A 72,089-nucleotide genomic window follows, 5' to 3' on the forward strand; every position below is an offset into this window, starting at 1 on the left:
TAAGAGAGGTACAACTGTAGTTGTATAGTATAGGGCCTACAGCCGAATAGAACGTGGACTGAAACAAGTGAGTTCTGGCAGATGGAACTTGAGAAGCTTATATGGGTTTCCGCGTGTTGACGGTCCTGCAACTGGTATGAAGTAGGTGACTGGAAGATCTAGACTCTTTGCTAGCTGTGCTCTCCTTTCTTGAAGAGTGCTCCACTGTAGATCTAGTTTATTGAGCATGGTAGTAACACTACTAATACTATCTCTGTGGTAGCCACCCAGGACAAAACGTGCACATCGGCATTGCACCATCTCCAGTTTCCTGCTGATGTTCTCTTGTGAGGATGGGTCCCAGACTGCTGAGGAATATTCCAACACAGGGCAAACTAGGGTCTTGTATAGTACTAGTACTAGTAGTGCCTTTGTCTTTGGTGGGCAGATTCTCACATTTCTCTGCAAGAAGCCCCCGTACGCGAGTTGGCTTTCTTGGTGGCTTACTGGGCATCATTGTAGGTACATATAATTCAGGTAATAATTCAGGTAATAAATGAGGTAATTATATCTGTGATATATTTGTGATATTTTAAGGAAGTTTTAAACGGATCTTCAAAGATTATTGCCGTGCCGAAAGTCAATGGAATTTGTACACACTCTACATACATACTGTACACAGTACAGCAGTCTCCACGTCTCATCTTCGCCGGCATAAACCAACCTTGTGATTTTCCGAAGCTGATTTACTGGATACATTGGCTAAAATCGAACTTTTGTAACCTCGCATGAAGATCCCAACACCAGATGTGTGGATTGTTTATGGAAATTATCATACAGTCAACGATACACAGCCATTATCCTTTTAGTTTTATCATCGTATATCACGTTCAACGACGCCGACTGCATAACACACAGTTTTTGTTATGTCACCCTATCGTCGCCGCCATCTTTGAATAGCCCACAGCACATGTTCAGACGACTACGGATTGAGCTTTTATCAACTTATGGATGGATATCCTTTTATCCTTTTACTGATTACATGACTTTTCAGAAAATTGTGCAGCATTTTTAACTTGTATCGTTGCTTTCTTTTTAACTGTGATTCCCTGAAACTGAGTGTTGTTGATTGTCTGCAATAACTTTACCTTGCCTTGTTGAACATCATGCATCGTGATAGAGTCTCTCGTATCAATCTATTGCCAGTCTTATTCTGCACTCTGTACTTTGTGCTATTGAATACCAACTCAGAACACAAGCTTACAACAAGAGCACCACTGCTGAGCACAACTTCAGGCCTCGAATTAACTGACGGCCACCGACGGCCATGGCCGTTGGTGCCCCTCTCGTTGGCCGCAATGCCTTTTTTTCCTTGATCAAAGTTACGGCCAAAAAAAATGTGCCCTTTTTCTTGTGGCAGTGGTGCCCTTTTAGAATGGAAGTTATTATTTATGACGTATATATAGTATGCCCTTTCTCAAAGTCTACTCAAATATCATACCTTCAGTTCACTCGCGTCCCAATATATCTGATTCAAACTCAAAGTATCTTTCCGAGATACGAGACGACGCGTACGTACATGTGTCTACACCCGACCGGCTTTTACCATCCCGACTGCCTAGCCTCCGCAGCGCAGCGGCCATAGAGTTACTAGCTAGGCAGCGGCGGGCCGGAGCAAGTGGTCGCAAGCCATGCTAAAAAATGCCAGGCCTGTCGGACGGCTGCGACCATTGCCATCTCTCTCGCTCTGCATTCATGCCTGGCTCCGCCCGACGCGACCCGGTACCCGCGTGCGCCAACACCGCATGCTCAAAGCAAAATGGCGCCGGAGGTGCTCCAAAGCGAGGGCGGCGTGTGCATTGAGAACATACTGTATTGCAGAACCTACATCGTATTGTGCATGGCCTACTGCCTAACGTCGTCTGCTTTGGAGAGATCTTATATGCGTGCGTGCGCTGCTGGAGTGTAGCAGCACAGTCGATAGCATACAGCTCTATGGGGCATTCACATCACGTATAAACACCCAACATGCCCTTTCGAATGTGGCCTTGGTGCCCCTCTGACTGACCTAAGTGCCCTGGCCTCTTGGAAAAAGTGCCCTTTTCTAAATGGCCTTGCCCCTCCAAAATCCTATTTCGAGGCCTGCAACTTGCACCTCAAAATCCTTTTCTGGTGCTGGTCCTGTCACAGCAACAGCCAACATTTTTCAGACACCCCCTCTTCCCCGCTTTTCATATACGTTGTCTGTCTCCTGCGCAAATAACCCCTGTTCCTTCAGATTTAACAGGAATAGTGCCACCTTGTGGTCGGATCTTAGAAACGCATCATATAGTAATAGGCAGTACGTAGAAACAGAATAGAGGACTTGGCTAACAGAAATGGGTGAGGGATGCTGTGATTGTGACCCGGGGGAGGCACACAATCTTTCAACCTACTTCTTCTGCTTTTCCACTTTTCCACCTTTTCTGCTCGATAACGAGTAAGGACGTAAAACATCAGGTTGATGCAGGCAGTAGAGAATTTCATCGTGTTGACATCATTGTCAGAGATTGATGCTCGTGTCTGAACTCAAGTGTCCAAGTCAAGTGTAACATTGTTAGAGAGACAGAGGTAAACGATGCATTAATAAAGAACACAGTCACAGTGGACCACACAGTACACGTACTAGCAATATTGATTGTGATTTGTCGCAAGTTTGTGTGCGTGAGTACCGTGCATGGGCGTACCAGCAGAGTGTGGGTACAGAGCATCAGTAGGTCTATGTGATGATCAAGGTGATGATGACGGATATGGGACGAGTGAATGGAAGTGGAAAGCGGAAGAGTGGCGTGCATCAAAAAAGAGCCAACCCAAGAAGCCTGGGCATACATTGCAGCATAAATAGACAGTAGCTACAACCCCTTTCCTGGTTCTGGATTAAAATGCAGATTTAAACCTTTCCTTGGATATCCAAAGGGCAGGCTCCCATTGTTACTCCTAGCCAATATTCTTGCATGGGATGTAAATTTCAACCCTGGCCCTGTGAAATACCCGTGCGGAATATGTACCAAAGCATGCAAGTGGAAGCAAGATTGTATTGCATGTGATAACTGTGACACTTGGCTTCACAAAGAATGTAACAAATACAAATGAGCTCCCAGATTTTCCAAATCCTAGGCAATTCTTCTTATTCTTGGATATGCGATTATTGTGGCCTCCCAAATTTCAGCTCGTCATTATTTGACACACAAATTCTTGAAGATGAAAACTCCTTTGCCTGCTTGTCCGACTTGTCGTCCAGTTCTCCCACGTCAACCAACCATACCAACATAGGCACTCCAGTTGCATCCTCCTCCCAAAAATATCGACCAAAAAAGGAAAACAAGAAACAATCGATTAAGTTTCTTAATATCAACTTTCAGAGTATCAAAAATAAAGTGGCAACACTACAAGCTCTGATTGAAAAAGAACTTCTCTACATAAATGACATCTCTGATGACTCTTCTTCAACAATTCGCTTATTAGCAGATGACTGTATTATGTACAAGGAGATCCACACTACACAAGATAGTCAGGCCCTTCAAACAGATCTTGATCGTCTGAGAATGTGGGAACAACGATGGCAGATGAGACTCAACAAAACAAAATGCTTCGTTATGCACATTTCACATAAAAAGAACCTAATTAAGGCAACTTATCATATCGGAGAAACCATCTTGGAGGCTGTTACAGATTACACTTATTTAGGGATCCAATTAAACAATAAATTGAACTGGGCAAATCACATTCGAGGTGTTTCTTCGAAAGGAAACCAAATCCTTGGCCTCCTGCAAAGAAATCTCTTCAGTTGCTCGTCAAAAGTCAAATCCATCGCCTACAAAACCCTCGTACGACCCAGGCTAGAGTACTGCGCGTCAGCAAAATTATTTTGCAAAATACCCATAAACATGGTTCTCCACACACTAAACGAATGGGGGACAAAGGGCATGCATACTCAGGTTGGTCATAAAAATATAAAAGTATGATTGAATACGACTATGATGGTGAATATTTGGGGAATATTGTTTCCTTGACAATCTGGGTCAGTATTTGAGTAGTTTCAACTGATTTTACTTCAATAATTATGCAAAATACCCATAAACATGGTTCTTCACACACTAAATGAATGGGGGACAAACTGTCCCATACGTAACTGTCCCATATGTAACACGTCATGTCTGTCTTTAATTAGAACCTGTAATTAGAGCTTTTTGCCTAATGACATGAAACTTACCTGTGATAATCTCGAGTGTTGTGACTTTCATCACAGTGAGTTACAAGTTGTAGAATGAAATACTTTCAGAGAGTTTTGAGGTTGAAAAAAATGTTCAAAAAAATAAAATTTTTCTGGTCCCAAGAATACGTAACGGCACATACATACTTGTATTTTCTCTTCTAGAATATAATTGTCAAGGTCATTTTTCTCAATTTTTTACATGATTATACTTCTCCTAGATATCAATCACCATGATAAAGTTCAATTTGATCAAAGGCCATTAACACTATTTTTCAGGTCATAAAAGTCTCTGAATGTCCCATACGTAACGCGCATGTTATCTTGGACTTGCCCACCAGCAGAAAGCGACCGGGCACCACACGCGGCGCAAATCACGCGGCACAAGTGCCTGCAGGTCAAAAGGCTACACTGATCCAACACACAATCTTAATTGTGAATACTCAATTTTGAGTGATACACGCCATTAAAACCGAAAAAAAAAAAACCCACAACAACACTACACTGTGATTGATGTCCAAAGTACATAATACAGTTGAACCTCTATTATCCGGCCTCCCTTTATCCGGATCTCTCTATTATCCGGACGCAATCTCGCCGTGATTTTTTTTTAATACATAATTACAGGAAGAAAGGGGGATTCCCAACTCCTTGAGAACTCCTACCCAAACACACATGAATTACATATTACTTCCAATATGATTAACATACATTGCATCAAATTTCCTTCCAAATTGCTTACCTTCAGACATTTCAACATCCCGAAACATCCCCAAATTTAACAATGAAAAGGGTGCAGTATACACATTACTACATGTGGTACTACAATGGGCTACATCAGTACATGTGTATGTATAATGTACATGACTATTGTATAAAGCATTGAGTCTCCCGTATCCGGCCAAATCCCTTATCCGGATGAGCCCCGGTCCCGACTTGTCCGGATACGAGATGTTCAACTGTAGAAAGAGTATTTTTTAGCAAAAATATATATCACTGATGTGCGTCATGTTGCTGTTTTTAGGAACTGCAACTCAAAGCTTTTGTTCAGTATGTCCAGAGGACACAACACACTGTATGTCTTGATATTATCATCATTCTGCGCATTGGACACAGCCCAGATGTTTGCTTTATATCTTTGTGTTGTTTGTTTTCTAATTTCATGTAAATTTGTGATAAAATTCGCATTAAATGCTCCCGATAAGTCACAAGCATTGATCAAGCCCCTCTCGTGTATTGGAGTGACCTAGGCAGGTGGACAGCCAATCACCTTGCTGAGAAGTCTGCTCAAGGTACCGGGCCAGGCTGGCCAGAAAATACGATAGTCGATTGGGCAGCTCGAACCGAGGCCAGTTAGGGAGATTTATTTGATATAATATATTAATTCTGAATTATGTTTGATAAAATGAAAATGATATAGGGTAAAATTTGAAATTCAAAGTAATTTCATGAATGCAGATTTTGCATAAATATTCCTAGAGGAATGATAAAATCAAATGACACCAACAGCGCAAGTGCAGAGGTTTCAAATCCGTCCTTCAGAGCAGTTATCGTTCTCACAGATCCTTCCCGACTCATTTAAAGTCATTGATTTGACAGAAATGGAGTATTAGTGGAACCAAACGTCTCCCATATCCTGTTGTCAATGATTGGACAACGTCAGTATGTATTCAAATTGACACATTTTTATGCCTACACCACGAAGTGTCGCCGGAGGCAGTATGTTTTCGGGTTGTCCGTCTGGCGGTCCTTCCGTCCGTCCGTCCGTTCTTCCGTCTGTCCGTCCGTAATCAATTTTTTGGACAGTATATATATTGAAAAATTTGTTAGAGGTATCCTAACGAAACTCGGCATGTATTATATGTATGAGTGGGCAAAGTTGTGCGTATCAACTTTTGGGCGCACATGCTCAAGGTCAAAGGTCAAACGGTTAAGGTCAAATGCTCAAAATTTCACTATTTCCCCTACATCTATGCAATGCCTAGAGGTTTTTTTCTTGAAACTTGGTGTATACATGAACTACATGTACCAAATACAGATTCCCCAGAGAGAGCTTTGGGTCATGAGGTCAAAAGTCAAAGGTCTGAAAGTGAAAATGTTAAAATTTCACTTTTTTCCATTATATCTCACAAATATTTCAAGGTATCTTCATGGAACTTAGTATAGGCCTATGTACTGACTGGCAGTGATCATGTAGGGAATTTAGGGGTCATGGGTAAATGGTCAGGGGTCAAAGGTCAAGGTCAATTCATCAAAAATGCCATTATTTCTCTCTTATCCATGCAATGCCTGCAGGATTTTTTCTTGAAACTTAGTGTATGCATGTATTATTCAATACAGATTCTCTTGGAAGTTTCTTGCCAAAAGGTCAAAGGTCAAGTGAAAGTGCTAAATTTCACTTCTTCTTTAAATTCATAACAGGGTCAAAAATTGGGTACAAATCTTCAAATCCCCAAATACCTGCACTCTTTAACTAGACTGTATAGCCATTCATCCAAATAAACCTAGTTCAAGGAAAGTGAATGCTCATTGCATTTGTGACAAACCTGTCATTTTGATATTATGCCAATTATGTGAAACTGTCATCACACATTGTCAAGACATTGTGCTATAGACCTATTCAGAGAACCATGCATTATGGCAGAGGCATACCAGTCGCCATAGCGACATTTCTAGTTTAGTATTTAAGTTCAAATTTAGCTGCGATATTACCCCATACCAGATCCCAAATCCTACAATGCGCAGCCTGAACATGAAGTCTTTGTGGCTGGTCGCAGTTAGTAGCAGTGTAGCCTGTTGACCAGACACTCTTGCTGCGTGACACCGTGTGGTGCCTGATCGCTCTCTGCTGGGCGCATTTCACTTGAACCCTTTCACTTGCCATACTACAACAGTGAAATTAAGGGCCTTGTCCAAAAGATAAAAGCATAATTGTGACTTTCATGCATATTCATATCGCCGATGTGCAATGTGCCATGCTCGTAGATGGACATCCAGGACTGTCAGGGACCCCATAGGGACCACCACCACCTTCAGGACTGCCAGCCCTACCTCTGGGACAGTCCATTCACCCCTTCTTGAATGTTCTGTTATTTGCTCCAATCTGGGGCTACACACTTATATACTTGTGGGTTCAAGAGCTTTCCAGAACCCTGACTTTCTACCTAAAAATAACTACCAATCACATTGAACTACAGATACAGAGTGTGTATTGTGTGACATCATACCTAAGAATAGCTACCATATATAATAGCTGCAAGTAGTGTCTGTTTTGCTTCACTCAGCCAAATATGTGGGCACTTCCTAGAACTTTTGTTGTTCATATTTAAATATCATCAAAATATGCTGCCCGATGTGTTCAGAATGTTCCAGATGAATTCTCCATTCCACTCATATCCCATCAGGGACCACTACAATTTTCGTAAACCTTTTACTTATTCCACTGTAAGATTGCAATCCATATGTTTGGTAAAAGAATGGAATTCTATTGATGGTGACCTTAAATCTGCACTACATTTTCCAGATTTAAAGTACACAATATAACCAGAGTGTATAGTATTTAGACAGATGGTATAGCCACAACTGACTAGAGACTTCCTTTCTTCCTCTATACTACTACTAGTACCTTTCTTTTTCTCATCTCTTTTTCTCTGTACACTAAGGATGATGTGTGAGTGTGTGTGTTTGTGTCTGCCAACAAATTAAGCTTTAGATACATGTTTTTGTGTTCAATAACAGATGATTTATTAAAGTACACATTAGTCGGGTAAATCTACCACAAAAAAATAGCCTTACCCCAAAAAAAATTGATACAAAAGGTTTTTCAACGGTTTTGGGTAGGATTTGACCTCCAAAATATCATACTAAAAATCTACTCAAATCCAACTACCGGAAAGGGCCTATTTTCAAGATGGCGTCCAAAATGGCCGCCGCGGGCTTAAATCGCCATAAAATGGGCACTAGTTGGCCTTTATTTGCGATTTTTGTGTCAATTTCTATGTTTTGGAGGTCAACAAATCTATTGAAATCATTTTCAAAGTTGATCAGTGATGGGAAAGCCTTAAATCCAAGATGGCGTCCAAAATGGCCCCCAAAATGGCCGCCATGGCCATAAAATTGCTCTTAAATTGTCAATAAATGCCGAACATGTGTGATGTATGAGCCGATTTCTATGTTTTGGAGGTCGACAAATCCACTGATATCATTTTCAAAGTTGATTAGTGATGGGAAAGCCTTAAACCTTGAACCCTGAACCTTGAAGCAGTAATCCCTGTTGCAGCTTTTCGTGGGAAGCTACACTGGAATGGTACACGGTGACATCAACGGCCGACGGACAGAGTGTATTTACCGATGGCAATATTATCAATTGTACAAAATAAAAAATTTTGCCATGTGCAAGTAAAAACCAAGCCGGTGGATTTATAGTATTCTGGATCCTACTGAGGCTGCATGTTCCGAATAGATGGGAGGGGAGCCTCTTGGAAGGCAGTAGGAGTTCTTGAAGTAACTCTAGAGTATGGTAGGCGGTTCCACAGTTTTGTTTTTCTTGGGAAAAAAATTAATATTTGTATGGATCAATTGTGGCTTCCGGGACTGAGTATTTGAGGAGGTGGTCATTTCTGCCAATATAAGTTGCTGGGATTATGATGGCTGGGAAGGAGATGTTCACCAGTTTGTGATCTTGTAAAACATTGTTGCTTGCGCAAGAAGTCGGCGGGTGTGTAACAGGTCCCAGTTCAACTTAGATAGTAACGCTGTGACGGGAGATGCACGTCTATAGTCTTGGTAGACAAATCGGGCAGCAGCTCGTTGTACTTGTTCCAATCGGTTGATGGAAGTAACCTCATAGGGATTCCAGGCTTCAACTCCATTCTCAAGTTGTGGTCGGATGAGTGACTTGTAGGCTTGGGCTTTCACCTCTTTGGAACATGGAGACAGAGTCCTCCGCAACATACTTTGGGTTTGGTTAGCTTTAGAAAGCACAGACTGACAGTGGGCACTCCAACGGAGGTCATGTATGACTGTGACTCCAAGGTATTTATACTGATTTACTCGTGGGATGTTGATGTCAAGTAGAGTATATCTTTACATGCTGGGCTTGTGCTTTCTTGTAGTAGTCATTACTGCGCATTTCTGGATGTTGAAACCCATCAGCCACTTCTTTGACCAGTCTGAAAGCTTGGGCATAAAATTGCTATTAAATTGTCAATAAATGCGGTGTAATTGTGATATGTTTGTGTTCAGTGTTGCTTCAAAAGCTTGCACCAATGGTCTATTTGACACCTTAATAATATGTGCAAAATTCAGATTGTTTGTTTTGAAATTTCACAACAACACAAGATAATGAAATCAAATCTAAAACAAAATGTCAATTTTGAGTTGGGTCATTGTTGTCTTATTATTTCACACTGTTGGTAGCAGATGTTGTAAATGTATTGGTAAGTCATGTAATAATGCTTGTTTCAAGAGCTTGAAACCCTAAGTTTCTAACTTACAAAATATTCAGAACAAAATATAGTAGACTTGATTTCCTTCTTTTTAGGCCATATATCAATTTCTCCAGATAATGGATGCTAAGTATATTCTTCAAGTAATGCATAGTTTAATGTTGAACAATCTCTGAGTTTCAAACATGCTTGCAATTCTTTATGTCCTCCCCCAGTCTGACATGACAGTACAAGCAGATGTTGTGTCAAGTTATAGTCGACATCTTTACAAGTCAAAGAGTAAGAAACCTGAAAGTAAGTTAATCTTACTTTGCCTATTTCTTATACATGTTTATGAGTAGGTGGGTATATGTGTATATATGTGGTGTGCATGTGAGCGTGCGTATGTGCGTCTAACTATGAGAAACAAATGTTACATCGAAAGAAAAAGTTATTTAATGTAAATATTCACGGAATGTTACAATCATTGTAGAGTTATCTACTAGAAAATTGAACAGGTAGCATACAAATACATGTTATCATCTTCACTGATAATGTGATATTATTACTGAAATAATTATATTCTACTACTACCACTACTAAAAATGACATCACATGGTCACTATGATTATTCATTTTGTTCTATGATGAAGGAGGCATTCAAAATGCCATTTTCACCCGATATTTGTCCTCAGGTTTGCCATGGAATCAAGTATTAGTGGACAAGATATCTGTCCCATCTGCAAAGACTCTATTGACAACGGAGAAGAGGTTTGTCAAATACGTAAAAAGGGAGCCGATGGAATCAATCAGGCGAGTGTTAAAAGAGGTGATGACATCGTTGTCACAGATGGAACTAATGTGCATGTGACCTGTCGTAAATGGTACACAAATCCACGAATTATCAAATGCCAAAAATATTCAACTCCAATGCAAGCAAAACGAAGTGCCAGACTAAGCTGCGGTCCATTTAACAGCAAAACTGACTGTTTATTTTGTGGAAACACTATTGCACCTGGAAGCTCGGACCATAGTTGTGTAAAAACAGACACCTTTGTGCACAAAATCCTTCAGTGCTGTGAAGACAGATCGGACAACTGGTCCTTTGAAGTTAAAGGTAGGATCGAGTTCTTTGGAGGGGATCTACATGCTGCAGATTGTGTATACCATCATGCATGTAGCAGACATTTTCGATGTGGGCGTGATATGCCTCTTCAGTTCAGGAGTGGTCCAAAGGTGAAAAGAAAGAAGTCAGGAAGGCCCAAAAACGAAGACCAGGAGCAGGCATTCGAAAAGGTCTGTGCATACTTGGATCAGAATGATGATGAACAGGTTACGATTTCTGACCTCAGAGAGAAAATGAGAGGGTTTCTTACTGATGATCATTCCAATCCATATGGGAACCAGTACTTGAAAGACAAATTGAAAGAGTAATACGGCGATTCGATACATATTACAACAAGTGAAGGACTTGGCGACATAGTAACCAAGAGGGAGAAAACATCTCACATTCTGCGAAACTTTTTTAGGGAGTCGAATCAAGATGACGATGAAGAACTTCAGAAAAAGAAGATTATTGAGACTGCTGCTAAGCTGATCAAAAGTGACATTAACACAAATGTTCCCTCCGTTGTGGATCAGTACCCAAGCTCTGATATGCTCAAACTTGATAATGCCTTAGCTTTTCTCACTGATACCCTGCAAATATTACTAGATGCCTTGTTTGCAGGAAAGGACAATCGACGAAAAGTTGCAGGTATTGGTCAAGCAATCATCCAGGCAGTTAGACCAAGGACTGTACATTGTACTAGCTCCCTTGCAGATTGGTCTTGGTGTACAGATGCACCATTTATATCGATCAAGATTCATTGTTGACACACTGTGTGAAATGGGATTCTGCTCGTCTTACACCGAGATCCTACGATTCGAAAAGAATGCTGCCAGCTGTGTTGCTCCAGACGTCTTGGGTGACGAGATTAATCCAGCTGAGCATACAATGGTATTTGCAGCTGACAACGTTGACCATAACATCATAACCATTGATGGCAAAGGAACCTTTCATGGTATGGGTATGATTGTTGCAATAACACCTGGCCAAAAAACAAAGCGTGTGCTCACCAGACGAAAGAGTCTTGATCTCAACATCAAGGACATGACAAAAATTGACATCAAAGATTGTCGATTTGCAAAGCATGCATGCCAGAGCATCAAATTTCGGAACCTTCCAAGAACTCTTGACTGTGATGTGAGCATCGATATTTTGTGGGAGCTATCCTTCAGTTTCCGAAAGGCTACCCCAAACTGGCAAGGAATGATGTGCTCGCTTCATCGAGGGTATGAACACCCTGGTCAGTCTTCAGTGTTGTTTTTGCCAATGATAGACATGTATTCAGGGGATAAGACTTGCATTCTATCGACTTTGGAGTTCCTCACCAACATGGCAATGAAGCACAATTTCTCACCCATCATAACATTTGATCAACCACTCTACTGGAAAGCTGCTGAAATCATCCAAGATGCACTGCAAGACAGTCCCTTGAAAAGGGTTGTGTTACTACTTGGCTGTTTTCATATGTTCATGAACTTGCTCGGTGCCATAGGAACGCTCATGCAAGGAACAGGGCTCAGCAAGGTTCTAGAGGTCGTGTATGGTGAGAATGCAGTCGTGCATATGATGACTGGAAAGGCAGTTCAAAGAGCGTTCAGAGGACATTTGCTGGTAGACAAGTGCCTTAATCGAATGATTGTATCCGAAATGATGAATGAGAATACTGAGTTTGCATCACTTGTGGCTCAGTCAGAGGATATGTACTCTAAGGTGTTGGATGGTGAGACAACGCTTGAGAATGTCGTGACATCTGAAGCAATGGTTACAATCAGAAATCAAATGGACAAACGGAAGATGGAACTTCGAACAAGATCCAAGACAAGTCAGTTGTGGTTGAATTACCAGACAATGTTAGGGGTCGCAAGGAAGCCGATCATGGCAGATCGAAAAGGATCTTGGCCAATGCACCTACATGCTGTAACTGAATGTCTGCCAATATTTGCTGCAGCTGGCCATTACAACTACCTGAAGTCTTCTTACTTGTATCTTCAAGAAATGGCAGAGCTAGAACAGAATCATCCAGATGTCTTCCGCAAGTTTGCAGATGGATTCCATGTCATCCGACGGAGTAATAAGTTCTGGGCGGGTCTAAGCCCTGATCTTGTCATCGAACAGACCTTGATGAGATCCCTGAAGAGCACTGGTGGCCTAACACGCGGAAGTGGGATGGATGAAGAACAACGGTCTCTATGGACAATGTCAATGCCGGTCACGTCGGAATATAACAGTGCGATGCAGGAATTCACTGATCTTTTGTACACGACTAGTGAACAACACAAGGAATCTAGTGGCGCAAGGATGGAAAGAGATGCTTCTGATCTAGCCAAAATCAGTTCAAAACTCAGTGAATGCTCTCCGTTTTCTCCAGATCCCTCACTAAGAAATGTTGTGACTGGAGTGGTGGCCGCGTCGGATGTGAATGTCCACGAGCATAAGTCTGTTGGAGAGAAGATTATGGAAAATATGGTCAATAAACCCGCTTTCACATCTTCCTTCAAACGAAAAGACAGAGCCAAAACACTTGGAGATGTGTCTTCAGTCAAACTTGGTCCAGACAAAGCAATTGACCCTGCTCTACTCTTTCAAAGATTTCTTGTTGTGTCAAAAACAGGAGACATTTCGTTGGAAGATGTCATGGGCTATGAGCTGAGCCCATTTCCCCCTGCCCTGTTTGAGGGTATAGGTATTTTCAGAAAGGCTGACAAACCTCAATTAGCTCAAGCTATCAGAGACTATTCTGCCAAAGTGTCAAATGATACCGTGTCTGACTCTGTTCCCCAAACTGAGCACTATGTTCTTGATGGTGGCTCCTTGCTGCATCGTTTGTCATGGACAGCCGGGGACAGTTTCAATGTGATAGCCAAGTCGTATGCTGACTTCACTATTCGTCACTATGGAAAAGCAACAGTCGTTTTTGATGGTTATGATGATGGACCATCTATTAAGGACAATACACACAAGCGCCGTGGCCATATTGTTCATCCCGAAGTCAGCTTCACACCTGGAACAGAATTCTCTGGCAAAAAGGACGAGTTCCTGTCCAGGAGCTCCAACAAGCAACAGCTCATCAACCTCATCAGTGAGGAAATGAAGAAAATTGGCTTGAACGTAATTCATGCACCAGGGGATGCCGATGTAGACATAGTAAAAGCGGCAGTGACATCGTCATACCGACAATCAACTACCCTGATTGGAGAAGATACAGATCTGTTGGTGCTATTATTGCATTACGCTAGTGTCGACAGCAAAGAACTGTATTTTCGTTCTGACAATTCATCCAGGAGCTGGAAGGTGCACAATATCAACCAGCTAAAAGTATCATTGGGAGAAGAGCTATGCCCACATCTTCTCTTCCTTCATGCCTTCACTGGGTGTGACTCGACATCTCGAGTATTTGGAATCGGAAAAAAGTCAGCATTTCAGAAACTGGCAAAGGGGGATTCAGCAATCAAAACCTGTGCAAACTCCTTCCTTGTCCCCAACCAAACAAGAGACATGGTCGTGGAAAACGGCACCAATGCCATGAAAGTATTATTTGGAGGACATCCCTGTGATTCCCTCGCCAAGCTGCGATATAATGTCTTTGTGAAGAAACTGGCTTCAGCTAAGTCGTTTGTCACCCCAGAACGTCTGCCACCAACAGCGTCTTCAACAAGGTTTCACTCTCTGAGAGTATACTATCAGATTATGGTCTGGATGGGGAGGAACGGAAACATGAAGGCAACAGACTGGGGTTGGAAACTGGAGGACAATAAACTAGTTCCAGTCATGTCAGACAAGGACGCTGCTCCAGAAATGTTGTTGAAGGTGATCCGATGCAACTGCACAACTGGCTGTAGAACAAGTCGCTGTAGCTGTAGGGGATACGGTCTGCCATGCCACAGCGTCTGCGGACCCTGTCAACTTGATACCTGCGAAAATCCTTTCTACAAGACAGTATCGGAGGACGAGGAGGAAGCATAGTTTATCTGTGGTAAATGACACTTCAATGAACGAACTTTCGTTGATGTTTTCGATTTGCCCTAACTTGAAGGCATTTTAATTGAAAGTACGTTCTAGAGGAAATGGTGATCATTGTGAGAGCCGATTAATTCATTACTTTCTAAATTACCAAAGCATATTTTTATTTATGTTATGCACAAGATGGTCAATTAATTCTGATCACTACACCGGGACAACTTTTCAGGCAGACACTATTTGAAGGATGGGGCATGACCTCCAAAACATAGGAATAAACGTAGTCCATATGTAGTCCATTTATTGCCTGTTTTAAAACAAGTACACGCCCATGGTGGCGGGGGGGGGGGGATTTTGGACACCATCTTGGATTTAAGGCCTTTCCATCACGAGTCAACTCTGAAAATTATAATAGGTGATTTGTTGACCTCCAAAACATAGAAATCGACACATACATCACACAAGCACAGCATTTATTGACAATTTAGTAGCAAATTTATGCCCGTGGCGGCCATTTTGGGGGCCATTTTCGACGCCATCTTGAATTTAAGGCTTTCCATCACTGATAAACTTTGAAAATGATATCAGTGTATTTGTTGACCGCCAACACATAGAAATCGACACATATATCACATATGCACGGTATTTATTGACAATTTTGTAGCAATTTTATGCCCATGGCGGCCATTTTGGGGGCCATTTTGGACGCCATCTTGGATTTAAGGTTTTTTCCCATCACTAATCAACTTTGAAAATGGTTTCATTGGATTTGCTGACCTCCAAAACATAGAAATTGACACAAAAATCACAAATGTAGGCCAGCTATTGCACAATCTATGGAAATTTAAGCCCACGGCAGCCATTTTGGACGCCATCTTGGAAATAGGCCCTTTCCGGTAGGTTGATTTGAGTAGATTTTTAGTATGTTATTTTGGAGGCCAAAACCTACCCAAAACCGTTGAAAAACCTTTTGTATCAATTTTTTTGGGGTCAAACCACAAATTTACTCTACTACATGGATATGTGTTATTTCAATTTGGACTAAACTTCTGTACATGTACATGTATTGGTCCATGTCACAATACAGCTGTAAGTGTTGGTTGATTCATTGTATGTACAGTATTTTGTCTTTTTGGGTAGGAGGGCTCCAGCCACAAGCACACAATTGCTTCTTAGGAATCCTGGCATGTATTTGTATCTTTGTAATGGCCTGTAAATGGTATATTGTTTGATATTTTGCCAAATAAATGAAATGAAATTAAATGAAGTGAAACATTCTAGGTTGAATGAGCTACGATGTATTTCATTTCACATGCATATACTAGCTGCAGCTATACCAAATTATAAAAACTTCTTCACTAATCTGGTCAACCTGTATACATGCACATATTTAAGCATACCATACAATACATATCTGGGCAATTCCGCGGTAACGGAGTTACAAATCAGAGAATTTGGGCTCATATTCTTTCCCCCTGTACACTGGATTGATTACTTTGCCTTCTCTTGATACATTTAAAAGATGCAGAGGTACTCGCACTATTACCCCAAATACAAATTTGTCAGATGTTCTCACTTGGTTGGTTACAAAGGAGGTCTATGTGTCATGATAACGGAATTACCAGAAAATTGAGTCACAACTTCAACCCTGACTCAAGTTTGGGAGTACATGTAGTTTCTCTGAAATCTATAACACATACACCATAGGTTGTTGCCTGATTTCATCATTAATTGTGTCAACTTCAATTTAGTTGGATTGTTTTTCATATATTTTATCACATTTTCTTAGCAGCAGGCTTTTCCCCTGTAAAGTCAGTGGTAATGGAATTACACAATCGGTAACGGAATTACGCCTTCTGAAATACACAGGAAAAAATACAAATTCTTTGTACTCATGTATTCTGAAATGTCTTGATAAAGATTGTTTATGCCTTCAACTAAAATAGAACCACTAAGTACTTTCTAGCCTTTAACCTAAAACTTCTACAAGTTTATATGTGCCAAATGAGTTTCTTTTGTCAAAACACACAAAATTTTCTTGCTAACGACTGTGATTTGAAGTTTTAACTATGTCAGTCAAGATCTCATAACTTGTAAGTACCACATCCATCAAGATTTGCCTACTTCCAAGCTAAGAATTTCACAATCTGTAGGAAAATTACATGTACATCTAAGACACATGGTAATGGAATTATGCTACAATAGCCCTACACAAATACAATTCTATAAATCAAGTCAACAATACTCAAGTTTTCTTGTATTTCTTTTGTTACTATCATGCATGACACCTTTCTCTGTTTTCTTGTTCCTAAATATGTCAATTATTGATAATACAGTCAACCTCGAACTCGGATAAGCCGAATATCGCTTACCTCGAAGGCAAAATGAAAGTCCCGATTGTTCCTATGGAGTTTTCGTGTGTTAAAATTCGCGTAGCTCGAAAAAACTAACTCGAAGTTCGGTTACCTCGAAGGGAAATCTCATGTCCCGATCTTAATTAACTTATTGTTTTTCCCAGCATGTTGCTCGAATTGAAATTGCAAACATCACTCAGCATTTCCGATGAAGTGCGCGTGGACAGCGAAGACACGTCACAAATCTTTTCACACTTGATTGTAAATATTCTGAGCCCCAGAACGATCGTGCGCTCAAAGAAATACCCGGTACACAGCTGACAAGGAAAATCCCCAACACCTACTGTACCTACACACGTACACGGTATGCATATAGCAGCCGTGCAAATGGAGTGCTTACAATAGCACTATACGCTCTGCCCATCATCTTTGACCACTCTGTTTTGATTTGCGATCGTGATAGTCATGCCGTGCACGTACATTTCTTAACTGTCGTGGCGCACCTGCTTAGGTGTTGACAGTTATATCTTTGGCATTAATCACGGTCCACTGTCCAAACATCACTCTCCCGCTAGTGCGTTTTTTTTGTTTTTTTTTTACTTTTTTCCTTTCACGAAGTTTGTTTCATTAATTCTCCCCCGAGAACGCAAGCTCTGAATATTTTTTTTTCCAGCAATGCGATTATGAAAATAGTGTGGTATATGATCTTTAAGTATAGGCCTAGCATTTAGTATAGATATGATTTAACAACAGTTTATTCTGATATTACAATTCGAAGTAACGGAATAATACGCTTTACGATTTTCAGACAAAAAAAAAGAAATCATCATGTATTTTACCCCTGTTTTGACTTGAATCATTTTTGAGTTTTCGGTATTTTTTTTCTTTTCTTTTCTAGCACAATCGTCAAGGCCCCGTAAGATTGTTTCGCTTTTTTTTAATGCGAACAATCCTCTTCGGTAAATGTTTATGATTACATTAATAGCACTGTCCTCAGAAGCCATAGCCGGAATCTGATCTTGCAATATTACTCACTACTCATGTAGCCCATCCTTCATGTACTGTGCTGCACTTATTCAGGGCTCGACACTTACAGTGGCCCGGGGCCACCAAAATGCACGTCGGGCCACCAAAAAAAGTCGGATGTTTGCCTTTACTTTTGGAGATGAACAGCGGTAACAATCGTCCCCAAAAGTTGCTACAATGAATGTCAGATGATTGCTTTTGATTTTGGAAATGAATAACGGTAATATTCGACTCCATACGATACTAAAATAAATGTCGGATGTTTGCTTATACTTTTGGAAATGAATAACGGTAAGATTCAGCTCTGTACGGTGCTCAAATTAATGTCAGATATTTGATTTTGCGTTTGGAAATAAACAAGGATAACATTCGGCTCCGAAAGATACAAAAATAAATGTTGATCGATCCCTTAGACGTTCGGAAATGAATAACAATAGTATTCAACTCCGTATGATGTTTGCTTTATGTATTCGAAAGTAAATAGCAATAACATTCGGCTCCGGAAGATGCTGAAATAAATTTCGAATGTTTGCTTTGACGTTCGGAAATAAATAATAATATTCAACTCCGTACGATGATAATATGAATGCCGGATGTTTGCTTTTACGTTCAAAAGTACATAGCGATAACATTGAGCTCCGGAATAGGCTAAAATGAATGTCGAATGATCCCTTTTACGTTCGGAAATGAATAACAATAACATTCAACTCTGTACGATGATTAAAAACAAATGTCGGATGTTCACTTTTACTTTCGAAAGTAAATAGCAAGAACATTCGGCTCCGGAAGATTCCAAAATAAATATCACAATCATGATTGCTTTTACATTTGGAAGTGAATAGCAGTAACATTCTGCTCCATACGATGCTAAAATAAATGTCGGATATTTGCTATTATACATTTTGAAATTGATAACACTAACATTCAGCTGCGTTTGATGGTAAAATAAATGTCTGATGTCTGCCTTGACGTTCAACAATGAAAAACAGTAACATTCAGCTCCATTCGATGATAAAATGATTGTCAGATAATTCATTTCACTTTTGGAAGTGGACAGCAGTAATATTGGGCTCCGTATGATAGTAAAACGAATGTCGGATGTTTGCTTGGAAATTTAGAAATGAATAACAGTAATATTTTGCTCCGTATGATACTAAAATAAATAACAGATTGTTGTTTTTACATTTGGAAATGATTAACGGTATCGTCTGCTGACTGTGAGTGCTGCTGGTAGACACATGGAAGACCGGTGCGTAGCGGTGCGACATTGCCGTCGCTCCCTGTAGCTCTAAACAGTCTTGGTGAGCTACATGTACACCCATAGTTGTGCGAAATTTTAATAGTTTGCAAAGCTAAGACTGTGATTTTTGTGTTGGATATTGTGTAAGAGATGATGACTTAGAGAGAGAAAAGGAGGAAAAACGAATAGTGATCGAGGGGGTACCTACGCCAACACGACAATGTACATTCAGCACGCATGTTCTGCAACCCTGTCTTGCACTCGATTACGTACCGGTATTTTCTTTTTGTTTTTATGGTGATAAGTCATTTAATTGTCCACCAGAAAACACTGATGAAAGAAGAACATCGATTTTCATTCAATTCATTCAATCCAATTGACAAGCATACAAACAATCGGTAGGCACTGTAACCAGGGGCGGATCCAGGAATTCCGTAAAGAGGGGGCGTGTTTACAAAAATAAAGGGGGGGCGCACGCACCCCTCCCCCCATTTTTTTCTTTTTATTTCTTTTGTTTCAACAAAAAATAAAGGGGGGGCGTACGCCGGTTGCTGTCCTCTCTGGATCCGCCCCTGGTAACAGATACCATGTTGAACATCGACAAAAATCGGATAAGTCGAAGAAAATTTGACGTACGCGTACCTCGAACCAATTTCTTCAGTCCCGACGACTTCGAGGTATCCGAGGTTGACTGTATGTGTGAATTACTTACAACTGTTGTACATAAATATTATGTGCACATGCACAAGAAAAGAGTAAAAAACTGTCCGGATTGACATTGAATGTAAATCTAAATCATAAAGTGCCAATTTACAGTGCAAGAGCACAGTGTGCAGACCCATCATTGAACACACTGTTTAAATATCAAGGATGACACAAAGGATGCTTGCAACTTCTGATTTGTTAAAGGAAAAGATGCAGTTGTGTTTCAATGACAAACATAACAAATTACAATTCAATCATAAATTAAGAAAGTTCTTATATAAGATTATTACTGCACCAGTACTCAATCACTAGTATATGTTTTGGCTTTCCTCACTAAAAGTGACATTTTACTAAAATGGCTGAAGTTGCCTCCTGGGGGGCATTTCATGAAGGAACTTGTCGGATAAAATGTCAGACAAGTCAATTATATCCGACAAGTTCAGAGAAATCAGCCAATCAGACTAAAGAATTTCTCAAAACTTGTCGGATATAATTGACTTGTCAGATATTTTATCCGACAAATTCCTTCATGAAATGCCCCCCTGGTATACAATGTAGTGTATGCTTTGATAATTACTTTACAATGTAAATCCTACTTCAGCCTACAAAAATAAAATGAACTAAACTAAAATGAAATAGAATACAGTAAATTAAGTTTTTGACAAACTACAAACTTTTGAACCATTAGACTAAGTCCACCAAATTCTGTAAATTCATCTTTACAGATGAGAGGGCCTCTTATCCATCTGCAGCGCTACTGTAAAAGTGGTTTCTTTCGCGGTGGTGTTATTTTCGCGCTTTTCGCGCTTTGAGGTTGAACCGCGAATTTAACATCACGCGAAAATGTTTTGAACTCGCCGCTTGTTACAATGCTATTGCGCACATGCACACACGAAGATTCCGTGCATTGAGTGTATTGATGGTCAACACACACATAGCGATACAATGTAGGTACAAGCATGTTTTAAAGTACTTGAGAGACGGGATTTCAGGTAAGCCTACCTTTAATTTTAATCTCTATTTAGTAAATAAAAGAATAATTGGATTATAGTTTGGGTTTTCATGTGCACAATAAAAGAGTTTTTGCCGACTGTGATTTCACAGATTTTGCCGACCGCGAATTTAAACACACGCGAAAAAGTCGGCCCCGATGGAAACTGTGTAAGTATTTGTACGCAAAAGAAACCACTTTTACAGTATTCAACCTGTGAACAATGTTAGTATTTACTTCTGATCACACATATTTAAAAAATGACATCTTCAGAAATATGACAGTGATATGATCATTGACTGTGTTCATGACTTGGCCTATTAATTTCCTACAAGTTTCCTGTCTCTGTCTTTCTTCTTGACTTTGACAATTTTCTCTCTGAGTTTTGCCATATTCACTCACAAGAAGTGTGCATCTTTTCTTTTGCAGTAAGTCGTATTTTGACTGCCTGAAAGCAAATGATAAAATACACTGTAATGGCACTGAGGAAACTGGATTGTACAGCAAGTGGTAACACAAAGAATAAAGGTAGAAGCAGAAGCCCTTTGACTTTAAAATCGTCTTATGACGGGAAGTATAGACCCAAATGTTACATTTAAGATCTGTATCACAACAACCGATTTGATAGTACAATGTTCATCACAAATGGTGTTTTTGTCTTTATTCCTTTTAGGAAGAAAGGATTAAAGAACAAATTTCAAAGCATAGAAGATGCTCTCTATCAAAGGGGCATGAAAATCAAAATAAGTGTCTCTGTGGAGGAAAGATCTAAGAAACAGATGAAAGAAGGTCATAGTACAGTCCTACACCTACCATTAAAGATAAAAGACTTGAGGATGAAGACAGGACATATGTTCAATAAATGGTCAGACTATGGACGTAGTCTTAATAATGTCTTTAGCATACAGAAAGATCAAAGGTGTGACATTTAGTGGGCATCCCTTGTCAATTTATGACTTCTATCATATTATGTATGATCCTTCCTCACAAAAATTCTCCTGTTCATTTCTCTTTTAGTAGCAGTGCTCTCTTTTCCTTTTAAAGGAATTCTCTGTCATTCCTCTTCTTTCTATTTTAACCTGTGTTTGATTTATGCTGCATCACACTCATTCAATTTAGTCCCTTAGCAGTATACTTAGATTTTGTATTAAACCATGAGACTCTTTTAGCAAGAATAAAATACATTGATATCTCAGTATTCAGTATGATTTTTTAACATTTGAGAATGAGTACATCTTTAGCAAACCTAAATCATCAGTTAGCACAGCCTCCATGTAGTTCAGATTGTACATGAGAAAAGATGAAAGTAGGGAGGAGACTTCAAGCACAAGTAGTCTTGTCAAGCATGTACCGTGATGTCAGGACTCACTGTCAGAGGCATCCAGCTATGCTGACTCATGTCAGTGTATCATACATTTCAACTTTCACTCCTTTACTGCCAATCACTAACAGCATTAAGCTCGAGGATAATATGCCCTGAAGCTATTTCCTGAACACTTCACATACATACATTGGCATGAAAGTAGGTTATGTCATTCTTTTCCATATTAGATGTATGTGTAATTCCGTTACCACAAGTACAGCAGAACTAAAGGAGATATTTCATAAAATGTTTTGTGAGTTTTTAGGGAGTCACATGTAGAGAAAAAATTTGTAAGTGGAAAAATAATCAGTGATTATTTTGTTCAGGAGAAAACTTTTTTTTTTTTTGCGATTTCATGGTAACAGAATTACGTCAATTTGTCAGTAGATTTTGAAAATTTCTCAAAAAGATATCGAGTGACTGAATGCTTCACAAAATGTGATTGTTGAAGCTTAACAAGAAAACTGTGGAAGTATGGATAAAGTAGAGAGATATTTCAGTTCTTTCATTTTAAATTTTCATTTGATATTGTAAAATTTTAGATTTATACAATAAAAAGTCTTCCAACTTTAAAAGTGAGTACAACAAAAATGAGAAAAGTCATTGGAAAAGGGTTTTTTGTTTCTGTAAATGCAACAATCCATCTGTATGGGAAACTTAAATTTCTGAGCATTTACTTTACTTTGAATTTTGCTGTTTTTGCCCCTCCCATACGGAATTGCCCATCTACCAGTTGCATGTACATTCATGACGTGTGTCATTCCAAATCTTTCCTGTAAGCTTTACCCAAATCTGTTCACAATTTTTTGAGTTATTTTGCACATGGACAAACAAACCAACCAACAAACAAACAAATGCTGATGAAAGCATAACCTCCTCCCTTGGCAGAGGTAATTAGCAAAACACATCTTTCATCAATGTTGAACAGTGCATTGTCATGTTAGCAACATACCCCCCCCCCCCATAGAAATCATGAGAAAACACTATATGGAGTGAACTGACTCCCTCAGATTTTGGTGGGGGTATTAATCACACTCTGTGATTGTTCTACTTTGATCAAGTTTTCCCATCTTTTCTGCCCATATAGGATGTGCTGCTACAGAAATGATTGAGGCCAAACTTGGACAGAACACTATGCTGCCCTGCCCATATCAGCACAGTACTGAAGACGCTACTTGGCTACAGTGGGCAAAAATCAGTGAAGAAGGGTCTGAGGAGCTTCTTGCAGAGACGGTCAAACGCAAAGTCTCCAGTCTTCAATCTACACGCTACAATACATCATCTGACCTTAGTCTTACCATAAGATCTGTTTCATTTATGGACGCCAGCATATACCGATGCTTTGTGTCAAGTGTCAACAGAAATATTCCCCCTTCTACCTATGATGTAATCCTACAAGTCAGTGGTAAGATTGATAATGTGATTAGCACCAGCTTGCTGATCACTTCTCATGTTTCTTTAAATACCTTTTCTTTGTTCTACTTTGTGCATAATTTTCCCATCTACATTGTTTCTATCAGTGCAAACTCCCACTACCATGGTATGAAAAAATGTTCACAAAGAATGCTCATACTTACCCAGATGTTTTCTGATAATGTGATCTACAGGGGAATGCGTTCATTTGCTTGTCCAGGTTTTCCAGACATCAACTGCTCACGGGGCCTTCTAAAGGTCTCAGCATTAACTCTGTTCTCCCAGATTTATTTAATTTTAACCCAAATTTGGCATTTTACACTATCTCGGGACAAGTTCACCTTCATTAACATAAGGATTGAGAGAATGCAGCAATATCAGTAAAACACAGTGAAAGTTTGAAGAAAATTGGACGATCGATGCAAAAGTTATGAATTTTTAAAACTTTTGTGTTGGAACCGCTGGATGAGGAGACTACTATGGCTCGTGATGTCATATGAGTACAACGGTATAAGAAAATGAAAAGAAAATTCAACATCCTCTCGGATCACCTTCTGTTTTTGTACGGATTCTTTCTTCTTCTTCTTTTTATGCCTCCGCCACGAAGTGGTGCCGGAGGCATTATGTTTTCGGGTTGTCCGTCCGTCCGTACTTACGTCCGTACGTCCAGTGGCGTACCTTGGGTCAAGACATTGGGGGGGCACCTCATGGCAGCAACATCAGAATTGCATAACGGTACAATTAAATGCGAGCGAGCGGAGCGAGCGACCTTGAAAATTTGACATTTTACAGTCCCCAAACTGCCGTTTTTAGATATATAGGGGGTTGTACCGGGCGCAACTGGTGGCAGTTGCTGGCAGTAATATCAGGAGAATGGCATAACGATTAAATGCGAGTGGGCGAAGCGAGCGAGCTTGAAAATTTGACATTTTACAGTCCCCAAACTGCCGTTTTTAGATATATATATATATATCATATTTGTTTGCTTTGGAAATTAAGGGGGTTGCACCGGGCGCAACTGCTGGCAGTTGCTGGCAGTAACATCAAGAGAATGGCATAACGATTAAATGCGAGGGAGCGAAGCGAGCGAGCGAGCTTGAAAATTTTGACATTTTACAGTCCCCAAACTGCCGTTTGTAGCTATATTTTTTCGCTTTGGAAATTAAGGGGAGGGGCGCACCGGGCGCAACTGCTGGCAATTACTGACAGCAACATCAGAAGAATGGCATAAGGATTAAATGCGAGCGAGCGAAGTGAGCGAGCTTGAAAATTTCGACATTTTACAGTCCCCAAACTGCCATTTTTTGAGCTATATTTTTTCGCTTTGGAAATTCAGAGGGGGGGGCGCACCGGGCGCAACTGCTGGCAATTACTGGCAGTAACATCAGGAGAATGACATAATTTATAACGGTTAAATGCTCGCGAGCGAAGCGAGCGAGCTTGAAAATATTGACATTTTACAGTCCAAAAACTGTCGTTTGTAGCTACATGTATATTCTTTTTTTGCTTTGGAGGGAGGGGGCGCGCGGTGCGCCCCCTGAATCCGCCACTGGTAGTCAAGGGTGTCGGTTTATGTTCATGATTGGGGGAGGTATGACCAGCGAGGGGGGGTCGAAGTGACCAAGTGGGAGAAGGATGTCCAAAATCTGCACTTTATATAGAGCATCCCCTAATTGCTTGTGTTTGTGAGTGTGTGTGTTTCATATACATTGTAGATGGAAAAGTTAGGAAATAGCCAAGGTCAAGTCTTATTATTGGCAATGCAAGGCATTTTAATATAGACTAGCATGTAAAGCAACACTGCAAAATCAATGATCTAGCTTTGATAGCAAAATGTGTACAGCCTACATCACATTGCGCAACATTGCAGCGACTCTTTTTGCCGCTCCGATGTTCTGAGTACACTGCGCACATCCTGCTTATATTCAAAATACCAACCAGGAATCAAGCTGAATCACAATCTTTTGTCGTCTCCGGGCTTTTTGAACAATGTTTCACTATGTATACCTCATTAACTAGAGATTGTAATTTGTCATTACTGACAAATTAAGGTGATCCGATTTTTTTTTAATCAATGATTCGAGGTCTGATCGCAATAGGCATGACCATACAGGTTTCATCTGTGTTTAGAGACATTGGCCGTGTGATGTTTGGATTCTCATTTAGAAAAGGGAGTCATATTTGTCATCTTTGGTACCAAATTCTGTATACACTAGATAACGAAGATACAGCAACAAATACATAATTTAGGCATGACCATACAGGTTTCATCTGTGTTTAGGGACATTCGCCGTGTGATATTTGGAATCTCATTTAGAAAAGCGAGTCAGACCTGCCATCTTTGGTACCAAATTCCGTATACACTGTAACGAAGATACAGAATGAAGTATATTTGACCATTGACCCCACTTTGCACAGCCAGGATGGCATCTAAGCAAAAAGTGGTTATTTCGTAAAATGATTCTTGTAACATGGTCTTTGCGTGTGCAAAATATGGAAGAGATAGGACATGTATTCACTAAGATACAGAATGAAACATTTATGACCTTTGACCCTAATTTACATACCCAAGATGGTGTCTGATCAAGAAGTTGTTATTTTATGAAATAATGTACGTGACATGAACTAAACATGTGCAAAATTTGAGGGTGATAGACGCTGTTTTTCTTGAGTTATTGCAAAGAAAGTTGCAGAAAGAAAAGAAACATCTCATTACATTGAAGATAAGTTTTAAATTCAACCACGTTTTTTAACGTGTTCCCGACATCGTATGAAAAAGACGAAGGGTAAAATACGATATCCCAAAGTCTCAGCTACAACATATTAAGATCTGGGAGAAATTCACCGAAGCATAAGTGAGCTATTGCTCGAAAAAGATAGTCATGTCAAATTTCATTTGCAGAAAAACTGCACTCCCATAGAGATAACACGTCATAATGAAGATACAGAAAGAAGAATATATGACCTTTGACCGTACTTTGCACAGACATGGTGGCATCTGAGCAAAAAGTGGTTATTTTGTAAAATGATTCTTGTAACATGGTCTTTGCGTGTGCAAAATATGGGAGAGATAGGACATGCATTCACCAAGATACAGAATGAAACATTTATGACCTTTGACCCTAATTTACATACCCAAGATGGTGTCCGATCAAGTAATTGTTATTTTATGAAATAATGTACGTGACATGAACAAAACATGTGCAAAATATGGGATTAATAGCCATTGTTGTTGTTCATCTATTGCACAGAAAGTAGTAGAAAGAAAGAAAAATAAAGAAAAAATTATGTTATTTTTATAGAAATTTGAAGGAGAAGCATGAAAAAAATCAGAAAAAGATAAAGTTAGGAAAGGAGATTAAGACTAACTAAAGAAAAAGAAGAAAAAATAGTGTTTAAAAAAATTTAAAAACAACTGGCAGGAGAGAGCATCGAACCAGGGACCTTAGGATTACGAGTCGGATGGGCTATGCAATGACCTATTTCATGCTCCATAGGCCCTGTGTATTAAGCAAAATGACGCTGCATCGAAGCCACATGCAATTTTCAACCAAGTTTTTCGACGTGATGCCGACGTCGTATGAAAAAATGGAGGGCACATTAACGATAGCTCAAAGTCTAAGCTACAACATACTAAAATCTGGGAAAAATTCACCGAAGCATAAGTGAGCTAGTGCTCGAAAAAGATAGTCATGTCAATTTTCACTGCCAGAAAAACTGCTCTCCCATAGAGATAACACGTAAACTGGTCAAATTTTACAAGGATACTTTCAATCCATTTTTACGAGGTGATGACGTTATCCAATCAAAATGTTGTTTTACATTAATGAAAGAACATTTCATAAGCTACAACATACTGAAATCTGGGTGAAAATTGGCGAAATTTAAGTGCGATACGCCTGAGTGAATTTGAAATTTGATGACGTCATTTTGAAAATTTACTTTGTTTACTTTATTAAGAAATTTCATATCTTTTAATCATTTTTTCAGTATCGCCAACTCATGAAATGACATGGAGAACTCATCAGCTTTTAGAATATATCAAGAAAATGGGGGGTCACCGTCCATCCTGACGAGTAAAATCCGATTTAAAATTGGCGGTTTTTTGGCATAGTTGCACTGTGTATCCCCATTGACGCACGCGCGGAATTTTGAATTTGACGGGCCCGTATGACGTCATATTGAGTCGGATCGACTTGAAACTTAATAGAAATATTCCTTGACATTTTGGACATCCGATCCGTGTGAAAAAACTGAAAATTTCTATTGCATATGAGCTGTGCGTGCGTATATGCGCGCGCGCGTACGCGTCCGTCCGATTTTTTCAATTTTTCAAAAAATGCTCCAAATGGTCTGAAACGTGTGCAAAAAAAAATTTGAGCTCGATTTGAGCATACAAATATTTCAACGCGCGCATACGCGCACGTATCAAGAGAAAATGTGAATTTTGAGAATATGAGTAAAATGCGCATAACTTGAAATATATGTGACGTAAATTTCATTGAAAAACTTCATTCCATTAATGATATATGATTGAGAATGTGTTTTCATATAATGACGTCATAGTGACGTCACGGTCGACTGATCACTTTGATTTTAGTTCGATTGCCGTCTTTGGGACACGATACATACATGGTATAAGTTTGAACTTGATAGACATAGCACTTTCTGAGCTAACCTCTGCACAACTTTTGGGGAGAAATAAAGAAAGAAGAAGAAGAAGAAGAAAGAATCCGTACAGATACAATAGGTGATCCGAGAGGATACTCGGATCACCTAATTATGGTTAAAGAAATCTTAGAAAAACATCTTTTTGCTTGATCACCCTTTCATGTCGATTTCAGAAGTAGTTTACTAACCCTTGAATTAATTACCATTTTGGTAGGTTTTTTTTTTCTCTTTTTTTCTTTTTTATGCCTCCGCCACGAAGTGGTGCCGGAGGCATTATGTTTTCGGGTTGTCCGTCCGTCCGTACGTCCGTCCGCTTTCGTTTACGCGATAACTTGAGTAATATTTACTGGAATTTTACCAAACTTGGTCCAAGTATGAAGTATGATGGGGCAACGATTTGATAAGATTTTGGGTGAAATCGGCTAAAGGTCAAAGGTCAAAGGTCAAGGTCAAATCATGAAATTGTATCCGTTTATGCGATAACTCAAGACTGTATGGAGCAAATTTCACCAAACTTTGTTGGAGGATGATGTATGATGGGAAAATTACTTGATTAGTTTTTCATTGAAATCAGACAGAGGTCAAAGGTCAAAGATCAAGGTCAAATCCTAAAATTTATCTGTTCATGTGATAACTCAAAACTGGATGAAGCAGCTTTCACCAAACTTGGTCCAAGGATGATGTATGATGGGACAATTAGTTGAGTAGATTCTAGTGACATTGACAAGAGGTCAAAGGTCAAAAGGTCAAGGTCAAATGCTAAAAATGTTGCTATTTCCCCATATCTATGCAATGCCTGCAGTTATTTTCTTGAAACTTAGTGTAGACATGTACTACTGCATAAGGATTCTCCAGAGAGAGTTTCATGTCATAAGGTCAAAGGTCAAAAGGTCAAAGGTTAGGTGAAAATGTTGCAATATCACTTTTCTCGCAAATGGTTCAATGTATCTTCATGGAACATGGTACATATGCATGTACTGACTGGCAGGGATTATCTAGGGAATTTAGGGGTCATGGGTCAATATTCAGGGGTTCAAAGGTCAAGGTCAACTCCTCAAAATGTTACTACTGTATTTCCCTCATACGTGTATACTAGTATATGGATTGATTGCATTATTAGTTTTAAAAGTGTTTAATATATGTACATGTATTACTTGATGGAGATTCTCATGGAAATTTCCAGCCAGAAGGTCAAAGGTCAAAGGTTGAGGGTCAAAGGTCAGGTTTAAAGGGAAAAAAATATTTTGTACTGTAATTACACTCTTTCTTCATACCTTGAAAATTATACTCAATGCATAAACTTATAATAAGGTCGGTCAGAAGTCAAGTAAAAATTTTCAATTCCCCAAATATGTGTACCTGCACTCTTTAATAGACAATTATAGCAAACCCAGTTCGTGGAAAGTGAACATTCAAGATATTTCTGACAAACCTGTTATTTCGATATTTTGCCAGTTATGTGAAACTGTCATCACACATTGTCAAGACATTGTACTATACACCTATTGGGAGAATCATGCATTATGGCGGAGGCATCAGTCGCCGTAGCGAAATTTCTAGTTTAAATATCCGTTCAAGTTCAAGTGTAAGAATTCAACCATTAAAAACTGTCGGGAGTAGTGATATCACAGGCTTTTTTATGCCTCCGCCACGAAGTGGTGCCGGAGGCATTATGTTTTCGGGTTGTCCGTCCGTCCGTACGTACGTACGTCCGTCCGTACGTCCGTACGTCCGTCCGCTTTCGTTTACGCGCTAACTTGAGTAATATTTACTGGAATTTTACCAAACTTGGTCCAAGTGTGAAGTATGATGGGGCAACGATTTGATAAGATTTTGGGTGAAATCGGCCAAAGGTCAAAGGTCAAGGTCAAGGTCAAATCATGAAATTGTATCCGTTTACGCGATAACTCAAGACTGTATGGAGCAAATTTCACCAAACTTTGTTGGAGGATGATGTATGATGGGACAATTACTTGATTAGTTTTTCAGTGAAATCGGACAGAGGTCAAAGGTCAAAGATCAAGGTCAAATCCTAAAATTTATCTGTTTATGTGATAACTCAAAAACTGGATGAAGCAGCTTTCACCAAACTTGGTCCAAGGATGATGTATGATGGGACAATTAGTTGAGTAGATTTTAGTGACATTGGCAAGAGGTCAAAGGTCAAAAGGTCAAGGTCAAATGCTAAAAATGTTACTATTTCCCCATATCTATGCAATGCCCGCAGTTATTTTCTTGAAACTTAGTGTAGACATGTACTACTGCGTAAGGATTCTCCAGAGAGAGTTTCATGTCATAAGGTCAAAGGTCAAAAGGTCAAAGGTTAGGTGAAAATGTTGCAATATCACTTTTCTCGCAAATGGTTCAATGTATCTTCATGGAACATGGTACATATACATGTACTGACTGGCAGGGATTATCTAGGGAATTTAGGGGTCATGGGTCAATAGTCAGGGGTTCAAAGGTCAAGGTCAACTCCTCAAAATGTTACTACTGTATTTCCCTCATACATGTATACTAGTATATGCAATGATTGCATTATTAGTTTTAAAAGTGTTTAATATATGTACATGTATTACTTGATGGAGATTCTCTTGGAAATTTCCAGCCAGAAGGTCAAAGGTCAAAGGTTAAGGGTCAAAGGTCAGGTTTAAATGAAAAAAAAATATTTTGTACTGTAATTACACTCTTTCTTCATACCTTGAAAATTATACTCAATGCATAAACTTATAATAAGGTCGGTCAGAAGTCAAGTAAAAATTTTCAATTCCCCAAATATGTGTACCTGCACTCTTTAATAGACAATTATAGCAAACCCAGTTCGTGGAAAGTGAACATTCAAGATATTTCTGACAAACCTGTTATTTCGATATTTTGCCAGTTATGTGAAACTGTCATCACACATTGTCAAGACATTGTACTATACACCTATTGGGAGAATCATGCATTATGGCGGAGGCATCAGTCGCCGTAGCGACATTTCTAGTTTTTTACCAGCGGTTGGGGGGGGGGGGCACGTGCCCCCCATGCCCCCCCGTAGTTACGCCACTGCGTACGTCCTTGAGTAATTTGAGTTACTCAAACTTGAGTAATATTTACTGGAATTTTACCAAACTTGGTCCAAGTATGAAGTATGATGGGGCAATTATTTGATTAGATTTTGGGTGAAATCGGCTAAAGGTCAAAGGTCAAGGTCAAATCATGAAATTGTATCCGTTTACGCGATAACTCAAGACTGGATGGAGCAAATTTCACCAAACTTTGTTGGAGGATGATGTATGATGGGACAATTACTTGATTAGTTTTTCAGTGAAATCGGACAGAGGTCAAAGATCAAGGTCAAATCCTAAAATTTATCTGTTTACGTGATAACTCAAAACTGGATGAAGCAGCTTTCACCAAACTTGGTCCAAGGGTGATGTATGATGGGACAATTAGTTGAGTAGATTTTAGTGACATTGGCAAGAGGTCAAAGGTCAAAAGGTCAAGGTTAAATGCTACAAATGTTGCAATTTCCCCCATATCTATGCAATGCCCAAAGGTATTTTCTTGAAACTTGGTGTGGACATGTACTACTGCGTAAAGATTCTCCAGAGAGAGTTTCATGTCATAAGGTCAAAGGTCAAAAGGTCAAAGGTTAGGTGAAAATGCTGCAATATCACTTTTCTTGCAAATGGTTCAATGTATCTTCGTGGAATTTGGTACATATGCATGTACTGTCTGGCAGGGATTATCTAGGGAATTTAGGGGTCATGGGTCAATAGTCAGGGGTCAAAGGTCAAGGTCAACTCCTCAAAATTTTACTATTTCCCTCGTATACTAATATATGCAATGCTTGTATTATTAGTTTCAAAATTTAATACATGCATTACCTAATGGAGATTCTCCGGGAAATTTCCAGCCAGAAGGTCAAAGGTTAAGGGTCAAAGGCCAGGTTTCAATGCCCCCCCCCCCCCCAAAAAAAAAAAAAAAAAAAACACACAAAAAAAAAATTATTTTGTACCATCATCACACTCTTTCTTCATACCTTGGAAATTACTCAATGCATAAACTTCCCCAAAATTCCCCAAATATGTGTACCTGCACTCTTAGAAAATTATAGCAAACCCAGTTCAAGACATTTCTGACAAACATGTCATTTCAATATTTGGCAGTTATGTGAAACTGTCATGGATCACACATTGTGAAGACATTGTACTATACGCCTATTGGGAGAATCATGCATTATGGCGGAGGCATCAGTCGCCATAGCGACATTTCTAGTTCTTCTTATTTCTCCCCAAAAGTTTTGCAGCGGTTAACTCAGAAAGTCCTCTTCCTATCAATTTCAAACTTATGCCGTATATGTATCGAGTCCCAAAGACGACAGATCTAATAAAATCATAGTGATCAGTCGACCGTGCCGTCACTATGACATCATTATATGAAAACACATTTTCATTCATATCTCATTATTGGAATGGAATTTTTCAGTGAAATTCACGTCACATATATTTCAAGTCAAGCGCATTCTACTCATATTATCAAAATTCATATTTATTATTAAAAAGCGCGCGTACGCGCGCGTTGAAATATTTGTATGCTCCAATCGAGCTCAATTTTTTTTTGCACACGTTTCAGACCATTTGCAGCATTTTTTGAAAAATTGAAAAATATGGACGGACGCGTACGCGCACGCGCATATATGCACGCACAAATATGCAATAGAAATTTCCTGTTTTTTCACTTCGATCGGATGCCTGAAAAGTCAAGGAATATTTCTACCAAGTTTCAAGTCAATCCGACTCAATATGACGTCATACGGGCCCGTCAATGGCGATATACAGTGCAACTATGCCAAAAAAACGCCAATTTTAAGTCCGATTTTACTCGTCAGGATGGACGGTGACCCCCCATTTTCTTTACATATTCTGAAAGCTGATGAGTTGTACATGTCATTTCATGGGTTGGCGATGCTGAAAAAATGATTAAAAGATATCAAATTTCTTAATAAAATAAAAAATGTAAATTTTCAAAATGACGTCATCAAATTTCAAGTTTACTCGAGCGTATCTCTCTTATCCTTTGCCGATTTTCACCCAAATTTCAGTATGTTGTAGCTTATTAAATGGTCTTTCATAAATGTAATAACACAATTTTAATTGGATGACGGCATCACCTCGTAAAAATGGATTGAAAGTAACCTTGTCAAATTTGACCAGTTTACGTGTTATCTCTATGGGAGTGCAGTTTTTCTGGAAATGAAAATTGACATGACTATCTTTCTCGAGCACTAGCTCACTTATGCTTCGGTGAATTTCTCCCAAACTATAATATGTTGTAGCTGAGACTTTGGGCTATCGTAAGTGTGCCCTTCGTTTTTTCATACGACGTCGGCATCACGTCAAAAAATTTGGTTGAAATTAAAGCTTATCTTCGATGTATTGAGATATTTCTTTCTTTCTGCAACTTTCTTTGCAATAACTCAAGAAAGACAGCCCCTATCACCCCCATATTTTGCACATGTTTAGTTCATGTCACGTACATTATTTCACAAAATAACAACTACTTGATCAGACACCATCTTGGATATGTAAGTTAGGGTCAAAGGTCATAAATGTTTTATCCTGTATCGTGGTGAATACATGTCCTATCTTTCCCATATTTTGCACACGTAAAGACAATGTGACAAGGATCATTTTACAAAATAACCATTTTTGGCTCAGAGGCCATCTTGTCTGTGCAAAGTGGGGTCAAAGGTCATATGTACTTTTCTCTGTACCTTCATTATGACGTGTTATCTCTATGGGAGGGAATTTTTCTAGATGTGAAAGTTGACATGATTGTCTTTATCGAGCACTAGCTCACTTACCCTTAGGTGAATTTCTCCCAGATTTTAATATGTTGTAGCTGAGACTTTGCGCTATCAAAAATGTGCCTTTTGTTTTTTCATACGATGTCTGGATCATGCTAAAAAACTTGGTTGAAATTAAAGGCATAATTTACCATTTGCAGATGAAACAAAAACCCAGCATTAGTGCTTTAAAATACTTCTAAAATGTGAGTTAGGGATAGAAACAACCACTGTAAAAATTTGAATCTGTATTATCAATGTTAAGTATTGTTAAATACACAAAATGTGAACAATGGTTATAATAAGAATACTTCCAGACTAAACCGTATACAGTTACGGTTTATTGAGAAAAATACTGATATCTCCTTATATTTTAGGCTTTATTGCGAAAATTGTATATGGTAGGACGTTTTGTGATACAACAGATCTACACATATATGCATAAAAGGTGATATCTTCAAAAATTTTGAAATCACTTCTCCCAAAGGTAAACTGGACCTTTTAAGCTTATCTTCGATGTATTGAGATATTTCTTTCTTTGTGCAACTTTCTTTGCAATAACTCAAGAAAAACAGCCTCTATCGCCCCAATATTTTGCACATGTTTAGTTCATGTCACGTACATTATTTCATAAAATATGAACGAGTTGATCGGACACCATCTTGGGTATGTAAATTAGGGTCAAAGGTCATAGATGTTTTATCCTGTATCTTGGTGAATACTTGTCCTATCTTTCCCATATTTTGCACACACAAAGACCATTTTACAAGAATCATTTCACACAATAACTACTTTTTGCTCAGATGCCATCTTTGGTGTGCAAAATGGGGTCAAAGGTCAAATATACTTCATTCTGTATCTTTGTTAGTGCATACGGAATTCGGTACCAAAGATGGCAGGTCTGACTCCCTTTTCTAAATGAGACTCCAAACATCACATGACCAATGTCCCCACAACACAGATGAAACCTATATGGTCATGCCTATTGGGATCAGGACTCAAATCATTGATTTCCCAATAGATCGGATCACCTAATTTGTCAGTGTTGATGAATTCCGAGTCTAGTTTCACTTTTTTTCGCATAATAAAAGAGCACTTGACTTGCCTCTTTCTAAAGGCAATGGGAATAATATTACCCATAACATGTCAGTAACGAGTCAAGGGAATGTGTACTTTTTTCAAAAGATGAAATTTTGTGAAATTCTCTTTATACACTCAGCAAAAAAAAGAAATTTATGAAAATCAATGTATTCATATTAAAGGTAATTTAATTGGCTGTTAAGCTAATAGGTTGATTACAAAGAAAACTTTACGCATGAGTGAGCACATTCGATTTTGTCCTCCAAGGCACAAAATTAAAAATTGCAAAAATTGACAGGTTCTCTTTTATTTGCAAATGCCCTTCACGATAACATTGACAACAAAAGACCAGTTTAACACAATGAGAGACATGAATAAAATAGGAAAAATAACTTTTTGTTCTCTTTATCTCTTTATAACCTCTAAGAAAACAAAGTGGGAAACTAAGGGGGAAAACAAAAATTTTCTGTCAAGTCAAGTCAAACTTCAAATGACAAAGGGAATAATAAGCATAAAGATGGTTAAATGAGCAGAATTTCTTTATTTATTTCTTTCAATCTAGTGATTTAAAAATCTGACAATTTCAAGAACCGAACATAATTATTACAATTTCCAAATTTGAAAAAAACCCTCAAATTTCTACCATTTTTGTTAATTATTACTTCTTCTCTCATTTCATTTGAATCTAGATTTGACATAAGATGCTTTATTTAACCCCTTTATTTTTAGCCTTCATTGATCTTTTGGTCTTTAAAGATATCATAGAGATCAATGGTTTATTTTTGCAACTTAATTCATGTTTCTTTTTGTGTGAAATTTGTTGTTTGTTCTTATTGTTCTATGGAAGAGCACATACGCATGAATGGCAAATTGTTCAGATTTGCAATTTTTACTTTTGTGCCCTGGAAGAGAAAAACAATGGTGTTCACTCATGCGTAAAATTTCCCTTTTTGATGATCTACCAGGTTGATAGCCAATTAAATTACCTTCAATATGGTATATAATACATTAGCTTTCAGCCAAATATTCTATGAGAAATCTAAACTTGAAAAAGCGTTTACTTTCTTTTTTTGCTGAGTGTATTTTCCTTATATTGTTGTATGCATGTGACATCATACACTGCAGTAGTCTTCTCATCCAGCGGTGACTGCACAAACACTTCAAAAATTCATAACTTTTGAACGGATTGTCCGATTTTCCTCAAATTTTCAATGATGTGTTCTACTAATATTGCTACATTCTCTCAATCCTTATGTTAATGATGGTGAACTTCTCCTTTAAGGTCATGGGTTAACTTCCACACAAGTACAGTATGTCCATACGGTGTAGGTGCCAGAATGACTGTGGGCCCACATTTCCAACCATTTTCATATTTTTAGCATGCAACATTGCGAGTACATGCAGGCACAAGACCTATAGAGAAAATCCCTTTTGCATTTGCAACTTAAATGTGATATGTAGACACACAGCAAAGGAGATAATCAGCTGTTTTCTATTTTAATGACAACTAATCAGTCAATCAGTGGAATGTTCAAAAGCACTGGGCTACTAGCTCCACACGCTGTAAGGCCAAACCCAATATCTCGGCGCCATTCTGGAATTGTTATGTTGCTGACTATTTTGCCTGCAGAAATTAAAATGTACAGAACATGATTCTTGCATCTCATCTTTTCAGTGGCATGTGCTATAAAAGTTGAAAGTGACTTCAGGGAAATGAGGTCGGAATGATGGCCCACTCAGTAAGAAATATGAGTGAAAAACAAAAACCTAATGCCAGAAAGAAAAAAAAACCATCTTTGTCGATGTAATGTATTGATATCAGACATTCAAAAGATTTGTTTTTCTAAACACTATGTTTGCATTTACACTTTCGATCCTCCATCAGAGATATAAAAGGAAGATTGTCTTGTTCATGCTTTGAATGCTGTTTTTCACCATTCTTAAAGGGATGGTACAGTAGGGGAGAGTGGGGTGAGTTGGGACGCGGGTCAAGTGAGACACGTTCTCTGAATCAAAAACTGTTCAACCAATCAGCGATTGCCTTATATTTACAATAAGCCCCTAGCAACCATACATCACACTAAGAAAGCCATGCAGTTTGGCAAATTATAAGTATGTGTAAATTGCTATTTAAAATTTTTCCCAAAATACAATATTTTTTTGAAATCAGGTTAATTAACTTGTTGTCTTTGTATTCATGATTTCAAGGGCACAGTTTAAGCTGGCGGTGAGCCTTATTAATATGCACCTAATATAACTTGTTTTTGACAAATGCTTGCATGGTTACTGAGTAGTCCTATATGTCATGTGAGGGACAGTTGGGACAACGTGTCCCATTTGTCCCTCATAATACCATTACATGTATTTGGAATTCATACAAAACAGACATATTAAAGGAGAAGTCCGGACGATTTTGAATAAATTTCACCATAATCTACATAAATCAAGGACCACAATGACTACCGTAAGTTTCATTGAAAAATACCCTCCCAACTAGTCACAATCGATTTTTTAGCATCACTAATTTTGAATCGTAACTGTTCAATTTCTGTACGCCGGCGAGAAAGACCACGTGACGGCGTGACGTATTAGCCCCACATTGCTTTTTGTTTGGAGCGTCAGCTGGCTCGGGGTGCCCTGCTTGAGCAACGGCGATACGGGCCGATCAAGCGGTAGCGTTCCGCGTGGTTCCAGCCACGCAGCGGATGCACGCGACATGATCCTATTGCCTCACTTCGAAAATGCCGATGTGTGAAGCGTTTGGGTGTTCTAATAAACCGGGCGATGGCCAGAAGAAGAGTTTTTTGCCATTCCGAACCCAGAAAATGAGTGGGAAAGGTGTGCAAGATGGCTCTCCAATATATTAATTGACAAGTTTGTCGTCAAAACTTACAAATACTACTCGATGCAGTATTCCCCATCGCGATCGGCGGCGTAACTGCAACCAGCAGCCCCATACGCATAGCGTAATGGGGCTGCGCACTGTAGCATTCAGGATCATGATAAGGTAGTATCGCGGATAAATATCAACTTAAAATTGAAAAATTTCTTTAATTTGAAGACTTACCAGTGAAGTTAAAGTATTGACAACAGGCTTCGGGCAACGTTTGGATCTGCCGATAGTCCCTTTCTGTTCGAATTAATGACTTCATGTGACTCGGTCGAGAGGAACCTGGGAGCGCTACACTGAGTTGACGGCCAGCGCACGCATAACCGGAGATGTGTGCGCAGAGATGTCTCTTTGTGTGTACGCCTGTGCTGGCCGTCAATAATTCAGTGTAGCTCTCCAAGGTTCCTCTCGACCGAGTCACATTAAGTCATCAATTTGAACAGAAAAGGACTATCGGCAGAACCAAACGTTGCCCAAAGCCTGTTGTCAATACTTTAACTTTACTGTTAAGTCTTCAAATTGAAGAAATATTTCGATTTTAAGTTGATATTCATCCGCGATGCTACCCGATCATGATCCTGAATGCTACAGTACGCAGTCCCATTACGCTATGTGTATGGGGCTGCTGGTCGCAGTTACCGGCGGCGGCAGTACTAATATGAAGCTGGCGCTGGCGTTTCTTCCGCGATTCAAGTTTATACTGTCGTAATTTACCACCGTCAGATATACTCAACAGTCTCGGACAACAAGAGAGGCAATAATTCTGAAATTGACAGACTGATTTGAAAGTTTTTACACTCAGAAGTAGAAAAAAAAAAACGATCGCGGATTGTGATAGCATCTGGCAGCAGCAGACGGTACATAAATGTATGCCTGATCACTCTGATGACAACAATAGCCATTGAATTGTAAGTGATTGGATGGACACTAATAAGTATGGCAGTATTACAATACATATAATATTTCAATAAAATGAAAATGTTATAACATTGCAACTATTTTACATTAATCTTTGACGGATTTTATATAGTATACCGAAGATCATTTGAATAAAGAAATACAGCATTTGGCAACAGCACTCCTAAAACAGTGTACGGACTCCTGCGGTAGCGCCAACTAGGCAGACCTCTGCAGGCATGCAGATACCGCGCCGCAGTCAGCAGTGCAATGGGAGATCAATGCATAGCTGGGCTGCGCTCGCGGTGCTCTGCTGAGGAAAGTGATTCTGAAACGTCACGCGCAATGCATACTGGGACAGATAGTACAAAGGGCTGCTCGCGACGGATTCGAACATGAAGAATTACCTTATTTTTCAAAAAAAATCATAGTAAATGTATCTGATGGTCTTTTCTCGTCGGGAAAAGGGTAATAGGTTCATGAAATATTGTTCTTTACGCGGGAAATGGCTGATAATCGTCCGGACTTCCCCTTTAAGATGAAAGTTGAGTCAAACAATATCTATTACTCAAATTTACGGTTGATGTACTCTGAAAAGAAAATGCAAAGACCAATAAAGATAATGGAGATACAGCAGGCCTACATTGTATGTTTATTATGATTAACTACTGGGCATAATTTGTTCAGGAAACAAAAGCTGTTCAGATTTTCAAACATGTTGTTCAAACTTGTTTTGTTGAAATAAAGATCATTTTAAGGCATGTTTGACTGTTTTCATTACCAATGTTTCATTATGCCTTCCAACTTTGACGTTTCTATAGGATGTCCCACTTTACCCACATGCAAGCCCAAAAGGAAATGTAATCATCTCTTCTATAAAAAGATATAAGAACGAAATTGGCGAACTTGAAATAATGTCCCACTTCTCCCCGCTCTCCCCTATTGGTGGAGATGAGAATTTCACTTTTAACTTTTTTGCAAGATACCAAGAAAGCACTTATGATATAGTACAGAGCATACCATTTTAAGAGGAATTCAAAGTTCATTTGATGGAAATTGGGTTTGGAATGACTGAAACATCCAAAAACAAAGTAAAACAAAGAGATCGTAATAAAGTGTGGGTCCCACACTTTATTAGAATCGCTCTTTTTTGGATATCTCATCCATTTCAAAACCAATTTTCATCAAATAAACATTGAATTCCTCGTAGAATTACATGCTCTTTCATATATCATAAGAGGTTTCTCATTATCTCACAAAAAAATGTTAGAAACCTGAAATTAGGTCTCAACCAAAACTGTACGACCCCTTTAACTTGTCTCAAATTTTCTTTAACATATGTGTTACCATGTTTTACAAGGTATAGTATATTGTGGGTGTGAAAGGTCAAATATTTTGTTTGATCAATTAATAATTTTCTATTTCACAGTATAGTCATACAAACTACAACCGATTACATCAGGGCTGATAAACTAAATGACTTGGTTTTAAAAACATGTTTTTTAGCTGTGTAACGTACTGTACATTACAGGGTAGGTAGTTCATGTGTGTTGGAGCTTTCTTTATTTTTAGGTGCTAAAGAAGATTATAGAAGGTAACCAATAGTGAAACCACAAAAGATACCAGCTATGGATATTCAATGCGTATTTTGTAACATGTGCATGGCTCAGATCATGTTTTTTTTTTTTTTTTTGTGCCTCCACCACAAAGTGTCACCGGAGGCATAACAAATGTTTCAAGGTTCTTCCGTGTCTGCCCTCCATCCACCCTTCCATCCAGTCCTTCTGTAATCAATTTTGTGGACAGCATATTAAACTTAGGACAAGTCCACCTTCAGTAAACATGTGGATTGAGTGAAGGCAACAATGTTTGTAGAGTACATCAGTGAAAGTTTAGTGGAAATCGGACAATCCGTTCAAAAGTTGTGTGTTCTTGACTGCTGGATGAGAAGACTGCTACAGTGTATGATGTCACATGCATTCAACGATATAAGGAAAATAAAAAGAGAATTTCACAAAACTTTACTTTTTGAATAAAGTGCACATATTTTGTGGGTAATATTATTCCCCCTGCCTTCTGAAAGAGAGAAGTGGAGTGTTCTTTTGTTATGCGAGAAAAGTGAAAATATGTTGAATTTCCTTTATTCTTTCTTTATATCGTTGTACACATGTGACATCACAAGCAGTAGTAGTCTTCTCATCCAGCTGTGACTGAGCAGAGACTTCAAAAATTCATGACTTTTGAATAGATTGTCAGATTTTCCTTAAACTCTCACTGATGTGTTCTAATATAGCCTCCTGCATTCACTCAATCCACATGTCTATGAAGGTGAACTTGTCCTTTTAAAAGAAAACTGTACTGACATTTTCTAATTGTCTGATAATTCTAATCTACATTTTTTGATGCCTACTACTGGAAAGAGAGGATTCTATAACCCAGGATAAGCCTGTAATGAATTTTTGAAAAACATGAAAATGAGCAAGCCATGGAACGATCCACATAATTTGGCCTACGTCATGGGTGCTCTTGGTGAACAACTCCGACTTAGGCAAGACGAACTACATAATGCCAATTTACTGATGAAATCTCATACTAAGTACTGCAAAAGCTGTTATTTAGTATAATTGCAATATGGAGCTATAATAAACATGTTAAACAATATCTATTAATCTAAGCAATTTCTTCAACAGCTTTTTATTTAGATAAAACTTGTGGGGAAATTCCAGATATACAAAATGAAATTGGCATCGTTATCCGAACGTGCTGCCCACAGAAGGCTGTGTGTAAGTAACGTTACGCATTGATGATCATTATGATCGAGCGATGGTTCGCCAGTTCAAACTATCTAACGTAGATGAGGGCTGAGTGAATCTAAATCCAAATGTATAGACTCTCTTCAACGATTTACGCTTAGTAAGATGAAAACGGTACCCAGTACACATAGACTCTGAGATACTAGAACTAGGACTAGGACTACTGAGCAGTCAAGGAGTAGGTTCTACGTGGCAGTCCAAGTTTTGATGAGTAGGCCCTACACTCACTCACCGTCGACATTGCAGCTGTAGGCCCTATGTGCACAGCGCTAATAAGGCAAAGCGTAACGTTATAGTATATACCCCTGCTGCCAGAACTTGAAGAAAGTCCAGACGAAAGTCCAGACTCCAGATCTAGATCTGGACCTTTGTCCTGCAGGCACTGTTGTTCCTGTGCTGAATTTTTCAGGTGAGGTATCTGCTTTATGGATTTCCGATGTTTTGTAGTCGAGATAAATCTCATAGTGGTGTTATTTACACCAAGGACTAATGTTAGATCTAACAGTTTGTTTCAGTAGGCCTACTAGGACCCATATCTCGGAAGAGTGGCCTGACCACGTAGATTCTAACACAGTGTCGCCGCTTCGCGATCCCAGCGCTGGTGTAGGTATAGTGCTAGCGTACTTTCGTATCCATGTAGATATCTCAAAATTCACCTTGCCAAATGGCACCAAACTCACAGGAAATACTTTATGATTCATATCCAACAGCTCACGTTAATTGGAAACAAATCACATGTCGGGAAGCGTAAGTGTAGATGCCGACTTTCCTGTCGGCGTCGCTAAGAATAAGCTGCTCTACGACTAACATGAGTGATTGCGGCCAGGCCCTACCTCCCTGCTGCGCACGCACAGACTGAAGTTAGCCATTTAATATCATGAGACAAATCTTTCAAGTAATCGGGGGCAATAAATAAATTTACTAATTATTTATGGTAAGTTGAATGAAAAATGTAGTTCCTATATCACACAAGTCGCAAAAATCATTACACTTTTGAGTTTAGTTCTCGCGTAAATTCCCCGTTCGCACAGTACTAGTCGGCTAACTTCAGTTCTAGATTGTGCATCTTGCGTTCGCCAGGATCTCTCGCGAAGAGTGAGTTTTTTTTTTTGAGTGACGACTTGACAGTCAACGTCAATATTGATACTTCTCGATTACTGATTTCGTTCAAATGTAAGAGAATACTTTGAAATATGCTTTGAAGTATATCCTGTAATTTTGATGCGATTTGGTTTAGTGAAATTTGAGATATCTACATGGATAGAACAGTACACAAGCGCCGCCTGCTAGCTATATTAGGCCTAAGCGTTGTCTGCTACTCGATACGAATTAACTCACGCGTATGCGAGCACTTGTAATCAGTAATAGTGAGAGCACCTGTGACATCATAACATTCGGGCTCGTCAGCTCATTAGCATAATTCTCACCTAAAAAGTTCCATTTTTAACATTAAATTACGGACTTAATCGTTAAGAAATTTTGATTCTGTTTGCACCGCTGGGTCTTTTAGAATTAAAAGAACAACAAATTAAAAAAAATTTAAAACCTGGTACGATGCCCTTTTAAGTACCGTTTGAGGTATCCAAATGAAACTTGGCATATATGCATGTATGAGTGGACAAAACTGTGCCTGTCAACTTTTTGGCACACACTCAGTGTCAAAGGTCATAGGTCAAGGTCAAATACTGAAATTTCTCCCTTATCTCTACAATGCTTTTAAAGGTATTTTCATGAAACTATATTTTTATCAGGTAAAGATTCTCTACATAAAGTATAAGGCCCTGGGGACATACGATAGGTCAGAGGTCAAGTTAAAATGCTAAAATGTCATGTTTTCTCCCTTTCTCGGGTGTATCATGTATCTTGAGAACATGATTCAAGTACATCTTGTATCTTGAGAACATGATTCAAGTACATACATTGTACATATACTGCCTGACAGTGATTCTCTTGGGAGGTTTTTTAGGTCATGAGGTTGAAGGGCAAGGGTCAGAAGTCTGGTTAAAACAAGAATTATACTACTTAATGGTAAAACTATGCTATTTTCTCCATACAGAGATGTACTGTTGAAATGACTTAATGTATACTGGACGGTGATTTAGAGAAAGATTTGGACCATGGGTCAAAGGTCAAGAGAAAATGCTGAAATTTCCCTGTTTTTGTCTATATTTTGAACATGGCTCAAAGTATTGTTATGAAAATTTGTGTATACAGACAGTGATTATTTGCCAATCATATGAAATTGTTGTCTCACGATGGCAACATGTTCTGTAGACCTATTCAGAGAATGATGCAAATAGTGGAGGCATATCAGTCACATATAATGACATTTCTAGTTTGTTTGCTTTTTGTTCTCGTACTATTCCTGACACTTTCGAGGACACACACTGTTACGACCAAAATCACTCTGAGAATGATCGCACAAAAGAAACAATCAACTGATGTTCAGGCGGTTTATTAACAGTGATATTGTGGGTACAGACTCGTAATCGGTTTTCACATCAGTACAATAATGATCACTATAAACAAATATAAGTCAGTAATGGAATCACTTACTCACTAAATCACGAAATCCCTACAGTTTCCTGGTAGTGTCCAAATACGATGCTTGATGCACAAATGAATGATCCGTGATGCACCGATGAATGATTCCTTCGACGTAAATCCAGAGGCACAGGTTACAATAGTCCGCGTTATAAATCCAGGGTATAGTCCACGATATAATGTTCACAGCGAAACGTGTAGAATCCAAACGTTATGACGACCACATCCAGTTGATGCGTTGAATGATGATTCACTTTATAATGTCCAGCAAGGAATCCAGCCCGTCACAGCTTTGCCGTAATAATGTCCGTTGACACTAAAATATGGAGTCTATCTCCAACGTAGGCAAATTAATTCTCTGCAGGCAAAATGTCTCCCAGGCCTTATCTCCACAAACACAGTTTGTATAGCAGGTCAGCAGGTAACACAGGACTGACTATAACAAGTCGCTTCAGAGCCAGAAGTGACGTAACTCTCAGAGCAGAGGTGTTGGGTACTCTGCCTACCTCAGAATTTCTCCTGCTTATATACTATCCATTCACCCCTTTCTAGTACATTCTGTAATTTTCTCCAACCTGGGGCCACATACCTGAACATACTAGCAAGTCCAAATTCCAGGAATCCTGGATGACTCACTGCCTAATATGTGCATAACATCATTGCCAAAATTAACTACCAATCACATTGGGTTACAAGGGCAGTGCCTCTCTCAGCCAGCACTTCCTAGAATTTTCTGGAATGGGATAAATCATTCTAGATTGAGTGAGCTATAATGTATTTCCTGTCACATGCATACATGTACTGTAGCTACATTTTATACCATGTAGAAAATTCTCCACTGATCTGGTCAGCCTGTATGTACTATATCTATATCATATAGAATGTTCTCCATTAATCTGGTCACCCTGTGTACATACACATTAAAACAACCATGCATACAGCCATGATACATGTACATAACTACTTGTGTGTACATTTGTGACACCATCCCCCATGGGAAAAAGAAAGCCTTGCCGTAGCAAGGATTTCTTTTACCTTCACAATTTCTCATTGTTATTTACAACGAATGTGAGGTAAAATCCAACTCAAACAACCATAATCACATACTATCACATGCCTTTTGAAAAGCTGCATTGATTCCATGTTTTCTTTTCATGGATACCAATTACAATGATATTGCTTGGATTCTCGAAGCTTATACAATCATGTCAAACTGTTTTGCATGCATTGATGGATATGCTAAACACATACACTGTAAGTGATACACGTGTGTATGCGGTGAAAACTTTTCACCCTTGAATTCTACTGTGCTATCCACTACCTATGTCACACCAACTGACTTTCTGTCATAGCACTCTTTCAACATGTTGACATGACACATTCTCTGTTCTTTACGTCTGTCTGGTGTGCTGATCACATAGTTCACATCATTGAGTTTATTTTTGACACAGTATGGGCCACTGAACTTGGCTTTCAGTGGTTCACCTTGTATGGGCAGCAGTACAAGAACTTTGTCACCTGGTTTGAAGGTTCGGGCTTTGGCATTTTTGTCTGCCTTTCTCTTCATAGAGTCTTGTGACACTTTCAAGTGTTCCCTAGCTACCTCACAAGCCTTTGAAAGCCTTTCACGAAACTTTGACACATAGTCAAGTAGGTGGACCTCATCATCCTCAGTCATGAATTTCTCTTTGATGAGCTTCAGTGGGCCCCTAACTTCATGACCGTACACCAACTCAAATGGGCTGAAACCCGTCGACTCATTTGGGGAGTCCCTCGTTGCGAACAGCAGGAAAGGGATGCCCTTATCCCAATCCTCGGGATACTCCTCACAAAATGCCCTAATCATTGTCTTTAGGGTCTGGTGGTAGCGCTCCAACGCACCTTGGGATTGGGAATGATAAGCTGACGACTTCAGCTGCTTCACACCCAAACGATACATCACCTCTTGAAATATGCCTGACATGAAATTTGACCCTTGGTCAGACTGCCCTTCCTTTGGCAACCCATACCTAGTGAAAAACTGCACTAGAGCATCTACCACAGTCTTAGCAGTGATATTTCTCAATGGGATAGCCTCTGGAAACCGTGTAGACATATCCATGATTGTCAAGAGGTACTTATGACCCGACCTAGTCCTAGGCAAAGGTCCAACACAGTCAACTAGAACCCGACTGAATGGTTCTTTAAACGCAGGTATCAGAATCAATGGCGCCGGCTTCACTGAATGCTGTGGTTTACCAGCCACCTGACATGTGTGACAAGTCTTGCAAAACTCAGCCACATCCACATTCAACCCTGGCCAATAGAAATGCCTCATGATCCGATCCTTTGTCTTTCTGACGCCTAAATGGCCGCCAACAGGTAACTCGTGAGCAATCCTCAAGATCTCACCGCGGTAACAGGGAGGGACAACAACTTGACGGACCACCGTCCAATCCTCATCAGCTGGCCTATGGGGAGGTCTCCACTTCCTCATCAAAATGCCATCTTTGACATAATAGCACTCAGGGACCTTTTCAGCCTCAGCCTCAGAACACGCCGTCTGAGACAAGCCTTTCAACTCAGAGTCTGCCTGCTGTGCTTCAACCAAGGAAGACTTGCTAAACAGCCCATCACTGTTAGCCTCGGAGCCTAATACAGCAACCCCATCATTCAAATCCTTGAAAAAGATTTCTGCCAACCAAACACCGGAATTCTCCTCCACATCAACAGAATCCGCATCATCTTGAACAGCTCTACGAGCCTGAGACCTAGTCACAACACAATCTGGGAAAATCCCAGGAAACTCCTCCTGCAACTGCTCAGTTTCAGCAACCACCACTGGTTTATCCGAAACAACTGGAGACACAACCACCTTATCCCCAGCCAAGTCATTCCCCAACAGGAAGTCAATGCCTGCCATGGGCAACTCAGGAACAACTCCAACAGTGACAGGACCAGAAACTAGGTCACACTTCAAATCCACTCTATACAGTGGTACTGACATATAACTGCCATCAACAGTCTGAATCAAGACTTTTGCATTCACTGCACTATCTGGTGGAAAAGTCATACCACCATCCACCATCAACGACTGAGAGGCCCCCGTATCCCGCAGGATGACTACTGGCTTACCTCCCTCACCAGAAGTACATGGGGTAACCTCACCATCAAACAAAAAGCTACGATAGCTCTCATCCACCTGCTTCAGCCTATCTTTGAATTTGGGAGATCGACTTTCAATGGCCTGTGTTTCACTGAACGGGACACTATTTTCGGGTAGGACACTTTTTGACATGACAAATCCCATGTCCTTCTTTGTTTTGTTTTGCAACTTCCAACACTGTGACTTTACATGCCCTGTCTTGTTACAGTGAAAACATTTGATGACATTTGCACTTGTACTGGACCCTTTGTCAGATTGAGGCTGTGGTGCCGACAACATTCCTGAACCAGCATTCTGTTGGTTGCTCGACTGATTATTGTCTCTCTTATTTCCAGAGAAATTTCCGAAAGGTGGTCTGTTGTCATTTCTGTGGGTCAGCTCATACTCATCAGCCATCAAGGCTGCTTTATGCAAACTTGTCACTTTGTGATCATCCAAATGCGACCTCACACTGAAAGCAACACTCTTTTTGAATTCTTCCAAGAGAACAACCTCATGTAGGTTAAATCCAGGGTATAGTCCACGATATAATGTTCACAGCGAAACGTGTAGAATCCAAACGTTATGACGACCACGTCCAGTTGATGCGTTGAATGATGATTCACTTTATAATGTCCAGCAAGGAATCCAGCCCGTCACAGCTTTGCCGTAATAATGTCCGTTGACACTAAAATATGGAGTCTATCTCCAACGTAGGCAAATTAATTCTCTGCAGGCAAAATGTCTCCCAGGCCTTATCTCCACAAACACAGTTTGTATAGCAGGTCAGCAGGTAACACAGGACTGACTATAACAAGTCGCTTCAGAGCCAGAAGTGACGTAACTCTCAGAGCAGAGGTGTTGGGTACTCTGCCTACCTCAGAATTTCTCCTGCTTATATACTATCCATTCACCCCTTTCTAGTACATTCTGTAATTTTCTCCAACCTGGGGCCACATACCTGAACATACTAGCAAGTCCAAATTCCAGGAATCCTGGATGACTCACTGCCTAATATGTGCATAACATCATTGCCAAAATTAACTACCAATCACATTGGGTTACAAGGGCAGTGCCTCTCTCAGCCAGCACTTCCTAGAATTTTCTGGAATGGGTTAAATCATTCTAGATTGAGTGAGCTATAATGTATTTCCTGTCACATGCATACATGTACTGTAGCTACATTTTATACCATGTAGAAAATTCTCCACTGATCTGGTCAGCCTGTATGTACTATATCTATATCATATAGAATGTTCTCCATTAATCTGGTCACCCTGTGTACATACACATTAAAACAACCATGCATACAGCCATGATACATGTACATAACTACTTGTGTGTACATTTGTGACAACACAGATTTTCAGACCTGAACCATTATCCACAGAATTGGAATCACACATCAAACTCGCACATTCACTGAAAATAAGTTGCATACACATGGGGTACATAATTCAGTGTCCTCTTTTTGGGGGTTAAGCTATATAAGCCAATTAAGTTAACTGGGATTATCATAACAACAGTGATTACCCCATGTATCAGAGCAATTACAAACTAAGAATTCAAGGATGGCAGGTTACTAATTGTAAAATATTGCAAGGACACTGGGTAAATTGTATGTACGAAAACATTTTCGAGGTGTGCACTGAAAAGTTTGTTTACAGTTTATGACTTTAAAGTATTTTGGATTCAGTCTACAGGTATATGAAAGTGATCAAGGACATTGTAATAGATGTAAACCTAACAAGTCCATTTCGACAACAAAACACTATAAATTTATTGATGACAATTGCTGCACTAGATGAGTGTGCATTCATAACTCAAGATGCCAATGGCTTGGTGTCCATGGATATGAATGCAAATGTCATAAAATGATAACTGATTTTGTGCTGAAACTGATGTGTAATATTTAAAAGAGTAGACTTGTCTTGATGATACTATGATTCTAATGACTTGGTACTATTAGATTTTTATAAAATTATTTTCAGTGTAAATGTCTTAAAATCAAGTATTCTATTTGTGTGCATAACTAAGGACATCGAAATATTGTTGTCCTTGGTTATGAACACAAATTGCACTTTTAATGAATTCCTCCATAACTATTTTAATTTGAGGTAAAAACATGTGTACACAATCGGTCTTACTCTCAACGCAATGACTTGATCTTCTTTGGAAATAATGATAGCGAGAAATAACCAAGTCAACACACTGCCAACGTAGAATTTGTGTGCATTAATAACATATAATATTTACAGGCAAGACACTACCCGGTAAACGCTTGTGACCGCATGTTGGGCTGTACACAACAGCAAGTGAAAGGTTACCACGCCAAATTGAGAAAGAGGTCATAAGTAATGCCCATCAGTGACATATTTCCAGGAAAAAAAATATATTTTCATGAAGAAGAAAATGTATTTGTGTGTATAATGCAAGGACCCGAAATGAAATAATACTTTACAAAATAATATTTTGCCTGTAAAAAAGCAAATCAAGTAAGAAATATTCTTGGGATAGTTTTACAAGTTATCACAACCACCAGAATCGGCCATACATGCAAGAGATACAGTCATTGCATAGAAAATAAGAGTAAAAAGTTATGACCAAATAGGAGAACAGCAAGAGTTATGCATGCAAACCCATATTTTGACTGGCCATTAATTTTTTAGAAAAGTTCATTTTGTAAAAATAACAAATTAGACGCACAATATTGGCATTCTTCAAAGTTATTCTAATCATATTGAAATCAGTTTATTACCAATTACAAAGAAGAATAAAAATCTTCTTGTGTGCAGCATTTCATGCTTCAAACACACTCATTTTGGCCTTTAAAGGTAGGGGATACCTTTTACAGACCTCCCAAAATGCAGCAAAACATTAAATATGAACCTCAGGGGACTTGTTTAGGCCACTGCTGAGAAATTTGGAAGTCAACAGTTATCTACAATTTGAATAATGCACAAAACTCAACTACTTAGTAGTTCTGTGTGTCAGCCACACTTAAGCCTTTTTGTTGCAGTCTTCTGTATTTTTTTTATCTATAAACACAAATCTAAAAGTATAAGAGCTGATGTAATAGCATAATAGAGTGTGTGGCAAGAATGTATATAGAAATGTTTTTAAGTTTTGATGAACTTTTACAGATGCAAAAAGTTTTATAATGTAATTTTTTTTCTTTCTTTCTATAAAGATTGATATTTTCCAGGGCCTTAGGGTGCCCATAATTGGAGCCATGCATACAGTACATAACATATTACCAATTTGATACATTCTTTCCGGGGTCTGAGACAAATTGTGTCTTCATTGTTCACTCCATCTTCTGTTGGTATCCTCAGTTATTGTTGGATGTTTTCAAGATAAGGGAGTTGCAAAGCTATTAAGAAGGGTGTCAGGAAGCTGATCCCCTCCTTTGCATTTACATATTTGGAGTGTGATGAAGATGGCATTAAACAGTTTGCTGACTAATGTTGGCAAATACAGTAATCAGAATTTTACCTTTGTGCATGCTGGAGATGTGTGGTAAGTGTAAAATTGATTTTGATTAGCTTCTTTTTGATTTTGACAGGAGCATCAAATGAGACAATCAAAGGCCATGTAGGGGAGAGTGTGACATTTACATGTCCCTCATCAAGTGAAACCAAAGGTCATACCAATGCCTACTGGAAGAAGTACTCTCATGGCTTGTCGCAGGGCTCACCGAATGCAACCTTTCATCATGGCACCACAACTCCTGGTTACACTGTTAACTTTGACTTCTCATTGTCAATTGAGGAGATATCACCAAATGATGAAGGAGTCTACGAGTGTTACCATCCTGGAATTGGAACGACAGGAAGTGTCTTGGGTACTGTGTATTTCCACACCTATGGTAAGATCATGTGTTGTACTTTTTCCCTTTTCTTTAGCGTCACTATTTCAAGCTCAGGGTTTTCAGTGTTGGCCATCCCAGTATGCTGACTTAGGTGACCCATCGTGGTGGTTGTGTTGTATACTACAGACCTATGTACCTGCTTTCCTTGGATGTTGATAACTCACTGCTCATTACAAAGCCACAATGTGCAGTAAATGTGGATAGAATTCCACTAAATTTTGCCTTTAATTTTGAATGCCTGTGACAGTTTGTTATGCAGTCACTGTGATTAAAAGTCATTAAAAGGAAGGAAAACAATGGCTCACTCCAAGGAGTGTATAGACATTATGGCTAAGGACAAATTTGTACAGTGATACAATTTTATCCTGAATGTTGGTCTCAAGAGAATACCAGCACCTAACATACCAAATACATCCCTTGAGATATCAAGGAGGTACCAGGCTAGTACCTCCTTGGAGACACAAAGACTGAATTCGCGAAGGTGGTACAATTGAAACCATGGTTTAAACCATGGACAAAGACCATAGTTTTGCTTGAGTCGCCAAGTGTCGCATGGCCTATTTCATTACGAAATCAGTCATTTTGACGAAATGACTGATTTCGTAATGAAATAGGACATGCGACACTTGGCGCCCCATGAAAAACTATGGTCTTTGTCCATGGTTTAAAGGGGAAGTCCGGACGATTATCAGCCGTTTCCCGTGTAAAGAACAATATTTCATGAACCTATTACCCTTTTCCCGACGAGAAAAGACCATCAGATACATTTACTATGATTTTTTTTGAAAAATAAGGTAATTCTTCATGTTCGAATCCGTCGCGAGCAGCCCTTCGTACTATCTGTCCCAGTATGCATTGCGCGTGACGTCACAGACTCACTTTCCTCAGCAGAGCACTGCGAGCGCAGCCCAGCTACGCATCGATCTCCCATTGCACTGCTGACTGCGGCGCGGTATCTGCATGCCTGCTGAGGTCTGCCTAGTTGGCGCTACCGCAGGAGTCCGTACACTGGTTTAGGAGTGCTGTCGCCAAATGCTGTATTCCTTTATTCAAATGATCTTCGGTATAGAGTAACTGCTGCAGTAAGCGGCCGTGCAGCCGTTCGCGGCAGGTACAACATACACGGTAATATACCGCTAAACACAGCATTGCACTGTTACATGCACACTACACATATACTAACACACTAGCAATCAACAAAAACCAACCGATAAAATGGGCACGATCTCTGACGAAAGTGAAATTTTCTTACCTAAATGACAACATATCGCATCCAAAATAAAAATTTCGGTACTTCTTAACATAACAATTAAATAATGGTCCAAGAAACTTGATTTTTTGTTGTTTTCCCGATGCTCATGGATTTTGAAAACATATCCTCACATGAAATAGAACTTTCGCGAGCCGATGTGGGCCGCCATTTTTGCTCGGAAAGTGGACGTTACCATCGAAAAATTCAGAAAAACACGAGAAAGACATCAACAACACCGCCAGAATTGCAATCTTGTTTGCGGCCAATGCATGTGCGCTTGCTATTTTCACGTGCTTACGCAATGTTCGCGAGACATGTGAAGGCGTTCAGCTGAAGATCGCGGAGCACGCGTGTATTGCATAGGGATTGTACATCGTGCCGCAAGCAGAAATACTACGCCGCATATCGCCCTTATCGGCGAAAATTGTGCCGGGTTTTGCCCTGGTAAATCATGAAAACTGCGTTGGTCAATGGTAAATTTCTTTTATGAAAACAATTGCGATAATGAATAATCTTGTCTATGATATATGAAATGGTTGAAAATAATTTGCCTGATTTGTTTACGAGTTGGAAAAATCCTAAACAATGCTTAAACTGCCGCAAATGGGATATTTTACTCTTTATCTATAAAAATCCGTCAAAGATTAATGTAAAATAATTGCAATGTTATAACATTTTCATTTTATTGAAATATCATATGTATTGTAATACTGCCGTACTTATTAGTGTCCACCCCATCACAATTCATTGTCTATTGTTGTCATCAGAGTGATCAGGCATACATGTACGTCTGCTGCTGCCAAATGCCATCACAATCCGCGATCGTTTTTTTCAACTTCTGAGTGTAAACAATCTGAAATCAGTCTGTCAATTTCAGAATTATTGCCTCTCTTGTTGTCCGAGACTGTTGAGTATGTTTGACGGTGGTAAATTACAACAGTATAACTTGAACTGCGGAAGAAACGCCAGCGCCAGCTTCATCATAGTACCGCCGCCGGTAACTGCGACCAGCAGCCCCATACACATATCATAATGGGACTTCGTACTGTAGCATTCAGGATCATGATCGGGTAGCATCGCAGATAAATATCAACTTAAAATCGAAATATTTCTTCAATTTGAAGACTTAACAGTAAAGTTAAAGTATTGACAACAGGCTTTGGGCAATGTTTGGTTCTGCCAATAGTCCTTTTCTGTTCAAATTGATGACTTAATGTGACTCGGTCGAGAGGAAGCTTGGAGAGCTACACTGAATTATTGACGGCCAGCGCATGCGCACACACAAAGAGACATCTCTGTGCGCACACATCTCCGGTTATGCGCTGGCCGTCAATTCAGTGTAGCTCTCCCAGGTTCCTCTCGACCGAGTCACATTAAGTCATTAATTCGAACAGAAAGGGACTATTGGCAGAACCAAGCGTTGCCCGAAGCCTGTTGTCAATACTTCGACTTCACTGGTAAGTCTTCAAATTGAAGAAATTTTTCGATTTTAAGTTGATATTTATCCGCGATGCTACCCGATCATGATCCTGAATGTTACAGTGCGCAGCCCCATTACGTTATGCGTATGGGGCTGCTGGTTGCAGTTACGCTGCCGATGGGGAGTATGACGAGGCTGCATCGAGTAGTATTTGTAAGTTTTGACGACAAACTTGTCAATTAAAATATTGGAGAGCCATCTTGCACACCTTTCCCGCTCATTTTCTGGGTTCGGAATGGCAAAAAAACTCTTCTTCTGGCCATCGCCCGGTTTATTAGAACACCCAAACGCTCACACATTGGCATTTTCGATCATGCCGCGTGCATCCGCTGTGTGGCCGGAACCACGCGGAACGCTACCGCTTGCTCGGCCCGTGTCGCCGTTGCTCAAGCAGGGCTCCCCGAGCCAGCTGACGCTCCAAACAAAAAGCAATGTGATGCTAATACGTCACTCTGTCACGTGATCTTTCTCGCCGTCATACAGAAATTTAACAGTTACGATTCAAAATTAGTGATGCTAAAAAATCGATTGTGACGAGTTGGGAGGGTATTTTTCAATGAAACTTAGTCATTATGGTCCTTGATTTATATAGGTTATGGTGAAATTTATTCAAAATCGTCCGGACTTCTCCTTTAAAGGGATTGTATAGTTTTGGTTGAGACCGAATTTCAGGTTTCTAACATTTTTTTTTGTGAGATAAGGAGAAACCTCTTATGAAATATGGAAGAGCATGTAATTCCATGAGGAATTCAGCATTTATTTGAAGAAAAATTGTTTTGAAATGGCTGAGATATCCAAAACAGAGCAATTCTAAGAAAGTGTGAGTCTGGACCCACACTTTATTATGATCACTTTGTTATACCCCCGCCAAACGAAGTTTGAAGGGGGTATATAGGAATCAGCGGACGGTCGGGCGGTCGGGCGGTTGGTCCGTTGCAAATCTTGCGTCGGGAACTACTTCCTCAGTTTTCAACCGATTCCCATAAAACTTGGCGCAGATGTGTGCCTTGGGTTGTAGATGTGCAAGACATATTTTTTGACAGTACCCAAAAGTACGTTGCCATGGTAACGGCATCTTATGGGCAAAAATGGGTACAAATCTTGCGTCGCGAACTCCCACAGTTTTTGACCAATTTTTATGAAATTAGGTACAGATGTTCATCTGAATATGTTAATGTGCAAGACACATATTTCCGCAGTGGCAAAAAGTGCGTTGCCATGGTAATGGCATGTTATTGGTAAAATATAGGGCAAAATGCTTCATGGCAAAACTGCTTCATCAGTGTTCTTCCAATTCTCATGGAATTCATATTAAATGTTTGTCTTAGGATATAGGTCAGCATGACACATTTCTTGACAGTGACAAAAAGTATGTTTCCATGGTAACAGCTCACATATTATGAGCCAAAATGATGGAAAATTTTGTGTTGCAAACTACTTCCTCAGTTTTTGCCCAATTTCCATGAAACTTGGTACAGATGTGTGCCTTTGGTTGTAGATGTGCAAGACGCATTTTTTGACAGTACCCGAAAGTACGTTGCCATGGTAACGGCATATTAATGGCAGAAGATCAAGGAAAGATCTTGCGGATTTAACTACTTCCTCAGTTTTTTGACCAAAGCTTATGAAATGTGGCACACACCTTGATCTTGGTGGGAAGATGTGGAAGACATGTTTTTCGGACGTGTCGGAAGCTGCGTTGCCATGGTAACGGCATATAAATGGCAGAAGATCAAGGAAAGATCATTCCTTGGGTAAGACTGTCGTCATGGGGCGGGGGTATTAATCACCTTCATTTTACTTTGTTTTTTAATGTTTCATTCATTCCAAACCTGATTTTCATTCAAATAAACTTTGAATTCCTCTTAAAAAGGTATGCTCTGTATGATTTCATAAGTGTTTTCTTGGTATCTCCCTTTAAACCATGGTTTCATTATTGTACCACCTTCTTGAATTCGGACCAAAGTCTGTGGAAGATACTGTGAATTAAGGGGCATTAGCCTGCCATCCACACCCTGTCACATTTCTATGTGGTGCTGCGTTGATTATATTTCATGACAGATATTGTTAGAGCAACCACCTCCCTGGTTATTCAGTGGATTTTATTTGAACTTGAGGTTGAGATGCATGCATGGTTGAGAAATCTAGGTTTATAATATAGTTGTTGGTGATACTGTCCCCTAGCTGTGTGTAAACCAGGCTATAGAGTCACATTTCGTGTGTGTTATTGGTCAGATTTCATCAAAATTTGCTATTGAGTCATTTGAAGTGTGTCTTGGATTAAGCACGCTGGCTGTAACTTTCATTGATGGCTAGCACTGTTATATTATTCTGACCTATAGACCACAGCCAGATAATGTCCCAAGTACTTCAGTGCTGTGAATGAAATGTTAAATAGGCGAATTCGGGTTGGTCAGAAGGATATAGGTTAGGATTGCAAGGCAGTTTGTACCGTTGTACAAGTTGTTACTGATGAAAACATATATTCAAGTGACCATTGCAATAGTGAGTCAGGAATCATATCAGCAGATGCAGGGATGCCATTTCAGGCTAATATCTATTTATAGGTCATTTTGTATCCAAAACATTGCAATTTTGTGTTTAAAAAAAAACTAATCCATGCATTACAGAAATCCATGCATTTGACCATCAGAAAAGAAAGAAATGTTATAAGGATTTTGTAAAACAAAACAAAAAACTTTCGCAAACTTGATAGCCAGAGGAGGGATAAGCTTGTAGAAAATGATGACTTTTGATCTTTACTGTAATATAGTGTAAAAAGAAGAAAATGTCATGTTGCTTTTGGGAAAAAGACAAAATAAGCGTTAAGTGTCAATTTAGTGGTATCGTAGCTGCTAGAGTGGCCATGTCCTCACGTATACTACTATAGATGAATATTACTTTCAAGATATCCTGTGATTTTTATTTGTTTGATTTATTTTTTCGATCCCCTAAACACTATTGTCACCTGTACCTCTAGGTCAGTTAGGCCAATGGAATAATAATGAATCTGCATGATGTGTTTTTTAATCGTGTAACTGCACAGAAAACAAGGCTGCTGAAAAAATACATGTACATGCAGACTTATTCCTTCATTTTCATTTCATGTTACTGTAGAATGCACAAAATAAAATGTACGCACTTACTTAGTTGCAAAAGTGGTAAAATATATGTAAGCTTGTGTTCATTCATGTCCTGAATAAGTGATTCTTTCCCCTTTCTCTCTCCCCCTCTCCTGTAAACAGCATTACCAACGACATCTCTACACATTGATGGGTGTGAGAGTGATAATGGAAACGACTGTGAACAAATCATTCCTGTTGGGACTGTGGCATTTTTCACCTGCAAGGTGGAAAGTGCTTATCCTGAAAAGTACCCAACATGGGGTGACCAGACAGAGTACAGAGACAGAAGCATCAACAGTGATGGAACTTTTAATACATGGTCTTCCATCACTGTACTGTTAAATGGGACTGACACCCCAGCTGAGAGAGTCTGCACTTTTGTGCTGGAAGGGTTCAATATGTCTTCCCGGTTGACCGTAAGAGGTATGTTCCAAGTGTTTACAGCATTGATTGTATCCAATGTGAATTTAGACCCATGACCATTTCTGTAATGTATCACATTTTATGGATGTTTCTTTTCCTGCAACCTAGTTACAAAACATTTCATTCACCTGTTCCCTCACCCTGAGTTCCATAGGCAGTAATTCACTTCAGCCCCATTTTAACAGAGCCTTTCAAACAAGATTTAAAGCGATTTTTTTAAAAAAAAAATCTTGCCTGTTGAAATGATCCCCGCAAAATGTTGCTAGGATGTTGTCGAGGTAACTTTTGCCAAATTGTACCCTGTAGCCAGCTAGGGTAATTACCCTGACATTACCCTGACATTACCCTGACAACCCTTCTGTTAGAACAATCTCGTAGTAATATTCCTTTGATACATTCATCACGCATGTGATCACGTGCTTGGATTGTAACTACTACCCCTTCGTGCATGAACGGGTAGATTTCTATGGAAAGCTACCCGGAGAAGGTTTTCAGTGTGGTCTGTTAAAAGTTTACCTCTGGCTCTCTCCTGTTTTTTTTTTGTTTTTTTTTTTGGTCTTTTTTTGAGTAAGGAATCTTTAAAAATCTTCTTCTCTAGAACCAGAAGTGATAGAGCTTAGTTAATACTATGACTTAGTACATTGATGACTGTAGTTTCAAGTTTGTTCATGGGGGAATCAGGGGTGCCCCCCTTGGGACCCAGGGGAGGGGTCCTAATGGGGCCTAAATTGTACATTTTCATCTTCACTTTGATATCCCCATGTCTGATTTTCATTTCAGGTAGCATCCCTAGGGGGATAGGATCTCAATTTGTTCAAATGGGCACCATGGCCCACCTGGGGGGGGGGGGGAGGGGGGGGGGGCCAAACCCCCTAAAATTAAGGAATCTTTAAAAATCTTCTAGAACCAGAAGTGATAGGGCTTAGATAACACTATGAGTTAGTACATTGATGACTGTAGTTTCAAGTTTGTTCATGGGATTGGCGGAATCAGGGGTGCCCCCCCTTGGGATCCAGGAGAGGGGATGGAGAGAAGTCCCACACTACAGTTGTAATGGGGCCTGAATTGTACATATCGTTGCCGGTCACACGAACCGACAAATCACTCGATTTTGGGTCAAATTTTCGATTTTGAGATTTCCAATCATTTCGATAGTAGACATTCCATACTACATATTCTGAAATTCTCAGTGTGTAATTTTTACGTTGTTCTCACTTTTGTAGAAGCATGTAATTCCATTTGTGAAAATTATTTGTTTTCCCCATAGACGCGTGTGTTAAACAATCAGGTGATTCGACGGTTCGGTAACCGCGCGTACTAGAAAACTAGTACGCGTGGTCACCGAACCGACGAATCAGTGTGCATTTACTTGCGTGTAGTTTTTGAGATTCAACAGTTCATTGACCGCGCGCACAGTGCGCGTACTATGTAATACATGCGTTGACAATAACAACGCTCAATGTACATGCACATATGGACACACATGGAAAATGACAATGTTCTTTGCAGACCGAAAATACATGCATGCAGCTCTTTGACGATTTCCCGCTTATTTGTTAACAATCCAATTCGATAAAAACTTCACAAGTTAGAGCAAGAATTGAAGTCTGATGTACTACAAAAATAATTGGAAATTATTGGACATGAAAGTGTAGCAACCATAAGTCAAAAATGGGTTAACTTCAAACGCGATTTTCTCGAATTGTCATTCTTACGCAAACCTGAGGGATTCGTCGGTTCGTCTGACCGGCGACGATATGTTCATCTTCTTCTTGAAAACCTCACGATGAATTTTGACCAAACTTAGCAGGTAGCATCCCTAGGGGGATAGAATCTCAATTCCTTCAAATGGGCACCATGTCCCTCTTGGGGGCCCCCTAGGGGGCCCACCCCCCCCCCCCCCCACATTAAGGAATATTTAAAATCTTCTACTCTAGAACCAGAAATGATAAAGCATTGTTAATACAGTGAGTTTGTACATTGATGACTTTAGTTCCAAGTTTGTTCATTGCAGATCCAGGGCTGCTTGCCCCCCCCCCCCACCCTGGAGTTGAGGGGGGTGGGGGGGGGATCCATATCCAGACCTAATTTTCCAATGTTCTCAGGTAAGAGTGTGCAAGAATGCATGGAAGGTGAAATTGCGATACTCAGGTGAGCGCGTGACCCCCGGGTCTCTTGTTTGTTTTTGCCCTAGGTGAGGAATTTTGTTATCCGGATGTTGTCCCAATGTTGTCAGGGTAAGGTCTGTTAAAACAGGGCTTTAGTTGTTGCTAGGTAGGGCAAGCCTCCTGCAAGCTTTGTTTTTGTTAAAGGCAACTTTTGTGAACAAAACATGCATAAACTCTGAATATATTACAGAACTGAGGGGTGTTTCATAAAGCTGTTCGTAAAGTTAACTTTACAAACAACTTTATGAAACAGGGCCCGCTGTCTGTAACACCATGCTCATAATATAATGGATATTCTATAAAAAAAAAATTAAACAGCTCACTGGAGGTACATAATGATAATTATCTAAATGCTGTGAAGAGGGATTTTTGCTGTTTAAATTGATGAAGCACAGGGACAGATTGTTAAGATGGCAACAGGGTAAAGGTCAATATTTAACCAAATTAAATCTTATGATTTCTTATATTTGTTGACAAAAGGCATTGAGATTGCATTTGATCTCATCAGTTATGTATTCTATCTATCTTGCTGTTTGTTTGTTTTTTTTTTCTGGACAAGCAAAATATATAATACAATTGTCACTGTATGTTACAAGTACATGTAGTATGCTATGATGACAGTAACATGTTTAGACATTGAATTGATTATTGTTATGAATTGAAATTGCAGTAGATGCAAACTGCAACTTTTCAATTGGATGTAAGCTATCAGGACACCAACATATATTTTCAGGCAGTAGAATTTAATGGAATCTTGTGAAGGCTTGAAATAAAAGCACTGCTGTAGGAATGCAAAACACTGGCAGGGAGTACACAATAATGACTTCAATAATCTCTTTCCTGAATTATTTCACATTTTAGCTCTTCCTCCTCAAGCTCATCGAGCCCTCATCATCGGATTTGTGGTGATGTTGGTCATTGTAATATGTGTGATGATACTGGGTGCTACTTATTGTTGCACCAAACACCAAAAGCTTCGTTGGAGGAACCAGGACAATGGACCATCTATTGCCTATCATCATAACCATCATGGAGATGATCAAGGCTCTCCTACATGTAAGTGAAAGAGTGGAAAAAACACTCAGAATAAGGTGAATTTTGCTGAATGTGTACAGCTGTGACCTGTGTGTGCGTTCTTGTAAACAGCTTCAATCAGGATATTGTAATGTTTCACTCCAGGCAATCAGGGATACATTTCACACTGGGCATACAAGAGTAGGCCCTATGCCCATTTGTTCACAGTATTTGTACTTTTCATTTCTACAATAGTTAAGAAACAGATCAGAACATAATCTTGTTTTCATGTTACTAATATGATTAACAAAAGAGATGGTATGGAAACATGAAAGTTATGCTCAGTCTAGGGGAAGGTGCATTCCAGTGTCTTTTGTTACTTGTGCTTAAAAAATACTACTTTAGGGGTGATAGACAGTTGAGGTCATTGGCCAAATCTTGCTTCGGAAGGTTGTATTGTGAGCGTATCTAAGTAATTTGAAGAAAAATTGTAGAAAATTATTATAAAATACAGTTGTATATAGCATAGCACATATTTACATATTCATTTGGTCACATGAGTACTGATCAGGGTATTATCAATCAATACAAGTCCACATGTATTTGTATTTCATAGGCCCCTCAAGGGGAGTTCTCTGTTCTCTGAAAGTGATAAGGCAAATGCTCTTTCATTATATGCAAGAAAAGAGAAAATATGTTGAGTTCTCTCTATGTTTTCTTTATAACATTGCACTGTGGTGATGTCACAAACAAATGTCAAAATGTGCTGAAGACCTATGGGAGAACAATGTGATATAGTGGCGGCATACTAGTTGCCATAGCAACAAGCTAGCTTTCATGTAGGTCCTGTCATACTTCTCTTTGATCAACCCCATTTCGATTTCGATTTTGACCAGTTATCATTACATGTAATTACTGTGTTATCACCATGTATATTGTTTGTATTCTGCACATTGTTTACAAGGTAAAAGAACTTGTTTGATTTCTGTTGTAATGTTCATAAATGAGAAGTATGGAAATAGATGAATTGAATGAATTTCCAGTTTAATATACTGGCTAGATCAAGGATGAAGTTGATATGTAGATGTTGTTACAGTATGTTTTGCAAATTAGCTCTCTTCTTAAAGGAAACAGAGTAAACTGCTAGCAAGTTAACATATATGGGCCATTCTCAGATTAAGTGTTCAATTCCATGTGAGTAAAACCGAAAAATCAACCACAAAGTAATGCATTCAAAGATGTGTTTTCGGAAACTTCAAAACCGGTCAAATACGAAACAAAAAGTGGAACATTCTAAAAGATGGCCATTCATTGAGTAAAAATGAATTGAAATAGAGCATCATATATGATTTTTGATCACCAAGCAGATACGTTACCGCAAATTTACATGTTATAATGGACTCCTAACTCTGAATTAAATTTATTGTTTTGATCCAATTTCTGTTCAGGAAAAGACATCTGTCCCCCCTAAAGATATTGGGGTTTTTCAAGAGGTAAAGATGTTGTCATCCCATGCTAATTGGTAGAAATTATTTCTGTGTGGTAGGTTGAAATATGCTTTTTGCTGAAATGAAATATAACCTTAAAATTCACTTTGTATTTTTAGCAAATTTCGTTAACAAATAAAGTTTCGAATCCCACAAATCATGCAAAGGGAACGATCCGATCTGGAATTTCACAGGAAACAAATATGAATTGCTTTCCTGGGGAAATAACTATTGGAAAAACATCGAATCACCTTTGGTAACGTATCTGGTAAAATATAAGTAATAATTTTAGTTGTGTATGAATTAATAAATATCACCTGTTTGATTATTTACCTCATGAATTGATGTAAAAATGAATGATGTAAGCCCAAATTAGCCATTATAAACATTGTACGTAATATTTAAACTATGAAATGTAGTGGAAAAGAGCCCTAAATGTGAAAGCTGAGTTCTTCATTCACAAAATATTCTCATCTTACGTCTGAATGTATTTATCCATCTGACTATAAATATTCATTAAGTCTTGATGGATAATGCAAACAAGGTTTAAAAAATATATTTTTGCAGGCACTTAGAAGGAAGTAGGTACAGTCTCTATGAACTCGATATGCTAAACAGTTGTTTGACCTATGGTAACGTATTTGGCTCATCCCTTTTAATGAAAATGAATAAATAATTGTTCAACTTATCAATGAATCTTGAGTAGTTCTTCATATGTTGAAAAATACTAGAATAAATATGCAGCAGAACACTGAAACTTTTCTCGGAAGCGTTTCATAAACTCCTTTTTACTCTCTCAAAGTTTGGTAACGTATCTGGCGTACCGTAAATGAATCTGTCGGTGAAGTTATAGAGCAATTTCTACTGAATATTCTTCATTTGAACATAACTTTAATTTTTTATGGAAGCGTCATTCTATGCAGAATTGTTTTATGAACACTTTGTTTTACATAACATTATTTGTCACCGTGGGTGCCCTGAATTATACGTAACGTATCTGCTTAATCTGAAAAGCAAAAAACTGATATGCTGAATCTTAGCTTCGTCTTGTAAAATAAACGTTCAAAGTTGTTGCATAGAATATGAAAGTGGCTGGGTTTTATAGAGTAGAACTTTGGAGTTTATGAGCACACAACGATTTGTTTGTAAAAACATTTACAATTTCTTTTCAGCATTTTGATTATGTGGTAACGTATCTGTCGGAAAAGTTGGCATTAAGTTGTGAGACACTGACGCAGAAAGAAAAATCATGTGGAAGTGTTGATCTTTTTCACCTCTCTGTCCTTTTGGTGTAAGAATATAATCCTGAGGTCCAACAAAACGAAGCATGTAATGTGTAGGGATGAATTTTGACCAGATTTGATCCCCAGAAAGCACAAGACCAATGAGCAAAATTCGGTCACGTATCTGGGGTAACGTATCTGTGGTAACGTATATGGTCGATCATATTATTATGAGAGCGATATCTACCAAATATTTCTCACTTGTACTAAACTTTAATGTTGAATCGATGCGTCATTCCGAGGAGTAATGTATAATATACAATTTGTCTGACATTGCAATATCTGTCGCAGTGGGTGGCGTGAAAAGTATGTCACGTATCTGTCCAAATAAAAGTGTAGAAAACCGATATTTCAAACATTGCACCGTATTCTCAAAAAAGAGCTGTTGCACAAAAAATCTAAGTACTTGCAATGTATGAAGTATATCCTCAGGGTTTCATATACACAGGGTCATTGCATAGTCTTGTTATTTTCGCAATGCTGTAACACTAAAGAAACTGGTAACGTATCTGGCGGTGAACTTGGCGACAGGTTTCAAAAGGCTATAAAAAAAAGAAGTTAATAAAAATTTTGGAACTTTTTGAGCATTGTGATTAGCACATATGATATGCTCATCGTCCATGAAAATGATATTTGGAAAGTGTGTTTGTGGACGGAGAGGAGCAATAAAACATAATTCTGAAATAGCCGGCGACACTGCGTTTTGGGGGTCTTAACGAGGTTTAACAGCAAAATTTTATACAAAAAGGCACACAACCGCATTTGATCGTGTTTATTTTTAACAAATAAAGTCCTCGTGATATATCATAAACATTTAAATAGTATCTAATAGGTTTCAGGGAACCGCAAACTGTCATGGAATGTCGGCGACACCAAAATTCCGTATTTGAACGCTTTTACTGAGAATGGGCCATATAGGACTGGAGAAAGTGATTTCATTATTGCAAGAGGATATTCCCTGTATGGACTTTTTAACACGCATATGCCAATAGCACAGCTTACTCTATATAGTGAGGTTAAATTGGGAACATACTATTTTATAAAAGCTGTTATTTTCACGAGGGTTTTGTTTTCACAAATTTCGTGAATTTGACTTTCAGTGCAATAAGTCACCATCGCAAAAAATTGTTACTGCAATGTTTCACAACCTTTTTCTTTTGCATCTCCCACATTTTTTGTCATGAAATTTACGACACCCAGGCACGTGGTTTTGAAGTTACGCATAAATGTGTTCATGCATTGCAGACCAAAAATTGCTCAAAAATGTGAATTCATACATGTACAATTTCAATGCAAATTATGCTTTCAGTCAAATGTCATAAAGCATGATTACTTTTTACTTTCATTGATTAAAATCATTCATAGCATATTCTCGTGCTCGGAACAGTGTCGCGGACAAATTTTATCGAAAGAACAAAAAGTAGAAAACAAAGAAATGCATAAAAAATTAAGAAAACATGAAATACATTTTTTTTTTATTGCACAATTTTTCACTACATTTGCTAGGGACACTAGAAAGAAAATGTATGCCAAAAATATGCATTTGTGGAGCTTTATTTAGTGTTTTGTAGCAAATAGTCTGAATTGATGCATACATCACACATAAATGAGCATAAATTGTAACTTTAAAAACAAGTAAGTCCACAGTTTTGTAGATTACAAAGTACATTGCAGGCAATGTGTGTGCCGATTTTCGTTGCAATCGCGCTTTCAACAGCCGAGATCTGGAGGGGGGCCTCTCCCCCCTCTAGCTCTATCATCTACCTTTGTTGTAGTCCAGCCCAATTAGGAGGGATGCTTTGAGTTGGAGTCTGCTGTTTTGTGTGAAGAAATGATGATAGGAACACATACCACCAAGAAGAGGGTTGTCTTTTCATGTTGATATCAAACTTTCATGCATAAATAGACATTATTTTTCCTCTACAACTTTTTCTTTGTCTTTGCATATACAGTTTCTGACAAACATGATGGTATTCAAGGATGACTGCAAAGCTCAGACACTGCTGGAGGTGGCATGGGACTTGGGCTGAGCAAGACTTGACCATGCACATCTGAGCTTTCCCACCAAGATGTTGACATGACAGTGAACTCTGACCTACTAAGTCTCACACCCACGATGTGAGTCGAACTCGCTCAGTGACCCCACTAATACTCACTCGCCCAGCAATAATTTTCTCAGGCCTCTCAGGAGTTGGTTAGATGATACCTACATGGCTGTTTCTTACAAGTTACATCTATTTGCTATAAATCCCAAAGTCAGGTAGGAAAAGCTATGTTTCAAATTATATTATTATATTATTATATATATTATTATTACAGTTAAACTCGCCTAAGTCGACATCGCATATGTCGAATAATCGCGCAAGTCGATGATTTTAAAAAGTCCCGATTTTTCCCCATTGACTTACGTGTATTAATTCACTCATAAGTCGAATTTTTTAAGTCGAATACTCGCTTAAGTCGATGAAATTCCAAGAACACTTTCACGGAAAAAGCATTGAATTCACTGTGCCTAAGTCGAATAAGATTTTATTGAGTAATAAATCACTGTCAAAATCACGAGACGCCAGTTTTTGTTTACATACAGTATATACCAAAAGAAACTGCGTAAATAAACATTAACGTTTCATTAACGCAAGCGGTTTCACCTGAATCGTTAGTAACGCAAACTAACGATCGGGAAAATTAACGTTTGTAGCAACGATGAGTAACGATCCCTAGCGCAAATTAACGATGTTTCTTTAACATTAACGATAGGTAACGCAAGAACTCGCGCGAGATTTTGGTTTTGTAACGAGACCTGGTGAAAGGACGACGTAGCCCCTGCCGAGTGTAGCGATCTATGCCTTATATTTAGCGGAGTCTTTTCGCGAATCGAATCACTATTTCGCGAATGGTTAATTTGCGACCGGGGTCACCAAAAACGCACCCCGGGCCACCAAAAAAGCCGAATGTTTGCCTTCAGTTTTGGAAATAAGCGGTAACAATCGGTTCCATAAGATGCTGAATAAATGTCAGATGTTTGCTCTTTTAATTTCGGAAATGAATAACGGTAATATTCGATTCCGTATAATACTAAAATAAAATCATGTCGGATGTTTGCTTATACTTATGGAATGTCAGGGATTTGATTTTGCGTTCGGAAATGAATAAGGATAAAAAAAAGTATCCGGAAGATGCTGAAATAAATGTCGAATGTTTGCTTTGACGTTCGGATATGAAAAATAATGATATTCAACTCCATACGATGATAAAATAAATGCCGGATGTTTACTTTTACGTTCGAAAGTAAATAACAATTACATTCAGCTCCGGAAGATGCTAAAGTAAATGTCGAATTATCCCTTTGACGTTCGGAAATGAATAACAATAATAATCAACTTCATACAATGATGAAATAAATGTCGGATGTTTACTTTTACGTTCGAAAGTAAATAACATTAACATTCAGCTCCGGAAGATGCTAAAGTAAATGTCGAATTATCCCTTTGACGTTCGGAAATGAATAACAATAATAATCAACTTCGTACGACGATGAGATAAATGTCGGGTGTTTGCTTTTACTTTCGAAAGTAAATAGCAATAACATTCGGCTCCAGAAGATGCTAAAATAAATGTCAGATGATTGTTTTTACGTTCGGAAGTGAATAGCAGTAATATTCTTCTCCATATACGATGCTAAATAACTGTCGGATGTTTGCTTTTAAATTTCGAAATGAATAACAGTAGCATTTAGCTGCGTTTGATGGTAAAGTTAATGTTTGATATTTGCTTTAACGTTCGGAAATGAATAACAATAGTATTCAACTCCGTCCGATGATAAAATGAATGTCTTATGTTTGCTTTTATGTTCGAAAGTAAATAGCAATAACATTCAGCTCCGGAAGATGCTAAAATAAATGTTGAATGTTTGCTTTGGCGTTCGGAAATAGGGACTTTTCGATTTGCACGTTGAGCCAGGCGTCACCCTGTTATGACGTAGTTTTTACGTACTGCGCATGCGCGAGTGTCGACCCTCGGCTCATCGCACAAATTTCGAACGCGTTAACCCCGGTTATCACCGTCCACCCAAATCGGTTGCGCCGCGCTCAACCCACCCTTGCTATGACGTCACACTCCTCTCGGGTATCGTGCGAAAGAGCAAGATGACTCTCGAGAAATCCGTGCTCAGTTCACCTGTTTTCCTTTTTCTTTCGAGAGAATATTTATATTCTAATTGCATGAAAGCTTATGATCTTGATATGTCACAGCAGCAGCGCTGACATACAACCTACAGCCTCTGGTACCTACTTTATTTGCCCGTTTTCACTGTTTCGCACTTTGCAACTGCCTACCGTAGTCCCACACATGCATTTACACGTAATGCTGTACGCAAACAGGTTTTGGTGCTTTTGGCCTAGCTAGTGCAGCAGTTCATTTGCCTAGTAGTCTTACCATGCATCATGTTTTAAAATCCACATAATTCCTCCCAGGATACGCATCTAGTCAAAGACAAAATAAATATTACAAGTACAGAAACGAGTCACAAATTCCGCTTATATGCACGCAAGGCACAGGGCCTGGTCGCCTCCTGCACACGCCACGAGACGTGACGCCGGCGCCCGAAATCGAAACGTGTTTTAGCAGCGGGTCAACGTACAGACGTGACGCCTTGACGTACGGTTGCGCTCGGCGGCACGTCCTTCTCGTTCACCCAATCGAAAACTCCCTAATGAATAACTATAGTATTCAACTCAGTACGATGATGAAATAATTGCCGAAAGTTCGCTTTTACGTTCGAAAGTAAATAGCATGTAACATTCGACTCCTGAAGATGCCAAAATAAATGTCAGATGATTCATTTCACTTTCGGAAGTGGACAGCAGTAACATTCGGCTCCTTACGATCATGAAATAAATGTCGGGTGTTTGCTTTTGAATTTGGAGATCGAATAACGGTAATATTCTGCTCCGTACGATGCTAAAATAAGTAACAGATTGTTTCTTTTACATTTGGAAATGATTAACGGTATCAATCGGCTCATTTAGATGATGAAATAAAAAGCGGATGTTTGCTTTCACGTTCGGAAATGAATAAGGATGATATTCAGCTCCGTAAGATCCTAGAATGAATGTCGGTTGCTTGTTTTTACATTTGAAAATGATTAACGGCAACATTCGGCTCCGGAAGGTGTTAAAATACTTGTAAATGGTGGATGATTGCTTTTACAATCAGAAATAAATAACGGTAACTTTCGGACCGAACGTAGGACCGATTTAGTTTTGCTTGTTTTTTTTTTTGTTTGTTTGTTTGTTTTTTTCGGGCCGCCAAAAAATAAAAAATCAATCATTTTAGGGCCACCAAAATAAAAGTTAGTGTGGAGCCCTGGCCTGCATCAATGTGGATAAAGTGTCTTGCTGAAGGGCAAATATCGGGCACACCGCTCCAGCTCTCGGCTCCAGAGTAGACAACATACATGTACATAATATTGTACGTGTGGTGTAACTTTAAGTCGATTTTTTTCGACTTACGTACAAGTCGAAACTCGCCTAAGTCGATGTGTTTTGCTCAGTCCCGAGAAGATCGACTTATGCGAGTTTAACTGTATATATTAATCATTTGACTACACCAATAAATATGGAACGAGGTATTTTCCAAGGGTGTCCTATATCCCCATACCTGTTTTTGTTGGTTATCGAGTCTATGGCTCTTGCTATTAGACAAAACCTAAATATTAAAGGTATCCCAGTGGGTGAAAATGATTTGAAAATTTCTTTGCTAGCAGATGACTCTACTTGTTTCATTGACGGTTCACAAAACTCGTTTAAATCACTTTTTGATACTATCGGTTCATTTTCTGAGAGTTCTGGCTGTAAGCTTAACATCTCTAAATCAGAAGCAATTTGGATTGGTTCTTTAAAGGGTTCTCAAAAATTTCCATTTTCGGAGAAAGGTCTTAAATGGAATAAGTCTACTTTTAAAACTCTGGGTATTCATTTTTCTTTGAACATAAGTAATCTGTATGATCTTAACCACAAGACAAAGCTTAAATCCATTGAAAATATTTTGAATTGTTGGCGTGTAAGAAATTTATCTCTGGTCGGGAAGATCTGTGTTATAAAGACCCTATTGCTGCCTCAACTTCTGTTTTATTTTTCAGTATTATGTATAAAAATACCAAAGAAATTTTTTAGACAAATAAACACAATACTATATAAATTTATATGGAGTGGTTGAAGTGATAGGGTCAAAAGACACCTCTTGTGTAATGATTACTCTTTGGGTGGTTTAAAAATGATTGATCCATACATGTTTTCTATTGCACAAAAAATGACATGGGTCAAAATGCTTCTTGATGATAACTATCAAAGTATATGGAAATTTATTGAATTATGTATTTTAGATGATTTCAGTGGTAGAAAAGATATATTGTGGAAAGCACATCCCCCTGCATGTATTTTGAACAAATTAGGCTCAAGTCAATTAGCCGAATCTCTTCAAACATGGTACATTTTTAGAGAAAAAATTGTTAAAGATGAATTTAATACAGCTTTTTCTGCAATTGGTTCTTGTCAATGCATTTGGTTTAACAGAAATATTCGTTCAAAATCCAAACAATACTTCTTGTATGAAGATTGGTTAGACAAAGGTATTGTCTTTATAAGTGATCTACTCAACCCTCCCCATCCAGGTTATAAATTATTTGAAGAACTGATTTTGGATTACGATATTAGCAAAAAGGACAGGCGGAAATACAATTTTTTATTGAAAAATATTCCAAAAGATTGGTTTGTTTCCTCTGATTTAACTCCAGACAAAATATTTGAGGAAATTAAAGAAAAACTTTTAAAGACTCAAAAAAATCCAAAGTTCGCTTACAGTATAATACAAGAAACATGTTATCCAGAAAGACAGACTGTATTTTGGAGTGACCTCCAAGAGTCCGAAGAAATCAATTGGGAAAAGGTTCATGTGAACAACTTTTTATGTACCATAAATACACGTATTCGATCTTTTTATTTTAAGCTATTTCACAGAGCTATAGCTTTGAATAACTTTCTATATAAAATTAAAAGAAAAGATTCTCCCAATTGCTCATTTTGTAAGAATGCCCCTGAAACCTATATTCATATTTTTGTTCAATGTCCTTCAGTTCAACCCATTTGGGAGGATACTCTTAAAGCTATCTCTCAGAAAATCAATAAGCCACTAAATGTTTCATTATTTGAACAAATGTTTGGTTTTGATTCTGATAAATTTTTGACATATCTTTTTCTTTTACTTAAATATTATGTTTATATTTGTAAATTTCAAAATAAATCACCAAGCTTTAAAGGTTATAAATCGTATATCACAGCCAACAAGGAGCTTGAGTATAATATTGCTAAAAGAAATAACAAACTTTCGATTCATTTCAGGAAATGGAGATTTGATCTGTAAATAGTATTTTTAGTTTTGCAGACGACATCTCACATGGGTCTGTATGAGTAGTTTTAACCTTGGCATGTTTTGATGGTATACAATGTGTATGTATTTTACATGTTTCTGCAGAATCAGCCATAATTTTGTATTATGTATAATTCAAGAAGTTTGTTATTTTATATGTTCTGTGGAATTGGGTGATTCAAAAGCTTTTTTTTTTTTAAGGCTACATTGCCCATACAGGTCTGTGGATGATTTATGGGACATTGTATTAATTAGTTAAAGAGGAAAGCTTAATTGTTATTGTCAAATACATGTAGCCATGTATTCGTATCTTTATCTATAAATTGAAACCCCTCATCTTCAATAAGTTATATATATTTTTTTTAATGTAACACAATTTTTCATATTCTTAGTACAAATTGTACATGTTCTGTATGTATCATGTTAGTGACACTTATGTGGATGGGGTACAAATTTTCATGAGACAGAAGGACTGCCTTAATTTTCCCTTACTAGTAAGTTAGATTACTACCAGTATACTGTACTAGGATTGTAGGTACATGGATGTTGAGATATTTTATCATTTGTTAAACCTGAAAGAATGTTATGTACAATAGTACATACATGTACTTATTTTGGTTTTGTATTAGTATTATGCAAAATTTGTTTACATGGTTTATGCTGTTTTAGGTTGTCTTCCATTCCAGCGAGTCACATACAGTTTATACTGCCAGCAGGTTTCGGGAATGAATCCGGCTTTCCGTTGGTGGCCTTGTGTGCCTGCTGGGTGGGTTTGCTGCTCTCTCTATTCCGGCCTAACCCGATCGGCTCTGTGGGCAGATTCCATTTTGTATATTGATTAATGTGTGTGGGTATGCATGTTTGCGTAAGTGTATGAAGAAAGAAGGGTCGAGTA

General features: G+C 38.8%; 1 protein-coding gene and 1 pseudogene across 1 annotated transcript; both read left to right on the forward strand.

Moving 5' to 3' along the window:
• The first annotated feature begins 23,505 nt into the window (after positions 1–23,505).
• On the forward strand, positions 23,506–57,873 carry LOC140227917 (uncharacterized). The gene is made up of 3 exons (XM_072308299.1): positions 23,506–23,806; positions 51,232–51,534; positions 57,515–57,873. Exons 1-3 carry the CDS (start codon positions 23,506–23,508, stop codon positions 57,871–57,873), a joined length of 963 nt encoding a protein of 320 aa, XP_072164400.1.
• An 11,512-nt stretch (positions 57,874–69,385) lies between these two features.
• LOC140227315 (uncharacterized) overlaps positions 69,386–72,089 on the forward strand; it is a 3,436-nt pseudogene continuing 732 nt past the window's right edge.

The sequence above is a fragment of the Diadema setosum genome, chromosome 4 (assembly GCF_964275005.1).
Source record: "Diadema setosum chromosome 4, eeDiaSeto1, whole genome shotgun sequence".
Lineage (NCBI taxonomy): Eukaryota > Metazoa > Echinodermata > Echinoidea > Diadematoida > Diadematidae > Diadema > Diadema setosum.

Coding starts and splice junctions, on each gene's coding strand:
- LOC140227917 (XM_072308299.1), top strand. CDS start 23,506: ATGATTGAGGCCAAACTTGGACAGAACACTATGCTGCCCTGCCCATAT. Junction 23,807..51,231: donor TGTAATCCTACAAGTCAGTG/GTAAGATTGATA, acceptor TGATTTTGACAG/GAGCATCAAATGAGACAATC. Junction 51,535..57,514: donor TGTGTATTTCCACACCTATG/GTAAGATCATGT, acceptor TCCTGTAAACAG/CATTACCAACGACATCTCTA.